Below are 72,089 nucleotides of genomic sequence, written 5' to 3' on the forward strand. Positions count from 1 at the left end.
GCTTCTTCACTTGTAACATAACATTTGCTGAATAACTGAAATGTTTTCTTTGTTCTCTTTTTGCACACACAGCAATACTCATAATCTATGCAAACCATGAAGGCATTTAGATATTTTACCACATTGCAATTACCTGAACAATATTTATTTATTTTTAAAAATGTATTTTCTGTTGATGTTTTTCCTTTGAGAATTTAACAATCCACAGAATTAATCCAAACACACATAAGCTGAAGCTGTTTCTACAGTTGTTAAGTTTTAACATGAAATACATAAACAGGATGTGAATTAAGGGAGTAGCTACTTCTCCTAGGTCAACACTAACAGCTTGCCTAGATGTCTTGTTTTCTTATGGTTTTCTCCTCTCAGAACTTCAGTGAAAAGCACAGGAAGTGACTCTCCTACACTCAAGTTATCATGCAGGTCATCTCCTTGAAATAAGAAAATGCAGGATTAGTCAATACAAGTAATGGAAGAGAAGGAATAAATTGCTTGCATTTTATATGGAAGGCAATTATATGAAAATGAGACCATTTTAAATTGTCTTTTAGAGGAACTAACAGCTGCACTGATGGGTTATATTGCAAGAATTTGTGGATTAGCTCTTGTGTAACTTTCAGGAATCCTAGGAAAGAAATATCTGATTTGTGGCACTGCCCTTGATTTTGGCAGAAGCTCACACCATATTCACCAAAATATGAAGGAGCTCTGGGCGTGATATGATTAAGCACCTCAAGAACTCTGAAGGCAAAAACATGAGGCATTCTCCACAGAGAAGAACTTCACATAAGAACTTGCTTATTTTGGATCTGGCCCTAGATTCACAAAAGAGTATTACATTCTTCACATTACTAGATTTCTGTATCTAACAATAGGATGCACAGTATCTCTGGAGATTAGAAGAAAAATGACTTAAGTAGTCACTGGACAACTGACAAGGTGAAGTGCACTTTAAATACTACCTTTCTCTGGCACTACAAATATTAGACTGGTCTACCGTTCAGGTAACTTCCTCCCCCCAAGTTCCTGGTTAGATACAGAAGTCCCTCATTTAGCAAGAAAATGAGGAAAGCGGGGTAGAGTATTCTTTAAAAGATGGTTGGTAAGTTTTAAATCAAGGTGACTTCCATTTGTGTAGTCTAACTAGTTAGAACACTTGCTCATGTTGTACACAAGTTCAATTCTGTGCTTGACTAAAATAACTTGACAGATTATATAGAAGGCTTTTTGTGGGGATGTTTTGGGCATGTTGTATCTTTACATATGTGTTTTTTGGAGTACCTTTTCATTTTGTTTAGAACTTTTCTATTAAGATATAATAGTTGTTGAACTGAAAAGGAAAAAGAAAATCTGAATAAACATATGTATCTATCTTTTACCTGCAGGCTAGGCAACTCATCTATGAGAAAAGAAACTTCAGTTGTGTTTGCCATTTGGCATTTTCAACAAGTGCTCCAAATTACAGGCTTCTGGGGAGCTTGGCAATCATTCCTGGTGCCCAGAAGTTTATCCAAAATGAGAACTTTTAGAAAACAGAAGTTCATAACATCGTATTTAGACACCTCTTACCTTCATTTCCATGCATTATAGAATTACTTCTAGTTCATAAGAGTAGTCCTGTGTCTTTTGGTGAGTAAATAGTTGGACTGTAGTGAAACTATTGAAAAGAAAGTATTTTATCTTTGGAATTTTAGATGTGCCAGAAAAGGTATCTTTGTAAGACAACAGCAAGTAAAACAAGCTAAAACAATAACAAAAGCCAGTTTTCTAGTTACCAACTTAATATTTTTCCAAAGGACCTCTTCTGAATGATGTCTGGCTTTTCCAATTTTTATTTACTTCTGTTTTCTGAAAGATTTCTACAGGTCTATGCATATTTTAACTCTTTAAGCCCTTTTTAATGCTATTCACAGCTCATTATTCCAATACAAGAAGCCTAATGTAAATATGATTTTAGTGGTTTGCAATATGAAAAGTATCTATCTTGCCCTTAGTGTACACTAACAAGATCTGCACATACAATTATTATTAGCAAGCACTCCACCTACTGGTTTAAATTATGCCAAGCATGTAATCAAAAAAATAAATCATGTTCTAATAAGCTTTACTGTTTGAGGCTACATTCTGGGCACAAGTACATTAAGTATTTACACAACTCCTGCACAATAAATCAAAAATATGTGTGCCTTTAAGCTGCTATTGAAATTCATTGACAGAATACACCTAATTTATTTTCACAGATGTCTGTCCTTACTAATATTTCCCAACCTTAACTTTGAATGTCAAATGAAGATGTGTCAATAAAAAGGAAAAGTTACGAAAAACAAAATGATATGCTTTTGACTTTTCCTACGTATACGATATCTTCAAACAACTATTTTAGAGAATGATTTTTTTAAAAATATATGAATAAAAATACAGCCTGGCATAGTAAAAGTAAGCACAAAAAGATATGTAAGAGCTGATTAAGCTCCCAATACTTAATCTTCATAACTTAATAAAGGCAATAAAGAAGAAAAGATTGTGATGCAGTGGTGAGCTTTCTAACAGAATTAGGATAAAACAAACCAGTTTTAGCTGATGATTTATTAAAGTGGGCTTCTTGTTTGAAGGTACACGTGCACACAAAGCAGCAAGCCGTCTCTATTTATTTTTCAGTATAACTTGTTATGCTGCTATTTGCATATAGTCTACATAATGTCTTGATCTTGTTTCTTTCATATCCAGATTTCCCACTGAAACCTATAGGACATTTGTGTATTCAAGGGAGGTACAATTGCTTCTATTCATGTATAGTTTAAAACAGCAAATGATAAGGACTTTATAGATGAGAAACAGACTACACATGAATGCAGAAGTAGGAGCACCACTAAAATAGCATTACTTTAAGAAACTGTGATGCAAAAAGGTATGTTATTTCAGGTATAAACATGTAGCAGAACATATATGTCTCTTAAACGGTCATTTAAATGTTATTATCAAAATTCCATCAAGTACACTATCAATAACAATATATCTTAAGTGTGTTCATTATCACAGATATGAGGTCTTCTACTTTCAGCAATTTCATATGGTGTTAACTGAAACAAAAACTGATACAATATGGTGCCATGTGACAGGAAAGTGATTCACCAAGGACTAAAGATTGTCTCTCTTGCCCATTCCAGCTACTGCTTTTCAGTAGTGTTTAGAAGCACAATAGTACGTGTCAATACAGTTGTGGACATAGTGATAGGAAAGATTTTTAACAGAGGAAAAAATGTAGCTCACTAAAATAAACTGGAAACAAATAAACAAAAACAAAAACAAAAACAAAACAAAAAAGAATGAAGAAACACAGCACAAATCTACCCAACAAAATTTACCTGACCCCTTAAAGCTCACCAAAACATGACAGAAGGTCCTCTTGATAGTCTGTATCGTATATACATTCTGAGACTGTACTGCCCATATGTTCAATAAAACTGTTGAATCTCAAAGTTATAATAATTTTCAACAAGGTGCCAGAACCAATTATTAAATATCATATGATCCAACAGAGATGAAATAAAAATATACAGGGTCGATTTTACTGGCTCTGACTGTTATGAAGATTATAAAATACTTAGAATTGCAGTTTAACTTAAGGAGAGTATTAAGCACTTCCTTATGCTTAAATTTTGTTCACATCAGAATAGATGCCAAATGCAGATGGTATGTTTTTCTAGATACAAAGAGAAGATTGCCCTTATCATTAGTGATTTAAATATCATCTTATTAAAAAAACCAAAAAACCAAAAACAGAACAAAACAAAAAAACCCTAAAACAAAAGTAATAATAAAGATATGTCATTATACTATTTTTTAATAGCATAAACTTTTGTTCAAAAGAGCAAGTGACAGCCAAAAGTGCAATTCCAGTGAGAAAAAAGGTACAGTGTGATTAGGTCAGTGAATGATACCATCTCAGCCAAATAGCTGCCTATAGTGTGGAAAAAAGAAGACACTTAGGACTAAGTGTAAACAGTCATTATTTATTTACCATGACATCTCTTAAACATGAATGAGTGAATGTTTTAAATACTAGTTCCCATCTTTTAGCCAAGGTCAAATGTTTCACACTGGTCTGTGCTTTTCCTCAAGCTGTAAAATCTAGAAGATGATCTAAGATTTTCATATATTTTTAAAAATTGTTATTAAATATCGGGAAGGAGTGTCACTGAATTGTATATATGCGGAGTTCTCCATAAAACTACACAAATGTGCTTTCAAATTAACAACAGAACACCCTCCTACTTTATGTCCTTAAGAATTAAATATTGTATGATTCAGTAAGGAAAAAAAGTATTTTTTTTCTATCAGTGAATGCAAACTTGATCTTAAAGTATTATGCTTGCAAGCATCAAAATATTGTTGCCTCGGGAGGAAAAGTATTTCTGCCCTCAATTATTGGAGCACTGCAAGAATAGAACCATGTTTGTCTATGTATGTTTACAGCACCTGTCAGCCGATACAGGAGAAACAAGAAGAGTAATGTAAACTGATCCCCGCCTTTTGCTGAATATTTAATGCAGTCTGCTGGAAAGAAAAGCACATACATTCTAGTTTTCCAAAGCCTGTCTTCCTTGCCCTCTTCTAATATTCTCTTGGGAGGGATGGGTTTCGAACTTGGTCACTGGTAGTAACCATTTGCTTCTGGATCTTTACTTTTCAGTCTTGGCTTTCTTCCTGTCTCCTGAAACTAAATTTACTTCATTTTAGCCACATAAAAGACTTGTGTGTATATATTTTCAAGGAAATTTAATTGTCTGCATAGATTTTTAAATCAGCTTTCAGATCAAATTCAGAAATTTGTAAACTGTTGTGTTTTTGCATCAGGCAATAGTGGAATATAGACCTCGAATGTTGATCACTCAATACTATAAAGTGGTCCTTAAATGAGACAACTAAGGCATAAGTAGATTAAAGTGGCCAATAATGGGAAAACAAGTGCCCATTCCAAGAGCAATTGTAAGAAACTTAAGCCTCAGGAAGTTGCATTATACATTTTATTAAATTGAGGGTATATTCACACTTACTGTGGCTTGAAATTTGAACCAGTATTTTCTGTCTTTGGTTTCCTTACTTTAGGATTCCTTAATGGGCCGAAGATGTAATGCATAATATCATATGACTGCTTTAAGTTTGCAAGTTAGTTTCTCAAAAGTTGTAATTTAATTTAAATTGACAACTCTACAATAAACCACTTGTTCTCTCACAGCAAACAGTATCTGACCTAAAACGCATGTAACAAGACCCTAAGAATCTAAAAAAATCCTACTTCATTGCCAGTTTAACCTTGTTTGCAACAGCAAGCATCTAATTTTGAGAAGTGCTACCAGTTGGCAGTATATAAAACATTAGCTTTAAAAAAGATTTAAATCATATTTGCATTCTAACTCTGCTGCTTTTTCCAATAATCAAAAAAAAAAAAAAAAAAAAAAAAGATTGAGAATCCCACTTATGTACAAAGAATGAATTTATACATACTCCAAAGGAGTCCTTTTCAAAAGAGTATCTTAAATGTTATCTGTTTACACAGGAGAATAGAGAAACTGATCAGTGCCAGACAAGATAAACTGTGGCAGGGAAAATTACTTTAAAAATTACACACAGTGTACTATGCAAATTGTGAAACATAATTTCTACAAGACTAAAGATTTGATTAATCAAAGGAAATGAAAGAGGTGTGGCCTTTGCATTTTCCTGATGTCAGTGGTTTATGGGCTGGTTCAGCCAGCTTTCAACACTAATGGGCTGGGGGACCCACGGAACCAAGCCCTGGGGAAAGGGGAAAAGTGAAAAAGGGGAACAGGTAGGGAGATGGGCCTAAAAATAAAACAGTGGCAATGATATGAGGAGGAAAACTGATTTACTGAATATGATAGCGGAATGCAAAATAACACAAATATACTACAATATAAATGCAACTGAAGCTAATAAATCAGTAAGTCAAGTAAATAAACAAAAATAATAAAACCAAGACACTTGAATATTCAAAGACTCATAGGCTGCTTTGTCAGTCTCAAGACCAACCTCTCCATGACTGGTAGACATTCTGTAATGTAAAATTAATTCAAAAGTCATACTGAATCTGGTAGACTATCTATAGATGTCACTGCTGCTAGTCCCACATGGAAAATATAAAAAAAATTGTTTCCTATGGGTGCTGGATTGTTTATCATCTCTGTGGTTCTACCTTCCTGTAGCTTGGAAGTCTCCATAATGCATTTTTCTGAAAAGATGTTTTTGCCAGTTCCAATAGAACAGGCAAAAATGATTTAATCTCAGTCTTCCTCCTCTGGTATGTTAGTGAATTCCCGTGGAAAGTAACCTATTATCTTATTTATGCAACAATGTTCTGTTATTCACTGCTTTTCATCAATATCCATATTGATGATAAATACACTAATTAGGCTTTAGGGGAAAGGTGCCACCAATTTCTGGGTGCTAGAGATGAATATAGGCTTTCACAAAAGCCTACCTTGTATAGGAAAGATTTTCTTCTTTGAATGTCAGTATGTTGTATGAAAGAAAGTACTATTTCTCATGGGATTAACAGGAACTTGTTTTTACAAACAATGTGTTTGTGGTCTAATTTCATCATGCAATTTGGCAGGAGTTTGAAGAGCTATTGGAATAAGAGTCGTAAAGGATGAAGAAACTGTTGAAACAAAGAAAAATATAGCACTAGTTATATTCCAATTTTGTCTTCGGCAGTATCACATATTAATGATCTTTTCCCACAGTTAGTTTTCTATTATTGAGAAGTTAATCTATTAATGAAAAAAGATTACAAATTCATAGTTACATATATATTATCATTGCATGTTATTAGTTTTATATAAGGGTATGTATAATTTAGTGTCCAAATGCTTTTGGAGTTATTCTAAATGTTCATAGAAATTGACTATTGTGAGTTTTAATATGTTAATATCAAACAATTTATGGCATCATATACAAAATAATTTAAGATAAAGCTAAAGGTGAAAAAAGTCTGCAAATCTTTTACATAGATTTATAGGGATTTCTTTCTAGTATTTACTCAATTTCTGTATCAGTGTTCACTTTTGGTAGTGAGATTATGAGACTTTTTTCATATTCCTGGTGAATATGCATAACTTGTGATTTCCATGCTGTTAAATCCCAGTGTAAATCCCACTATAGGTGTGACTTTCACTTGTAATAACATTCAAAACATTGTTCAAAGATGCCAGTCGCAGGAATGAGTAATTCACTGTATTGTAGCAAGGGAATCTGAATAGTGACACCCACCTATATATGTTTAGTTCATTTATATTTAGTGGCTGATTTAGGATCCTACCTCCCCATACAGTTAACAGTCTCAGAAGGCAGTTTAAAGTATCTAAGCAACCTCTGTCTTTTAGCTCTGCAGGAGATCTTTGATGAAGACAGCTTAATGTGACTCCCTCCAACTAAAATGAAATTGAGTTTTTACACTATTTCAGAAAATACGCTTTTGATGCTTGGTTCAGGTAGAGGCAAAGAATCAAAAAACTTGAATTTAGGACTTTAAGGAAACTGTTGCAACATTTTAAAGTTTTACTTTTTTTGAAATTAAATAAAATGAAAGCACAAAAACAAAACAAAAACCAAACAACAACAACAAGACAAACAACTAAAAAACCACCACACCAAAACAATGTTCTTGCTTTTCTTACTTAAGAGAATGTTTTTTTCATTTCTGAATACCCCAAATTTATATTACCTACCCTTCATCCACAGATTAAACTGAGAAATAGAATATCCTCATGTGTCTCTAATAAAAGGCATTGACACTGAGATGTAATTGGAACAGGGCAGATTCCATACGCATCTGAGTCAATGGAAAGATTCACTGATTCCAATGAATATTGGTTCAGCTTTATGCTTTGTTTTCACTCCTTTCCTAAGACTAGTTCTCTTCCTTTTATTACTACTGGTAACCAATAACAGTCAAAGAAAAACAGAGAGCGAGTTGAGAGCAATAAGAGAAAACACTGTATGTTAGAACTGAATAACTACTATCAGCGTTCTTTTTTTAAGGCTAAATGTTAACTTGTGAAAAATATAAGGAAATCACGCAGGTAAACCATATTTAAGCGAATGTGTTAGCGCTAAGATTTTAAGCAATGGAGAACAAGAATTCTTGTACACTGCAAATTATGGTTGTATTTGCTACTGCTTTTTTGAAACATGCACATCAGTCAAACTCAATTTAAACTTTGTACATGACTGTTTTGCTGAAGCTTGATCTGTGGTGGTAGGGCTTTGATCTGTGAAGTTTGGCCTTAATTGTTTTGGATCTAGTATGTAGGAAAAATGCACATTGTTTTCCCCTTTCTGCTTGAAATCTTCCTTTTTGGAGTTCCTTGTTCCAAATACTAAGATTAAGTCAAAATTTTATAGGCAGGTACGTATTATATCCCTGCCGACCTGCTGCTTGTTTTCTTGTTTCAGACATTTAATTCTAGGTGTGAACAGGAAGAAAACAGTAAGTGTGGAATCATTTTCACTGGTGAAGGAAGATACTATGGAATCACTAAAATGTCCTTTTTTGGGATGTCATCTTCCTTATTATATTATTATCATATAACATTCCAGTAGGTTATGATTTAGATGACAATTAGGAAGAATATTCACAAAGCTGAATCTTCCAAGCTCTTTTATAGTTAACAGAAAAAAGGGACAGTTGGATATCTAAACTTTACCTTTTGTGTGAGTCACCTCCTGACGATTCTAAAGAAACAGACCTACAGAGAGTGTTAACTTTTGTAAATACTCTTATAATTTCTTTATATATTAGCATTTGGAGTTCTCTTCTTTAGTGGGTTAAAAGAAAAAAGAATTGAACTTGTAAATGAGAATCTGAATAACAGTGCTAATTGAATCACTACTGCCAGCTTTCCAAAGCATCAGTTTTCTATGGATACACTGCTATGTCATGAAAAGCTTTTAAATTTACATCCTGGTTCAAGGATATTTGTTTAGAATCAAAAGTTTGTCTTCTGCTATCTTTCTTAATAGCTTCCATTCTGTTCTGTACGTACTGATCACAGAAAAATTCTTGAACTTATAAAATGAAAAATATCTCATTGTGATATGTACTTTCCTCTCTAGCAATACGCATCTTAAAATAATGTAAGCAGAAATAGGTCTAAATCCATCCTGATGTCCACAAATAATTAGAAGCCAAGACAGCATTCTGCACTACTACTCATGGTCTCAAAGATGTGAAAGTGATCTTTTGAAATAGCCCTATGAATACTTAAAAATTTTACTGGGAACAGTGGATCTGAAAGGACTCACAAGAGATGTTGACTCCTCTTGACCTTATGCTACAAAGTCTTATCAGTCCACTCTCTAGAGAGGACAAAATAAACAAACAACCCCTCCTTCCATCCCAAAAAAAACCATCAAAACAAAATCAAGTGCTTTAACTCCTAGACCTTGGAAACATCATGGATTTCAAAATAATAATGTTTTTTTGTACTCTTCTGAGAAGAAAAGTTACAGTCACAGATTATGGAAAAATTATATGCAGGTGGGCTGCCATAATTCAAGAATTTGACTTCATTTAGCACAGGAAGCTGAGGGTGTGAAAACATTAATGCTGACACACTATCCAGATGGCTAGTTTACCATGTGCAAGAAGACAGTACGGCAGAGATTATGCTGGAGCCAAAAATTACACGTGGAGATGGAACAAACTTCAAAAAGTCAGTCTCTTAAATGTGCCACTATACAAATTAATCTAAACTGATATGTTCATCTATTGCCCTACTAAAATATTACCGATAGAATATTACAGACAAGCTGTTCTGAAAACCAAGATACTCTTCTATTTCTATTTTTATGATGCCTAAGATGATCCATCACAACCCCTTTTGTACATCTGTTCTTCACAATGTTGTATGAGAGGCAGCCTATGCACTTGAAATATATGAATACATGTTACAATGAGTATAGCAGGTGAAGTGAATACCAACACATTTTAATAGGCTTTCTAAAGAACACGGATTGTGTTACACTGACAACAAGAAAAAGAATATTAAAGGTACTTACAGATTCCTATAATCACTTGTACAAACCTGATAAGACTTAACTGGAAGTTCTGCTATGAAGCAAAATATCTTCTTCTCGGGCAGGAATGCTTTTCTTACTTATGTAAATAGTTTCACAAACTTAGAAATTTTAAGTTGATTTAGGGTACGTTAGTCACTGAACTGAAGCATTAACTTTGAAAATATTTCCCAGGATTATTCATAGAAAACTTTGAATTGGGAGAAATTCTTAATTTCTAAAGGTCAGACTCCAAGAATAATGGTGGGATTGTGAATTGTTTCATTTCTGTTTATGCAAATAACATTTTTGAATACGACTTTATATTTTTTGAAAGGATATTGTGTGTCCACAGCAGAAGAAATAAAGGATGCCCAAGACTAACATAATCGAAAGCAGTAGACAGAGGAATTCAGAACACTTGTCTTAGCTATATATTTGTTAAAAGGTTTTTTTTTTCTCCTTTCTTTTTCCATTGTTTTGATGTTCACACAAACTTTTATCAGTGCTTTGACTCAAAGGCATCTTTTATTTGTATGTGCTCAACCTAATGGGATCCAATCCCAATGAAGGGATTATCAGAGAAATAAACAGAGTAGATGACAAAATAATTTTCTTTCTTAAATATATGTTTGCAAAACAAGTAAAATTCTCATCAATGTAAATAAAATAGATATTGCATCAAGATATTTCACAGCTTTGTCTGATGCAGCCCAAAATGTCTCAATTTAGAGATAAAATTCAGTTACGTGTGAAGCACAGTTACATCAGCTTCAATGAACAAAATTGAGCACAAATATTGCAGAACACATTTCCACAGAAAACTGAAATGCATAGTGCTGAACCTACACTGGATAGTTTGTTGTTTTGGAAATAAATATATACATATTAGAAAGGTATATGATGGACCTGCAAATTTTGAAGATTTTACAAAATATTTGTCCATAAAAAGCAAGAAGATTCACTTAAATAATCTCAAACGAGAAACTAACACAGCATCCACGGCAATGAAAAGCCTATGGACAGGTCAATTTCCTTAGATTTCTACATTGCAGGTAAGTATATGGAGACTTCCTCTTGTCCTTTGAATGATGAAATTGTGTGTATACAAAGGAGAGTGCTAACTGGTATTCTGTTTTCCATTCAGAGCATACTATTCAATCTCTGTTTCAAAGAAAAAAAATCCTTTCTCAAAGGTCTTCTAGTAACATTTCTATTTATTTATTTATTATAGAAGACATAATGGTAATACTATTTTTTTCCAGATTAAAATGAAGCAAATTTAGATTTAATTTACCTTCTAGCATTCTGTTACCTCTGCCTATAATGATGTCCAACAGTCATGTCTCATTGTTGAAAGGTATTTCTTCATTGGTTTCTTTATCTGTGTTTACTGACTTGTTAGAATATAAGCTTCTTGGGGTGGCTTGGGTTTTCTGTTTGTGAAGGACTAAATATAATGTGATTCCAGAGCATGACATTTAGTACAGCATTCAGTAAAGGAACTAAAATTGCCAGAAATTGATGTCTGTTTATCTCCTTGGTTTTGGAAATGTCTAAAACTACTTTAGATGAAATGTTTCAGTTTGAAACAGCTATTCACCATGAAAAATGCATACTAAAATAGTTTGGCAAACTTACACTTAATTCAAAGCAGCCACGTAAGGAAAAATGTCAAGTAACTGAAAATAGGTCTAAAAAGCCTAATCAATAATAAGAATGCCAAAGGTTAGACCAGTTGTTTAGTAGTAAAAAATTTCTAGATACATATTCTGAAGAAAGAATTAAAACTGAGGAAAACTGCTGCTGTGTCTGCCTGAGATCATTCTATCAATTCTAGTATGGCCATTTGCATGTATCTAGTTTAATTGAATTGTTCTCAGTTATTTCTGAAGGAAGTTTCATCATGAAATGTTTGCTATTCATGATTTCCTACACAGTAGATATTAGCACAGAACCTTTTGCCATTAAATAGCAGTAGAACCACTGCTGGAAGATTAATCTATGAAAATTATATCATCTTGACCTCCTGTTTCAGGCCAGTGTCTGGGTTGCTTTAAGATTCCAAAGGTTTTCTACTGACCATAAACAGGAGAGGGAGCTCTAGAGATGCAAGAGTTGTTTATGATGTTCTATAGGCAATCCAGAGATGTTTAATTTACATAAAGAAAATGCTGCTAGAGGCTTTGGGTTAAATATCATACATATCACAGAAGTCTCATCTTGAAGAGTCAGTTGATTTTTTGTTTTCATGTGCTTCGCCATTCTTACAATTCAAAGCTTGACTATTAACAGAATCTGAAAACTATGCACTGCTGCGTAGTTGCTGCTGCTATTGGATAACTGTGGTTATCATTAGAATCATAATATTAATTGAGATGTGTAACAAACTGAAGTTTGTAATGCTGTTCTGTAATGGAAAAATAAATTACACTATTCCAAATACCATAAATTGTTTGATATTTACTTTTCCGGCCAAGCAGTGGTTTGCAGATCCTAAAATCTAAATGGATTTTATAGCTATAATAATTGCTCTTCTCTGTTATTCTTTTCATACACAGAATTAAAGTGTATTTGTTAGATCATGAAGCTGAAATATAGCACAAGAAGGAGATCTAGAGCTACTGGTTGTTTGCCACAATGGTGGATCATAGAGGAGTTGTATAATGAAGAATGTTGAACTTTCCTCATTCTCTGATTTGACCCTTTGAGACGTGTCCTTCCTTTGGTTTGTGAAAGTTCTTGTTCTAAGCTAGTTTGTACTACTTTTTTTTTTTCCTTTGTTTGTTTGATTTTTTATTCTAGCTTTTGGGCATAGTGCATTTTATAAATCATAATTGTGATTAGTTATCAGTTTTGCAGGAATAAGCAGAAACAAGTTGCCTTCAGAGATAGAGATCTACTACATAATGCAAAAAATGGTAACAAAGGAGTATCTGGGGGGAGGGCAGGGGGAGTATAATTTCAGTGCCTTTTATCAATGTATACTTAGTATATTTGATTTTTCAGTAAAATTGTCACCACGGTCACCACAATTTTTTTGTACAATTCTAGCTTCACAGATCTATATCAAAGGTAGAGGAAAAATTCTAGAATAAAAAAATATGAATGGGAGGAATCCAGGAGAAAGGCTCAGAAAAGGCTTGTATTAAGTAGTTTTTTGGAATAGGGTTATAATTGGACCAATATTTACTTCTCCACCCCTAATGTCTAGGACTTCTTATGCAGTATGGATGAATTCATTCTTTTGAGAAAAGGACTGAATTAATCCTATCTCTCCATATTGGCTTTATGTATAAAACTTACTGAGTAACGGGAGAATATGCTTAGATGTGATGTTACAGACAATATTATCTTCCTACTGCTTTCCGTATTATGTGACATGAAGTTAAGTTTGAAGGCAGCAAATATGACTGTTATGTTTCTTTACTAAAAATCTAGTGCTACATTAAATCTATTAAGTAAATAAGAAATGATGACTATGCATCAAAAAACACTGTATATATGAAAATCTGTCATTATTATTCACTTCACTTTCTAAATAGTCAATTTTGCATGACTATTCAGGAAACTAAACCAAATTAGTCCTTTTGACCTCAGAGTCTTACACAGTTAAATATTTATGAAACATCAGAACATGATAGCAGCTATTATAGCGCCTCAATTTTAGCAATTAATTTTATTGACAGAACAATAAGGATTGCTTTTTTATCAGTGTAGGAACATCATACTTCACTTTCTATTTGTTTAGAAAGCTAACAAGCCGCTGCATCTTGTTTGTGTGAAATGGGCAATCTCAGTCCTGATATAGTTCTATTAAAAAGCTGTGTGAGGCCAAGTCTGCGTTTGACCATATGTGAGACTGCCATGTTGTTGTAATACACTTTATGCTTTCCTTCTCAACACATTAAAGATAATCAATATATTTTTTAAAGCACACAACTGTTCTTTAAATCAATTGAAAACTTTTTCATGCCATTTAATTTGCTTAATTTAATCCCACGAAGCATTCCACTGTTATGTTTTGATTTTACTTAGTACATTGAATGCTGTGTTTTGTTTTCAACAGATGTGACTTTGAGTGCACTGGAGAACAATTTATGCATTAGACTCAGAATTTTAAATGAACATGCCCTCTAATGATTTCCTCAGTCTATGCAGACACTTAAAAAGTGACACTGAAACCAAGAAAAATTACTTAAAGGATCAGTTACATCTAAAATGATGAAATCAATAACAATATTTTCTCTGGGATTCTTTTCCTTCGATAAGCAAAATCTTTACTTAAGTTAAAAGCCACATTAAAATTTAATTACAATCTGTGTGCTTTAGCAATTGATAATTTCTGGACATCTGTCTTCTGTTTTGTTAAAGTCTTGTAATCCTTCTGTTTTTGTCTTGGTTTTTCATACCAAAATTATATACTTTGGAATTTTCAAAAAGTTAAAAAGGGTATATTATTAAGTCTTGAAAATGTGACGATCTACAAGTCTTCATCTTCTTTTATAGCACATATAAATGTTACCAATTATTATAAATAAGTATAACCTGAAATAATCGTGTTACAAGATAACAAAAATATTAGCTCTAATATGATCTCCAACAAACAAGATTTTTTTTCCAAATTCTGTTTATTGATTCTATTTATTCTGAAAAGAAAATCCTTCTACTGCCAGTTCATACAAGCTGTTTTCTCTTTCTAAATGTTTTTCTGCTTTACTTTAGACAGTCTTAACAATAACTTAACAGTAACTACTTAGAGTAGTTTTATAAGCATAACAATGATATTAATTGCATTTATACATTTCTGAAAACTTTTGCCTTTGGATGCATAAAATCTAAAGACTTAAGATATTTCATAATTTAAGAGCAGATTTTATACGAACAAGTACAACAATTACAGCAATCCCTAGCTTCCTATCCACCTTCTGTCTCGGAGAAGGAGAATAAAGAAAGATTATCTTTCACAGAACTTCCTCTGATTACAGCTCCATTCTCTGATCACCTAACATGTCTGCAGAGACTTGCAATGATAATGTAGTATTTATTATTAGGAAGACTGTTTAGGAAAATCAATATGTTCAATGTAGGCTGTGCATTTAAGTCTTGAAGGCTGAAATAGCTGACATAGTGGTCATACTATAGTGTCTTGTGGTAAAACATTTTTCACTCTATTTCAGTGTGCTTGAGTTAATCAATAAGGTTAACTACATTTGTTAGGATTAGGGTCAGTAAAATTTGTACTTGTTCAATATCAGAAGTAATGTAAGTGCTTGTATTTACTTTTGTCATACTTTGCATCAGCTGTTAATTAATTAATCTTCTGCTGAAATTAATAAATAAGTAATAATTAGATACACACATTAAAAAACATAATTCAAAATGAAGCAGATTGCTGTTTCTTGAAAATATAAGATCCATATAGTATGTCAATTAAGAGAAAAACTGAAATATTCCAAATATGTCCACAATATGTCCAAATATGTCTGCAATATGTCTAAATGTATGCACAATATTACAAACTTCAGACTATTGCATATTTTAGCATATATAGTGTTTAAAATCTGTACATTAAAGATGATTATTCTGAAGTTGTTGAAATTGTCTACATCAATTTCTGAAAATATAATTAGTTGATTTTTTTAAATTTTATGCATTAAACATCTGGACACTGTAGTGTGAGATCTGAAACTGTAGTTTATAATAACACTGTCAACAATCTAGAGGAATGAAAATTATTAAAAAAAAATTGTTGTTCCTCTGTTGTTTTTAGATAATTTACAGTCATTTCTAAAATTAATAGTATTCTATTATCATCTCGCTTTCAGCATGTTTTAAAATATATTCTCTTGTCTTAATTTTAGGAATCGTGAATATTTTATTTTTTCCTTTATGTGTTGCTTTTGATAATATTTTTCTTCTGTTTTTTTGGAGACATCATACTTTTTCTACTTCTGAATAGGAGTGAAAATCTTTTTTAGAATATAAAATAAATATTGTATACTTATTATGCACTAGAAGAATGGGAAACGTAAATTCTTGAAGAATAATATCCCTGACAGTATTATTTCAAGCAAGCAATCACTGTAGAATCAGAATCTACATAGTCACATTCTAGCTACTTCTACTTAGGCTTACAGTTATTATTTTTTTTTCTAATACTAACACTTAAAGTAAGTCTTCTGTGTATTATGGTGTTACTTTCCTCTTAATATCTACCAATTTAGCTAATATTTACAGGAACCTTCCTTTTTTACTCAATAAATCTATATCATATTATCAGTTTACACTTTCAAACATAAACACAAACATATATGTTAAATGATTCATGAATACAAATACTTTACCGTCTTGTCGTGTCTTTTTTAAACAGTAAAGGAGACTAAATCTTTTCAAATGAATGCACTGTCTGCTTTTCTGAAAGTAAAAGCCAAATGAGTGGTTAAAAATACTGCAAGTTTGAAAATGCAAATTGTGTTATCCAAATACACAGCCATATGTCCACAAGACACTCACTTTTTGGAAAATTTGTAAAGCTTTGAAGAAAAAAATATATTTAGAGATTCATGGCCCTGCTCTCCCTTCCCCAAATGTAATTAGAAAACAACCATGTTAAAATGAAATGTCAATAGTACTAGTAGTGCTGACTTCATTGAATGTTATGCATTTTTTCATATAGTAGCACTGAAACCAACTGCTACATTATGCTATAAAATTCTATATAAAGATCAGATACTTCTACGGAAAGCATTTTTATTTTCTAACACCTATGTTTATAAACATCTGAGGAACTAATAGAATCTCTCCAGGCTTAAATGCTCACCAAACTTTAACATAAATTAGTTTGTGTAATTTATGCTGCAAAGTTTGTCTAACCTTTAAACAACTTTGCTCTGCTGATCACAGCATCAGTAACAATAGGGGATATGAGGCCACAACCAAGTGGTTAAACCCCTAACAGGAAAATATCAATTAATCTTTTTCAATGGAGTTGAAGTATGGGTAATCCTCTCATTAAATAGGTTGAACTTTTCTCCCAGTAAACAAAAGAGGGATAATGAGTGATGTGGTCTGACTTGTTTACATGGAGAATCTTCAAGAGGCTTAAGCTCAGCTTCTCAACACAGGGTTCTTGTAGTCACTTGCCACTAATTGCCCTGTTTAAAGACATTTGTGTCAGCTCAGAAATTTAAAAAAAAAAAAGCACATTTTGTTCTGAGAGTGTTAATGAAAAATGCTGATATTTTTTATCAGGTGCACATTAATTTCATTGTTTGCAAATGTACAAATTCATTACTTAATTATATAATTTGTTGATAACTTTCAAAACTACTGTACAACATTTCAGTGACAGCTCAAATATTTTATGTAAATAGAGGTCTTGAAGAGATCCTTCAGGGTAGTTCATTTTCATTCTAAGTATTAATGGGAAAATATATTTTATGATTTAATTTTTTTTTACACAAAAGGACTTTATTTTCAGAAGCACAAATTTAATTTACACTATTTTGCTTACCTCTAAGACTTAGGGTCCAAGGTCTGGATTTTGCTTTAGCTTCGGCTTAGACAGTTTTTGCTAAGAATTCTGAAAAAAATTGCCAATTGCTTTTAGTTCTCTAAAGGTCCTTTCATTCCTCTTTTGAAGACATATTCTCTCCATCACCAAGCTCAATTACCTTGGAACAAGATACAGTATATTAATATTCAGATATAAGAACAAATTCAGAAACAGTAAAGTTGACTAATGTCACTAGGGGCTTTGCTGTACCAATTCAGAACATCAGAGCCAAGGATCAGTCATCAGTTGCAAATGCAACTTCTTCTGAATTTCTTCTGCAACTGCTATTGGAACTTATGGTGCAGGATGCTGTAGACACTAAACTACTCACAAAGTAAGGAGCTCCTCTTTCTTCTAACAATCCTATTTTCTGCTTTTAAAGAAATTAAGCAAAGCAGGAGTCTTTAGCCAATATTTTTTTCATTAGATAGAGAAACAAAGTTTAGCATACCCTACAAAAAAATTAATATACATAGTTTTGTCTGCAATGAAGAGTACAATGTTAAAGGGGGAACTTGAGTCCCAGGAAGTTTCTCATTTCATGCCATTTTCATATGTGGAGAAATGGAGGCCAGCATATTTTGCAAGTTTCATTTAACAATATTGCATGAATGAAAATTAAATCACTTGGGGACATTACATGTTATGCTTTCACAGAAGAATGCAGTGAGTTCATCAAAACTCCTGTACAGAAAACCAAGCCCTGCTTAGATCAACAAAAATATTTGTTCTACCTGTTAACTCTATGTGATGAACATTTTTGATGTGGCAGTGTTCCTTTAGATACATCTGAGCATCTCTAGCAAATCATTAACATCCTGCACAGAAAGCAAACTATATATAAGTATAAAGTATAAACATAGAAGAAAATGAGTGAAAAAATATAGACACTATATTCCATAAAATTATTATTAACTTTCAGTGAGTTGCAGGAAGAGATTTTTGAGGAACAGTCTTGAGGACCAAGCTGTTCTAACAGCTCTGAAGGTAGCTTTCCTTAACTCTATTTTCAAAGAGGTAAAGGGGAAACTGCCATTGCAGCTTAGGGACTAATTCTTTTGCACTTCTTTAGTGGTGCTTAATATATTGTATCAGTAAGCTCAGAGATTTGAATCTCAATATGAATTGTATTTTAAAAGAATTCTTCTTTAGTAGTGAGCACAAGCTTAACAATGCTTCCTCCATTGTCCAGAAAAACTGGACAGTCCATGTAGAGAAACCAGTTTCCTTGATATGTTCTTGCAGATTGAGAAGAAAAAGCTAACCAGTCATTTAAGTTAAGGAAAAAACGTCACAGCTGTTGTTTTCACAGGGACAAGAGCTGCAGGGTATAACTCCTGCAGTAAAAGTGAAGGTGATTATTCTCACTAGGCAAATCTTAATGCTGTATTTTCTGAGGAAAGGTCATGATCCTCTGTTCCATGTATTTTGAACAATGAGCTCTAGCCTGAAGTAGACTTTAAACTTTCTTGTGTGCTCTGTCTGACCAGAAAATTTGTGTTGAATCATCTTTGAGTTTTGCAAGACAAAATACAGATTTCCCTGTAACTGTAGCAGCATTACCTCTGATGGAAAAATGTTTTCTCTTATTCTTGTTCTCCTCCTCTTCTTCCCCTTCCCTATACTTCTTCCCCTTCCATACAACTCAGTTACAACATGCCTATATTTGAATGCAATTTAATTAATTTGAATAATTAATAGAATAGTGTGGATTTTCAGAGAACAGTCATTGAATTAACCACAAAGCTCCTTAGACAACAGGAGCTAGAACTGCTTTTTGTGAAGACATTTTGCATGTGATGTATGTATATTTAAATGTAAGTAGGAATATCTGATTATTTTTTTTAAAAAAACAACATTAAGATGCCTTCATTATTTAAGTAAATTAGACATCTCCCCCAGTACCTTGTTTTTCAACTATCATATCTTACCCTCCTTGAGCTGCTAGGGTATCTTGAAGATCTCTTACAAGCAGAAAATACATACACTGTCCTCCTTATATTGTTTTACTGATGTTTTATTAGCTGTATTCAGTAGTACCTATACTCAATTTAGAGGGGAAAAAAAGTGAATGAAACTGTATCAGATTTAAGAATTAGATTAATGACAATTAGTCCAATTGTTTTGGGAATCGCAGTTCCTAGGCTAGTTGAGCATTTAACCTGGAATTTATCTACACATGTTCTTGTGTATGAAGAACTAAATATTTATATCACAGTCCAGAACCTTAGTTTTAATAAAAGTAATGAATTAAGATTGCACAGATTCTTGCTTATGCCAACTGATGTGCATTAACTCATTAACATACAGACTGAGACCCAAGACTCTGGAAAAGGGAAATATTAGCAAACAGTTTTGTAATGGTTATGTAAATGCTGAGTACTCAGACTTCAAAAATCCTCGACTAATCTAGGCTTAGTAGGATTTTTAAATTATGCATTATCTTTGCCTGCTTGCTATTTAATTTAGTAAAAGAATAACCTCTACCCTGCACTTTACAACATCTGACTAGTCATCTAGCTACACAGTTAGATACTTAGAAAACTGATCTTAACAGTGGTTATTTTATTAAACAGAGGTATAACATTTTATTGTCAGTGTAATTTCTGTTCTAAGTATTTTTTTCAAATTTACTTTTTCAAATATACAATCTCACTTGCATCATATGCTCTTAATGAAATTGCTTACTATAACAGCTCTTCTAAGGCTTTTCTCTAAAACATAAAATAAATATTACAATAATTTCACCTTTTTCCTAAAAAAAAAAGATAGTTGCCTAAATAAAAGTGAATGGCCTACTCTCTTACCAACTGCAATATATTTTACTTAATCTACATAAAGGCAAACATTGAAGCTAGTCTTTCTGCTGAAAAATACTTGTCATTACCTCGATTTAAGGTAACAGACATGGTTACCAAAAATTTGAACATGAAAACTATGATGATGACCAGATGCAAAAAGATGAAATCCCTCAGCTGCCCACTGGTAATATCCCATAAGCTTTTCCAATCAACTGTGACACTTAAAAATTTTGCATTGAAAAAATTGTTTACTTAGTCTGGCAGAAAATTTTACATTTATTTTGTTGGGTTGGTTTTCAGCTAGGCTGGTGAATTGAATAAGCCCAAACCGGAGCATGAAAAACTCAGGATTCAGCAGAGGGGAGAAGCAGATGTGAAGTTTATTTCCCATCTTTCAACCTCTATAATCTGTCATTTCACCCCGAGTAATAAAAATATTTTACATATTGGAAGCAATGATATATTATGATAACTTCAAATAAAGTTAAAGAAAAGAACTAACCTGATCATCATCTTTCTTTCCAACACTAGTTTGTTAGAAAAATACATAATTCCTGTTTTGTGAAATTTTGGAAAGAGATCATGAGATCAAGAGATCATTAAGGGAAAGGATTATTTCCAAATATTCTTTGTGCTATATCCTGAAGTATAGCATATGTCTGAAGACAGTGTTCAAAGAATGTATGCCAGTGATGTTATATTATAGCAGTGTAACATAGCATGTTCTATATCCTATGGAATGATCAAAATGGTAATCTAGAGACTTGAGCTCTTTTCTGAGTTCTGTCTTCCTGTGGTTCACACCACAAGAATAAAATTTTCCTATCACAGACTAAAAGAGTTTGTTTTTTTTTTCTGTAAAACTGCATACCTATTCACTCTCCAGATCCACAGGAGTCTCTCAAGATCAGTTCACTGATTTACATGATCAATTTTCTTTATTCATCATTGAAGAGTAGCTACATCTATTAGATCGTTAGCTAGCCAGATATTCCACATCTTCCTTGGCTCTTGAAGTATTGGCATAAGAGATGTTAGTCAAATAAAATAAGAAGTTAACTCCTTTCAAGAAGCTTATTCTGGCTCAGTGACTACCAATTTGCCCTTTTTCTTCTGATGGACAATGTTCAGTCTCATAATCTAAAATGGTCAGCAAAGGACCACATAGATAAAAAGCTGATTTCAAAGGAGAATAGGATAGCTTCCTATCATTTTCAATTCATTTCTGTGTGAATAAAGCCTTAGGTAAATCTTGTTTATAAAAACCAAATGAACTCAATCCCAGAATGCTCATTCCACCCTAGTAATTAGAGTTGCTGATTAACACCTCACGTTCACAGCACTTGCATAAACATAAACCTGAGCAACAACAGAAAGTGTCATTAGGACAATCTTAAGAACAAGAAACCTGTCACCTGCTGCTGACACTGGAGTTTGTTGATTGAGCTAAAATATGTTTCTAGTGTACAATACTGCAAAGGTCTGCTGCAGATGTGAAATTGTAAGTCACTGAGGGACTACGGATGAACAGTAAAAGAAATTCTGAATTTGGAGCTGATTTTGCCCTACATATTCACTATCCTTGCCTATCTTTACTTTGAAAAATAATTGAGAATATATGACATTTTGAGATCTGCCTTTTGCCATTACTTCTGAAAGCTTTCCCTTGGAAAAAAGACAGAAACTGATACATCCTTTCTTATGTCTAATAGACTTTTCTCATAATATGATCTCTTTTGCTAGTTGAAGTGGGAGCATTGTGAAATCAGGTCCTTACCTGTGTCCTCCTCAACACACTAACAAAGAAGAGATAGCAATGCGTGTCATTGAATGTCCAAAACTACAACATAGATGGAGGATATGCAAAACACAATTTATTAAATTTGTTTGGGCTTCTGGTAACCTAATTGCATCCTTTTGGTACCTGAAGGGAGCCTATAAATGGGAGGGGAGGCAATTATTTGAAAGCGTAGATAATAGCAGGACAAGGGAAAACGGTTTTAAGTTGAGGGAGGGAAGATTTAGGTTGCATATCAGGGGGAAGTTCTTTACTATGAGAGTGGTGAGGTGCTGGAACAGGCTGCCCAGAGAGTTTGTGGATGCCCCATCTCTCAAATGTTCAAGGCAAGATGCATTCTCATTATACTCAAACTGAGAATGTTTTCTACAAAATGAATAAAAGCTTCAGGTAAGAAAAAATGAGTACATCTGAAGATCAGAAACAAGAAGAGCACACAGCTTAAATCACTGAAACTCATCCCAGAATAGTCCACACCAGACTGTAAGGTTGTTGTATAATGATAGCAGTGGTTTTCCAATATAATCAAAAACACATCAGGGTAAATAACTCAATTTAACGCAAGTAGGGAGGAAGAGAACAGACAGAATCATAGAATCATTTGAGTTGGAAGGGAAGTTAAAGATCATCTACTCCAATCCCCCTGCAATGAACAGGGACATCTACATCTTGATCAGGTTGCTTAAAACCCCTATCCAATCTGAACCTGAATGTCCACAAGGATGGGGACAACCTGTTTCAGTGCTGCCCTAATTGTAAAAAACCTTTTTCTAATATTCAATTTAATTCTCCCCTTTTCTTAGTTTCAAACAATTTCCCTTTGTCATATCACAACAGTCCCTGTGAAGGAGTCTTGTCCCCTTCCTTCTTGTAGCCTTCCTTTAGATACAGAAAGGCTGCTATCAGGTCTCCTCAGAGCCTTCAGGTCTCCATGTTGAACAGCCCCAGTTCTCTCTACCTATCTTCACATAGGAAGCATTCCATTCCTTGGATCATTTTTGATGTCAATTATGTATGTCAACTGTACCACACAGCTGGGTGTCATTCACAAACATGCTGACTGAATCCCACTTTTGATGGTGTTAATTAAACTGTTAAAGAACACTGGTTCTAGTACTGACCCCTGAGGGATACCACTCATCACTAATTTCCATTTGGACACTGAGACAGTGATCTGCACAGAATTTCACAACCAGTTCCTCATCCACCAAACATTAGACCACTAATCCAATTCATATCTTCCAATTTGGAGAGAAGAATGTTTTGGGGGACTACATAAAAGGCCTTACTGAAGTCCAGATAGATGAAATCAGTGGCCCTTCCCTTGTCCATAGATGCAGAAACACCACTACACACCACTAAGTTGGTCAGGAAGAACTTGCCCTTGTTGAAGTCATGTTGGTTTTCCTGTATCACCTCTCTCTCTTCCACGTGCTTTAGCATAGATTCTAGAGGGATCTGTTCCAATATCCTCTTCGGCACAGAGGTGAGACCGACAGGTCAGTAGCTTCCTGGGTCATATTTTCTCCGTTCTTAAAAGTGCAGCATAGACTTTTTCTCAGTCACCAGGGACTTCACCTGATTGCCATAACTTTTCAGATATCACTGAGAGTGGCTAGGCCATAACTGAGATGAGTGAAAGGAAAGAATTTGATAAATAGTCATTGGCATTTGACTTTTCTGCTTGCTTTCCAAATTCCTTTCTAAGCTCTTTAAGGCTTGTTCTATTTAACTTTTCATAAATTCATAGGAAAATGACTCATATTCAAATCTGAATTTTTAATTTTAAGAATTTTGAGATGCCTTAAGAACCTTGTAATTACCTTAAAACTTCATAGGTTACCATGCTAGCTGCCCATCAGAAATCTAATTCTGACATTTACAGAAATCTAATTAGAGCAACCTGGTATCAGTGGGAATTTCACCGGTAAAAGGCAGGACCCATTTACTATTTCTAATTTACCTGTATATCTCTTGAGTTAAATTACTATCACTCAATGGTTCAAATGAGAGGTGAATTCCATTTCTGAAACACAAAGGGTAAAATAGCAAATAGGCTGTGTATACAGGTAACTCTGAGTTATTGGACATAATAAATCCACACTGAAGAAAAGTCAGAATAAAATGTATTTTCTAATTTTAATTTTGATTCATATTCTGATTTAAACTAAGATTCTTTGAGCCGTTCTTTTTTTTAAATTATGAGTAAAAATGAATTGAACCACTTCTGAAGTAGCGTTTATATGGGCTTTTTTGTCTGTTTGTTTTAATGGACTTCAAAGTATATAATAAAAATTGAGGACTCCCCATATCACATGACAGAGTTATTATACTCACTTTGAACGTAGTTAAGTAAAAGGAATACATATTTCAATCAAGGTCATTCAATAAATAGATGGCAAAGATACAAACAGGAGCTGGGAGTTTCAGCAATTAGTCTTTCAAGCTAAAACCTACTTAGTTGTCTTTCCAAATTTTCAAGGTGAAAATATATGAAGGATATAACATACACATTCTTAAATAACAGCTTGGAATCTTGTCTGTTTAAAGGTTAATGTAAGGATTGATGGTTTGACAGCTGTTTTTTTTGGTAGTTTCTTGTAATCTTCCTTGTTTCGAAACCTAAAATAGTTTCTCACCAGCTATACTAATTCTGTTTCAATCTCATAGCTAAGAGAACTATAGTCAACAATGACAGTTATACTACAGTATGGGCAAATATTGTGGAAACAGAGGTGAAAAAATGAATTACTTTTACTCATAGAGCCTCTTCCAAACCATATCTGAAATAGTAATGAACACGTTTCTCCTATAATATTGACTCAATCAGATCATATGGTGAAACATTTCCAGACATATTGATAAATTCATTGATTCTTCCTAATCTTTTGGTCACTGGACTATAGAAAAAGGGATCACTAGCCATTTGACCTTCATTGTGTATTAAATAAACACCAGATGGTAAGGATTCATTCAGTAAATCTATTCTTTCTTCCTCATAGTCATGTTCACACTGTTGCTTCCCACTGAGTCTTTATCTTTATTTGTCATGGTGCCAAAGCTGCCTCTATAGCACCTTTCATGCATCACAGCTTTCAAATCTCATCCCATTAGTTTCATTTTGTTTCTATCATAAATAATCTACCACTTTCTCATACACTCTTTCATTACCTAATAATGTTCAGTCTTTGTACAAAAGGATAAAGCATTAAAAGGTTAGTGAGTACAGTTTGCCCATTAGTATATACTCTGTGTGACACTTTATTAAAGAGAAAAAATGTAAACCACAGGTAATAATTATGAATGCTATGAAATATCTACTCTTTCAATAACTAGGTATATTTTTTTTCAGCTTGAGTGACCCTTCAATTTTAAACATGTTACTATCTAGAATTTGATGTCAGGAAATTTTACCTAGCTACAGTAAGATAACTGGAATTAGCTATTTTTTGTATCTGTCCATTCGACATGATTTTGAAAGATGTGCAATTAAGAAGGATTTACAAAATCACAATTAAGTGCAATTTGGATCCAGTTTAGATTTTTAATGACCCAAACTTGAAAAAAAAAAAAAAAAAAAAAAAAGATTTTGGTTCAGAATTATTATTAGTTCAAATAGATGAAAAAGCATAACAATGCAATTCCAAAAAATTCATAGAAGTGTAGTAAGTACTCATGTGAAAAAGATGCCCATGAATTTTTTTCTCCTTGACTATACTCAAGAGATAGAAGGGGAGCATCATGTGTCATCACTTCTTTAATCTGTTATTGACTAAAATAATCCAAACATTAAATAGAAGATATATAGCATTAGTATTGTATTACTAGTAAAAAGTGTATACAATCTGAATCATGAGAACAGCTTTTCCATATTGTGAAAACAGCCTTTTGCATAACTTGAGCAGATATTAACTGAAGGGCTGAGGCTTGTGTGAATGTAAGCTCAAGAACAGAATGCAGAGGTGGCCACAGAGATGGTTGTCAAGTGAAGACGGGAAAGTAGAATCAGTGTCCTGTTGTTGAAGACAAGATAGCAAAACAGATGCCTCAGCTCAACATAACATGTGTGGGAACTGGTTTGGGCTACCCCCCCTTAAAAGGTTGGAAACTTACAGCGAGAACGCATTCCATGATCACCAGAGATCTTAATTATTTCTTTCTTGGAATTTCCGCCCATGTCCTTGGAATGTAATGAATATGTGGTTACTGCTTCTCTCAGCATGCATGTTTGGTGGGAGCAATCCCCTATGCACCCAGCACTGTAATAAAGGGAATACCTGTTTGACATAACTTACTGTCATGTCTTTCATGTCAAATTACTTTGTTGGTTTTCTCAGCCTCAGTCAAACTCTGGTGGTTATCTCAACTGTGAAAGCATTATCTCTGCCTGCAACTTGAAATTCTGTGCTCTGAGTCATAAAGTTCACTAATCTTTATGGGTTAGTTTTTCTGGTGAAAGTTCAGTTGTATTTTTGTTTGTTTTTGTTTTCCACATTTAGGAATTGTAGTGCAGATATACTGAATAGGAAAAAAAAATTATTGGGAAAAACTTCTGACTCAGTAGCTTTCTGATAGTAATCAAAAAACAGACAACTGTTATCACTCCCTGAGCATGAAGAAACACCAATGCTGCCAAAAGCTCCTGATGCTCCCAGGATTTCAGAGTGTATTCTCTAAATTTGAGGGTAGCGTTTTTGTTTTTTTGTCTAGGTGACACTAGTGTACAATTGTCTGTTTTCAGATGTTCAGTGAATGTAATGACTCAGCTTACCTACAGCAAGCAGTGCTTAACACTCTGAGCAGAATTGGTAGAGCTAGGTAAGTTAGGAAGAACAATTAAGTTTTCAATGCATTTCTTAATCATGACTTATTACTGTATTACCACTACTGAAGCTTAGAATATTTTTGGGATTAACCCAAGGAAGCTACATTTTGAGGGGGGAAAACATGTTGTAAATACATGCATCATTGTTAATGACCTGGAAAAATGTTTTGTTTAATAGGATAAATCAGTAATGCACACTATGTCTTTGTATGAACATTTTCAAGTATTACTTCCTAGGAACTGCTTATAAAATCTATATTACAAAGAACATAGATCTGACATTGAACTAAATGGAACAGAAGAAACTGAGACAGTGTCATTGATGTTCTCTATTGTCTAACAGCTGTGTTTTTTTCAAAAACTTGACTAGAAAGAAACACAGGTTTTATTCTTATCCTAGCACCAATACAGAGATAACAATGCAGTAGTTCTGTTTATTTTATCCATTGTGATGATTACTACTTCAAATTTGTTTAGTCTTGGGGGGGTGGGGAGGAGCTGTGGAGGTGATATTAGTCATTCTACTTACATTTTATTTTCAAGTTGCTAACAAAAAGAAATTATGCACTTAAAACATACTATTTGTCCTATGGAACATCTCTGATTAATGTTTAAATTTAATACCTGACACAAATGCGAGTCAAAATTCATATTTCAGCTTACATTCTTGTAGTTACAATAAATGTAAATAGTATCACTCGGTCAAGATTATGTTGTGTCCTTAGGTAACAGAGCAAAAATACTTGGTGGAGGAGGAATGATGTCACTTAAACCTACTATTTAGATCTAAGAGCTGGAAAAGGCAGTGTAACCCCCTCATGCATAAATATATCACCTTAAGTTTATATTTCACTACTTTTAAAAAGTACCAGAGAATATGCCACAATATGTCTTGTTCTAGCAGCTGAAAAATTATGCTATGACTAAAATGACATCATTCTGCCTCCCACAGAATGTTTTGGCTCTGAAAGCTCAAGGAGCAGATGAAATTAACATAAAATGTCACTCTCATAAAGAAAAGAAGAAAAATATATTACCATCTTGTACGTATCTTTCACAGGTTTGAGTAGGAGGTCAGCATAAAGCATGTCACAAGAGCTTGAAAGATGAATGTAGCCTTTTGCTGAGGGTCAGTACAATGGACATAGTTGATGTTTTCAAAATAGTGTTTACTCTTAATTAAGATACCTGTAGGATTTGTATTTCTCCTTTTCTCTCAGATTTGCTGCACAGAAATTTTTCACTTGTCTTTTTAGCCAATTTTAAGCGGTTTGAAGTTCATCACAGAACAGTCACTATCATTCTAAAACTATTTAGTTCACCTACATCACATATTTCAGTGTTTGATTTTTTTTGTTTGTTCTGTTGCATCTCAGAATTGCTTACAAAAATTAAGTGCCTATTGTAGTAAGTTATTCTATGGCCAAGCAGTAAGTTATCTCTGACCTAAGGAGTTTAAGTCCTAGATATCAAAAAGGACATGGTACACTAGAAAGAAAAATAGACAGGAGGGTGGGAGGGCAAAGTAGGAAACTAAGCTTGCAAAGAAAGACTAAAGCCTCAGCTTGCAATAATTAACCAGTGTGAAATGGAAATTTTTCTGTGGCTATCACAAAAGACTTGTGATTTGAGAGTCAATATTCCTTTTCTTTTTAATTTTAACAGAATTTGCCATGAATAAAGTCGATGTATTCAAATCTTGATGCTGCTTAACCCCTTATCAAGAGGTGGCCTGGATGTGAATAGAGAACTGAGTAAGCAGGAATATATATAAAATGGAAATCAGAAAATCTGTTCTAATCATGCTAATCTAAAGTGCAAGCTACACATTTGAGAAAGAGCAAGAAGGTAGGTCACAGTCTTGGATGTGGGCAGGTGTTCAGTCAACAGCTAAGATTGTGAGATCCTGACATAAAGAATGAGGTGATGAGAAAGAAAAATTAGTGATCAAGGGCAGAGTAATAGGGGAAATATACTGAAAGAGCGAGACTAGAATAGGAGGGGCCATCAAAGTTATTGAAGGAAATATGAGAAATTAGGAGAGAATCACTTGTAAAGGAAAAAGATGGTAAGATTTTTGATGTATTTTAAAATAACCACATCATGGTAAAATGAAGCAGAGTTATACCCAGAAAAAAACTGAACAGCGCAGATGGCATCAACCAGGGACTTATTGACATTATGTTTCTCATTATATTTTACTGGTCTAGATAGGACTGAGGAAACAATATTAGCCACCAAGTCCAAAATAGTGTTGACTTGATTGGGTTTTTACAGATGTTTTGCATCTGTTTTATGGAAAAATAGTCACTACTAAGACAGGGAAATAAAATGAGACTTGTTTTTTATAATTTCCTTTACTGATAATTTTGATAATTATTGTAGGATGACTGCAGTTACAGAAAATGTAATGCAAATAAAATGCTTCTTTAATAATTAGCTTTTAACCCAAAAGTCAAAATTACTAGAAAATGTCATATTTTATTTCCTTGGTACAAACTTCCTCCCTAATTGATTTTATTAATTAGTGATAAAGACAACTATTTCCAATGTAGCTTCTATTTTTTCTTTTTTTCTTTTTTCCTTCTTTTTTGTCCTTTCTACTCTACCTATATCCCCTCTAATGGATAACTGTGTTTAGGGAACTAAGTTACTGAAACTGGGGCAACCAAATTCAAAAAATATACACCAGCTTGACCACATATGCCAAATATGCATTTGAAGAGAAGTTTTGTTGTTTAAGTTCTTCCTCGACAGAGGCAGAAAATATTTACAAAGAATAGAATTACAAATCAAAGTTCAAGGGATTGGTCAAGAAGGTCACCCAAGTAAGCAAACTCAGTGGCATATATGCAGTTTTTTGATCTTCCAATATGCTTGCTCAGCAGATAAATTATGCCTAATAGGAGGGAATAAATAAAAGTTAGATATAACATTTCACAGAAGAACAGCACGATTTGTTCAGGTATCAACAATGTAGAGGGAGTTTCATATACTTGCTGAGGGTTATGTACACGGTAAGAAAGCTGAAATGTTGAAAGAACATGAGAATGGAAGACAAGGATTGAGCCTCAAGAATTTGATGGAAATCACAGTTATGCTGAGAAACTATAAGATGAAGCCAGTAAAGAGAAGTGAAAGTAGAGAGAAACTGGTCTTTGGAAAATGAAGTTGACCAGGAACTTAACTGATTCCTAAAACTGTCCAGAGTGTTTCCTGATGAAAGATTCAATATGAGTCAGTGATGCACACATGCAGCCCAGAAGGTCAACTGTATCCCTGGGTTGCATCAAGAGAGGTGTGACCAGCAGGTCAGGGGAGGTGACCTGCTCTCTTGAGGTACTCTGCTCTCTTGAGTCCCCACCTAGAGTACTACTTCTGGGACTCCCAACACAAAAAGGACATCAAGCTGTTGGAATGGGTCCAGAGATGTGCCATGAAGATGACCAAAGGGCAGGAGTACCTCCACTGCAAGGACAGGCTGAGAGAGCTGGGGCTCCTCAGCCTAAAGGAGAGAATGCTCCAGGGGGACCTTAAAGTGGCCTTCCAGTACCTGAAGAGGGCCTACAGGAAAGGTGGGGATGGATTTTTTAGAAGGGCATGTGGCAACAGAACAAATGTCGCTACATGGAAGAGGGTAGATTTAGACTAGATATCAGGGAGAAACTATTTATTGAGGGTGGTGAGGCACTGGAACAGGTTGCCCAGTGAGGTTGTGGATGCTCCCTCCCTGGAAACATTCAAGGCAAGGCTGGCTGGGGCTTTGAGCAACTTGGTCTAATGTGAGGTGTCCCCACCTATAGCGGGGGGGAGGGGCGAGGTGGGGTTGGAACTACATGATATTAAAGGTCCCTTCCAACCCAAACCATTCTATGATTCTATGGTTGCTTGCAATGCTTACAAAAAATAATAATAATCGTCATCCTACTGGATATTCATTTGTAAAATAAATGGTATGTGTCATGTGATTTCACATGAGAAGAAAAAAAAGAGTCTTTCCTAACTCTAGATTTATAGCAATAATTAAAAAATCTATTCAAACTCAGGATATTGAGGATGGGTTGAACAAGTTTTAACACATCCTGAGCCTGGAGATCATAAGTCTAGGTTACAATAGCTAGGGAGTAAACAGAGGTATGATGCTAATCCTATATTTCTTGGTGACTATGGCAACACTCTACATCAGGTTTACCTTTTGTGATGGAATGTACAGTTTGAAAGTAATATAGCAACATCTTCCAGGATAGTAATTATGACATTTGGCCTCTATTGAATACTGAAAATATTGTTAGTACTGAAGTCATTATTTGAATAGTAAAATTAAAACTCTAGTGATATCAGTGCCTGAAGTTAGGTAAGGAATATAACATGCCCTCCAAAAGTTCCCTGTTTTAATTTTGTCAGTGTCATATCACCAAGAGCCATGCAGAAACAATACAGATTGTAAGCTCATCCAAGGGCACACTCATGCCACATCTGATTTTTTTAGCTATTTTAATATTCCCTAATTTGCATTATATAATAAATATTTCAAAGAGAACATGGGAAGGAAACAGAAGCACACAGACTGTCATAGATAGTCTTTTAGAAACAAGTAGTTCTAAAATTATTTAGATCTCAACAAATGGGAAGCATGGAATATTTCTCCATTGTCTTATACAACTTTGAAAATTTACCACTCTTTATAACGTTGCTTTCTCTAACACACAGATGTAATGAATTTTCTAAAAACAGGAAGAAATTAGGGAGAATGGTTACTTGCAGATGAATGTAATCAACCTTAGGAAACGGAAATTTGCAAGGGTTTTTCCTATCTGATATTAGTCTACTTTAGCGTGATTCAGTTTCACCTATATGTATACATTACAAGACATACACAGGTTGCCAGATCCTTTATTTAAATATTTCCTTGCTTTTAATTAGCTAATAGGGAAGGATTTTTTTTTTTTTAACCTGTGAGAGAAATCACAATCTGATCAATTGGGTTTATATATTACTTGAAATCATATTAACTATTTTAATTTTCTAGAGAAATTTTGAATTAGATATTAAATTGAAATTGTTTAAAATTTTGCTAGCTATTATCCTTTATCATATATATGACATACACAACATAGTACATGAAATATTTAATATTGAAAGACTTGGGAAGCTTAATTTTCCAATTTTAGAATGAAACAGAATAAGGAACATTACAGGAACATTACTGTATGACACTGAAGTCAAATTATGCACTGCTACTCGGCAAACCACAAGTTTAAGGAAAGTCTTCACAGTAATCCATATCATTTTCTAGAAGCATTGAGAACTTTATGAAGTAGTTTGTTTCAGAGCTCACAGAATACTCTATGCCAACAAACAAAATCCCTTTTACCATCACTTCATGTCACTAACAATTTCTAAAACTATTACAGAATGGGATGGACTGATTAGAACTGAGAGGATCTTTTTCCCAGCCAGAAATTTCCCCTGAGACTTCTCCTCCATGTGAAATTCCTAATGATTAACGGGAAGAGAACAGGATCTCCCATATTTGCTGCATGCTTAATTTAGGAAACATTTTTTATATTTGGTGATCTGTTTGTATTAGAGGTTTCAAAGTTAAATATTAACTGGATGATTTTTTAAAAAGAGGCAGCAAAATAAAAAACAAGCTATGAAGTCTAATGCTCAGTTTTTCCTTGTTCAATATTCACTTTTTAGTAACTTCAGTGTAATTCATATAAATAGTGCTAAAAGACTAAAATGTTTATCTTCTCCTCACCACACCTCCTTTCTATTGTGATGTTTTTATTTCTGTAAGTGAAAGCTACAGCTGGAATATTGTTTTACTACAAATCTCACACCAGCACTGTCAGTTGTGATGTGACACCAGAGATTCTTATCTGTAGGCTGGGTTGGAATTATTAAACATTCTCACATCGTGCAAAGTGTTGAAGATGAACAGCAGTGCAGTGAGGTGCATCCAACACTTCTGTGCTTTCCACCTGATCCTTGAAATATGACTCCTTTAAAAGGCTAATATTTTCTTTACATTGAAGTGACAATATTCATGTTTTAACATGTACTAGAAATATTTCTGAATTTCTGCTACATTCTTTTTCAAAGTGATATATATATATATTTTTTTTTATTGAGGGGATTGGGGGGTGGGGGGAAAAATGAGGATCTTTCAAATTAAAAGGTATCATTTCTACCAAAAATATCTGCAGCAGTTTTATAAGAGGAGAATTTTCATTTAACCTAAGTGATAATCTTTCTTGGCAGTGACATATTTTACTGTCTTTAAAGATAAGCATCTAAAGAGGGAAGTGAAAATACATTTCTGAATGGAGTATCTTATTTTATCTGGCCAATATCCATCTATTCAATCTTGATTTTCATTATAATTATAAAAAACACTATAAGCATAGCTTCAATTTGAATCAACTTGAATAATAAATGTGTACTGCTTTCATGGAAACATCAGTGTAAGGTGTAGAAATGAAGCGGCAATAAACTAATGTTTCTGCTTTAATTATGTATACTTAAAATGCATTAACTGAAGTTAGCTCATTAATTCAGTTCTACTGAGCAACTCTATACCAAATCTCATGAATCAGATCTTAAAAGGATAAAAGGGCTGCAATAAAATAGTTATCATGAACATACATAGTAGAAATCTGGCAGAACACTTAGATACTGCAAATGTTTGACAGAGGTGAAATGATTTGTTTCATCATGTAATATATTCAAATTCAATAAAAGGCTATGGGAACAAGACAGAGTTCTCCATCTTTCCTTTATATAGTACTGCCTGAAACTGGCTGTTTGAAAGAGAATAATTGAGATGAGAAAGAGTGGTTAGGGAAATGATTGCTAAAAAAACCCCAACAAAACAAAACAAACTTTCTCCATTGTTCTCTACAACATTTGTTTGTTTGTTTATTTGTTTTCCTAGTCTGTGCTTATAAGATTTGCAAGATATTGTAAAAAATATTGCAGAACAACATCACAGTAATTTATCCTTCCTCTTATATGTACATCTTCTGGCATAGCTACATCACCCGAAATAGCTGAATAATAATGTACTACTTTCAAACCTGTATCAGCTAGAAATACAGAAAAAAAAGTAAATCTAACACAATGAGCTGGACATAGACGAGATTCTCCTCCCTCCACTCTTGTTGGAGTTTAATCAGCAGCTCAGCATCACACAGCCATTTACTCACTACCTCCTCAGTGAGCAAATGGCTGTGTCCCTCATTAGGGACAGAATGGAAAAAAAAAAAGTAGAACTTTAGGAATGAGATAAAAGCTATTTACTAAAACAGAAAAGTTTAATGAAAACAATATACATCCATACTTATCTGTAATGTATTTACTTACCACCTGCTGATGCCCAACTAACAATACAATTGTCTATGAACTGGTAGACAAAGCAGCAGCACCCACAGCATTATGACCTTCAGCATAGTGTCACACCATATGGAATAACCTTTGGTCTAATTCAGGCCACCTGTCCTGGCTCTGCTCTACACCCTGTTGCCAGGCCATAAAGGCGATGACTTCTGATTGTTGAGTGGTTTGGTTCTTGGTATTTCTATCACATGATAGTAGCCAATTTGCTATTAATACTGTTTCAACTGAAGCTAGGATAGTTATGAGATCCTACCTGGAATACTGTATTCAGTGTTGAGATGTCTGGTACAAATAGAATTTATCTGGGGAGATTGTGGGGGCAAATCTAGTGAAGAACCACAGAAATAGCCCTTTCTGCTGAGGTAGTAATCTGCAGAAGGGATTGCTCTAGGGAGATCTTGTTGCAGCTTTAATAGGGTTTATAGGAACGATGATGAAAGACTTTTGGTCAGAGTCTGTAGGATAAAAGGCAATTATTTTAAATTGAAAGAGGGTAGACTTAGTTGAGGATGACATTTTTTTTATAATAAAGATGGTAAAATGCTGGAACAGGTTGCCTAGAGAAGCTGTAGCTGCCTAATTCTTGAATGTGTTTAAAGTTGTTCTGGATGAGATTTTAAGCAGCTATATCTAATTAAAGACATTCCCCCATTGTGGGGGTAGATGACTTTGAGAAAAACTTTCCAACTGAATACATGATCCTGGGAATGTTTTCTGAGCATGTTTGCCTTTCACATGAGATGCACTACTATATGCTTAAGTATGACATTTCCAAGGTTTTTTCATGAAAAAAAAAAAAAAAAGAGGCCATGAAGTGAAAGGCAAAGCGCTTCAAATTTACAACCAAGAGCACATAAAAATGCAAGTGAAAAGCTCTATGTTATACTGCAGTGTCATTTCGAGAATATGAATCCAAACAGCATCACACTTTAAAGTTTACAGTCTATATTTCTTAAATCAGTCTTGTAAATATTCAGTCACTTGGTACTTTGGGGTACATGCTATTTTTAAGAAAATTAGTGTTGTCATGGCACTGGGAACTTCTTAATTTTAGATTGTGTTGTGTTTTAACCTGGCAGGCAGCTAAACACAAAGCAGCCTTCTGCTTGCTCCTCCTCTCCCAGCAGGGTGGGGGACTATTTACTATTTACTAAGACAGAAAAGGAATAGAGAAACAGCAGTAATTATAATTAAATACATATTAACAAAATAAGTGATGTTCAAAGCAAGTACTCACCATCTACTGACCAGTGTCCAGCCAGTCCCGAAGCCCCTTGCTGCCCATGCCTGGTGAACACACCTCAGATTTATAGTTTTTTCAGATGAGATCATATGGTATGGAATATCTCTTTGGCCAGTTTAGTTCAGCCCTCCTAGTGTCTTCTCCTAGCTCCTTGTGCTCTCCCAGGCCTCTGGGAGGTCAGTATGAGAAGCTGAGAAACTGAAATGTCATTGGCTCCATAGAGCGCTGCTCAGTAGCAACTAAAACATTGATGTGTTACCAACATTGTTTTTCTCCTAAAGCCAAAACATTGCAATATGCCAGACACCCTGAAGGAAAAATCAAGTCTGTTCCAGCTAAAACCAGAACAGAGTGCAAACAATTCATAGTTCAGTTTAAATCATTAATTCAGCAAAAAGAGTACCCTTGAAAATAGTTTTGTGGCAATAGAATTTATAATCAATGTTTTTGACAATGTAAAGTTGAGCTTAGTAAATGGAGTTGTTCGTTCCTTGTATAAGTTTACTCCTCTTTTACTGACTTCATCATCTTCTGAGCTTTACCATTCTATATCACAAATCTCCTTCTGATTTATGTTCCTGGGTGGGTGGAAGATTCAATTTGTACTTTGCACTAGTAGCAATACCGTTGTTTGAATATGTTTTTGTCAGGTTAATAGTTCTGTTTTCATAAACAGTTGGTGCCATAATACTACAATTGGTCCTGGTGAACTAATTTATCCACATAAATTGGACAGACTTGAAGCAAAGTGAAGTAAAGCTGTAAAAGTGGATTGTATCAATTAGGTCTATTCTAACCTTAGGAAAAGTAATGTCTGAAAAATCATTTTTTAAATTATTATGTAGTCAAGTTCTGTCTTCTAATTTAACTTCAGAAACATACCTTTCAAGGGGATATATATTGTATGCACTCATTAACATACATAGAAGAGCTATCAAAGACAACAAAAGGAATATATATGGTAAGTTAGTCTTTTGATATTGTCACAAATCCATGCCTGTTGTTCTGTTACAAACATGTGAGAATGTTTCAAGAAAATGGCTGAAACTTATAAATTAAAGGTTCTTCAATATTGCATCTGGCTGTAACATCTAATTAACATTTTAAAGGCTACAGTTTAATTTAAATGAATGGCAGGCCTTTGACTGCATAAGACAGCTCATGAACATGATTACAACAAAGTAATTTCCTTTTGTCAGATAGAGACTTTCAGTAATAGTGTTCTCTTAGCTTAATAAAGTTAAGCACCACTTACAATCGGCACTTCATTTTGCTTCATTCTATTATATGGAATGGTGGTTGTTCAGTTCTTATAGCAGCCATCTGCGTAGGTGTTCATTTGTACTCTCCTGCTGTGTGGGTACTCTGTCTAATTCTCAAGCTTCTAGCTTTATAATAGTTTCACAAAATGCTGTTTGAATTTTTATAAGCTAGTTTTCATTATCATTAGTTGAATGTTCCAAAGCTTTATACTGCCCAATATGGTTCTATTTTGACTCATGTTTGTATGCATTGATAATTTCTCTGTGCTGTAATATTAGTGTTACAGTATCCACTTGAAAAACTTGTTGTATAAGTGAGCTGAATTTTTAACATTATAATTTATTCTATAATCTTCCCTATCCCCCTAAATTAAATAAAATTAGAGATATACTTCAAAATCATGATATAGTTTTCATTTTGAAGTTCAATTCCTTTTCAAAACAGCTGTGAAATTTGTGCAGGTTAAAGATATCCTAATGAGTAATGTATAAGCTAATAAATTGGAACATTCTGATATGATTTGTTGCTATCCAAGACCCCTTGTTGCTGTTCCTATAATTCTGCCTCAGACAAAAGGGAAGAATGTGATGGAATGGTATTCTGCCATTTTTACTATATTACTTTTCCCTCCTCTCTCAAGTGAATTCAGCCATTATTACCCCTTAGCTTCAACTCTGTAAGAGTATTCCACAATAGAAGGTTCCCCTTGTGTTTCTCAAAAATGTCTTGCATTCCCTTGGAGAGGCATATTTGGAAGAGCAATTAAGCATTGTTGTCTGCAGTAGCAAGTAAGGCATCTACTGGTGTTCTCTACTTACATTAGGCGCTGCTTCTTAGAGTTGATGGATGTTTCAGAAGTACTCATTAAGTTTACAACACTAGCTGAAGCATGTACTTTACAGATGCATATTATAGCTATGGTATGGACAATCAAACAGATTCCTACAAAGAAAAAATGAAAATTACTTTTCGTTAGTTTTTCTTTTAAACCAAGTGGCAAAGATGGATTGGAGTTCTCAGGGCTTTTGATATTTTCACGCAGACGTGCAAGAGTGAGTCATATTTTGCATTAACAGTTTACTGTTGGGAGAACAGATATTTAAAAAATGTATTACTACTCAATATAGCTATTTAAAACATCTATCTGAAATAGATACAAACTCAAGAAAATTCAAAATTAAATCAGTGTTTACATTTGTGAAAGTTGTTTAGTTGTAGGCATCTATCTATCTTTTCCACCCTATTTAATTCCGTGACTAAAAAAATAAGTCACAACTAAATTGGAGTACAAAATACACTCTTAAAGATAAGATTTAAGATTTATCTTAAAGATAAAATAAATATAAGATCCTATAACAAGCTCTTTTGCTATAGGGGAAGGCTAGAGGAGACTGTAGAATCTATTGGAATTTTGGTGTAAGTCTCAATCATTAATTCTGTAACTTAGCTGAGAATCCATTTCACCTTTATGTGTGGAGTACGTATGGGGAAAAATAAAAAAAAAAAGAAAATGGAAGAAATACAGGTTTCTGGATGAATTTGAGTGAAAACAATATTCCTGAATCTCTCAGTTATTGTTTCATGCTATCATCATAGCATAAATTTTCTTCAGTATAAATTCCTACAGGAAATGATACCATATATCAGTTCATGATATTGAGAATAATCCTTAATTTTTTACACATTTTCAGAACATTAATGTTTTGGTTTTCCTTAAAATCCATCATAGAAATTCCAGTCTGTTGTTTGTCACTGCAGCCCAAATTTTACTTTGTGTTCTTCACTTTAATATCTGAGAATTAAGTTTGCATCTGGTAATAAGCACTACACAGTTTATCCTGAGGTAAGAAGTTCTGTTAAGATTAGATCTTCATTGGTCTGGTTTTTTAAAGAACAAGAAAAAAGAGCTCTGTAAATGAGCCTGAAATTGAGCAGATTTTTTTGCTCTAGTTCTGGATTCAGTTCATGCTCACTAATCTAAAGAACCCTGCATGAGCTCAAGTCTAATTAATTCAATGATCTGCAAACTTCACAAGTCTTATTGTGGCAACAGCTACAGAAGATGCTTCTTGAATATACGTGCTCTAGAGTGCACTTAATAGCATCAGAACAGTCACAGAGAATACTCAGTTATGAAATTTGTTTCCACCAGTAATCGAATTGAGTATGATACCTACCATAGCGGACACCTGCCGTCAGAAAAAGAATATTTTCTTATTGAGCATTATATTTTTCCTGAAATGTGTACAAAATGATCATACAAATAAGAAGGTCTCAAGGAGGAAAAACCATGTGATGCCGGGTTTAGCACAAGACAATTTATGCAAATAGCTCCATGAAGAATGATGGGCATTTTGAAAATAAATGTGGAAATATGTACTGCAGCAATCTGACTGCCTTGACTTAAAGTGAAAAGCTCAGGAGTCTTTGTGAGTTATTTTACAGCACAACTGAATTTTTGTTTCAGTCCTTCTAATTAATTCTTAAGCTTTCGTTCGTAATAAAAAAACAAGTTACACTTAAATTTATTATTTTTTTTTAAGTGTTTGCTGAAAAGGACTAGGACAGCATCCAAATTTTTAAAGTACCAATGAAACAAGTACACTTTTTTTATCTTAGAGTCTACTCACAAAAAGTGCAGATGGCACCACCAATAAATGACTGTCACGGACCAAGATCTTTTCTATGCAAATGACTAATGCATCACTACAATTCTGTCAGAGCAATAGAAAGAGGCTGCCAAAAAAAAATCATATTATAATCAGTGAGTGTTCTTGATTGTTCACTGTTTGTGGCACATATGGATCTTCTGAAATACAGAACACCTACCTAAAAGAAATACTAAAATCATTATGCATCATGAACTTTTGCATGTGTTTAGAATGTTTTAAGGAAACTATTTAGTCTACAGTAAACAGACATATTTTGCCAGTGTCATTACAGTGATTGCTGTGTTAAAAAAAGAAACAAAAAAAAAAACAACCCAAAACCAGCAAAGCAAAACCAAAACAAAAAAAATAAACAGCACATTCAAATTCATGTTTTAATTTACAAAGCAATAATCAGGACACAGTTTGAAACTGAGCTGTCTCAAGCATTTCTCATACACTTCTTGAAATTCTGTACAGCATGAAAACTAGATATGTAATAAATATTTGAGGAACTGGAAGGGAGAAGGAGATAATTATTGTAGTTTCTGTTGTATTGATTAGGGAACAGAGCTAACTTCTAACAATGCAATAGTGTCTAGTGTGAAAGATCACAAGACCCCAATGTCTACACAGAAATTAAAACCAAATCAGTTCGCATAAAAAACAAATGCTTATCGAAAACGGCTTGGAGAGCAAACACACTCAGAGGGAAATAAAATCACAGAATATTTGAAAATTATCTAAAATAAAAAAGAGAAAACCTCTGGCAAATTTGGAAAAAAAAAAAAGTCTCTAAGCAAATATTGTATAAAATGTCTCTATTATTTTTGAACAATTATTTAAAACTGAAATTTATGCTCAGGTTGACTGTGAGTCCCAATAGCACTGTGAGAAGAGCTTGAAACTTCCTTTGAAGGCAGCACAGTTTCAGAATAGATGGGTTTGATTAGAGAATGAGCCCACAGGCTTGCTCTCAACATTAATACTCTCATGGAAATTATACCAACTTAGGAAAAGAGGTAGGTGATAGTTTGTTTTCCCCGGAATGACAGGGACATGGGATTTAAGAGAGTAGTAATTACTGCTGGCAGAATTAGTGCACCACAATAGATCACATAACTGTATTGTTCTCTGTAATGAAAAGACCATTCCCCAATAATTGTTGATATCTTGAGTCATCTGAAGTTTTGCAGTCAGGCAGGCCTCTGAGATGGAAGAGATTTTAAAGATACTTAAAATAATTTTGCCAGAAGTAACCTATTTTTTTAGATTATAGCATATTCTTCAAAATGGTATCGCATCTTTCTTTAAAGATTTGAAGCTATGAAGAATTTCTTTGCTCCAACTGTGTTACACTTTCAGTGTAGAATTCATGTCCTGCCTGGATACATCTAGTTCTTCAGTTTTCATTCACTGGATCATGTAGGATTTTGTTTTGTTAGAAAAAGAAATCAACTATTTTTTCATGTTATATATTCCTCTTAGCAAATACCTTTTAAATCTACTTTTAGATAAATAAACAAGATTTAGCAGTTTACATACTGATGGAGAATGCGTCTGTATCTCAACCTGTTCTTCTGCTATGTGAATTCTTTCCTTTAATATTTATTTTTTATAAAATCAGAACATCTGTAGGTAGTGATCCACTCATGCCTTCATTACTGCCATGTAATGAAATTGTCTTCCTATTCGTCTTATCTAACAATACTCAATATAAGATGAAGTATCTGTTCCAAACTGATCATGGTTCTCTCAGAAATTAAATGAGAGGGGAAAGCAATTCTACAGTGTCAATCATTCTGTTTTAAGTAAAGATGACTCACCCACTTGAATATTTGTATCTCTCTCTAAACTATACCAGGATCCCAGACTGCTGGTTAAATTAGATTTTTACCTTTCAGGCAACTACAGTAGGTGAAAAGACTCCCAAATATATGGCGAGTTGTTTAGTTCTTTCACATGAGATGTAATTTGATTAAATGAATTAAATACTATAATGAAAACAGATGGGAAAAGCCTGCTTTGAAAATCTTTTTGAGATTTTGGCTGTAACTGCTCAACAGCTTCAGGACTTAAGCAGTTGTGCATACTGCCACCAATTTGTATTGAGGAAGCTGGGGCACTTTACGTGAGAAAACACACATGAAGGCAGATAGTTTTGTGTGCCTGCCTCTTCAAGGAGCTATGCAAAATAATTGTACGATTGATTTAGCTTTTAAATTTTTATAGCTTAGAAAAACAGAGATAATATTTCTCTTGTGCCTTTTGCATTTGTTTGGTTACTTAAGGCTTCTTAGCTTATACCTATTTTGAACAATGGCCACCTTTCTCCTCTGTTTTTATGATACCTGAAGGCATTAGAACACAAATAATTGCTATCTATATTATTTGACTATTTAGACTTTGACATATGGTTTTTTACAATATCAAGTGCAAGAGAACTCTAATCTCTTTTGCTACACACATATTGGCTGTAATGCAAATAACGATAGTATTAAGGAGGTTTCTTTAGAGGTCTAAGTACTTGCATATCAACAATGCTGGCATGTGACAGACCTACTCACTCAAAATTTTTGTGGTGTTCCTCCCTACACAGAAATATGTGGGTATGTTTCTTTCCATGATTATTCTTGCACTGGTTTGTGCCTATCAAGTTCTTGCAGCATATTAATAATACAGCTAACTAATTATGTTCTAGACTTGAGTTCCATTCAACCACCTGCATTAGTCTTTTTTTTTTTTTTTTTTTTACCAAATTTAAGCATTAGATCTGTATCTGTTAATTTATACCTATGAATCAAAATCCTTTATTGTTGAATGGATTTTGATCTTTGAGAAATAGAAAAAAGAAAAGCATGTTTTGCTCTGTGAGTATGAGCAACCAGGTTTAATTATACAAGTTCTCAAGCAATCAGGGAGACGATCAAAGTAGATCTGCAAGTATGCATGGCTCTGGGACACATATACAAAAAAAAAAAAAAAAAAAAAAAAAGTAAAACCAAAACACTCCTAGCATAACCAGTCCTGAATGTTTTAATTTCTTAAAAATTATTCTGGAAAAATTCCCAGATCATACATCTGCCATGCTAATTTGCAGAGGCTGTACTCTAAGGAAGAAGCACTGAAAAGGATCATTCTTCCTCTCTTCTCTCTCTGTTCAGCATGATTATCCTCTACAGCACCCCTCCAACGTTGCTCCCCCTCCCCCACCAGAACAAAACAACTACAAAAAAAGATCCACAACAAAAAATACCACAAAAGTTTTTCCTGGCTAGCTGGCAAGTTTAAGCATGAACACCTGCATTCTAGTTAGAATTTGCTGTATGGTGATAGGTGCCATTGTCAGTCCATCTGCCCAACATATTTTTTAATGCAGTGCCTAAAATCTCATGGTTAATATTTGTAGATGGAATCTGTGAAAGAGAAGGAATAAGAGACAACATATTTGTTTCCCACCTCACCTGTGGTTATTGCTTTAAAACTATTTCTTATAGTTCAGCTTATTCTTGTCTTCTCTTAAAATGCAGTTATAGCATTGTAAATGAAAAGTCATCCTCAGTCATCTTGAAATCAGTGAGGGTGAGTTCTGATCTCATTTACATGGGTTCTGTGTCAAATATGTGTTATTCTTGATTGACTCTGGTTTCTGCAGCCAGAATAGAACACATAGTTTAGATAGTTATAGATCCTCCTAGTTTACAAAAGCTGCTTGAAAGGTGTTACTTTCTTTTTATCAGTATCCAATCTGGCTGGTTGACAGTCCAGTATAAAAAGATCTGTCCATGATCACTTTGTGAATTCTTTGTTTATAATTGTGTATTTTTATTTAAGAAACTAGTTACTAGTTACTGATAAAGATGTAGTAAGTGTCACAATGCCAGGGAAAATGTTCTAACCCCTATTACAAAATGTAATAATGTTCCATCTTAACACCAAATTAATTACACTTCATTGACTGACTCCTAAATCAGATTTTTGTGTCATTTTGTTGTCAGTCTAGTTCAACAGACACAGAAATATCTCAAATGAGGTTGCCTGATAAATATAGAAGTTCAGTTTAGTATTCCAATTTTAATCATTCGTAATGCAGTTCTTAAGTAGGCTTAAATTGCTCAAAATAATTATTCTTTTTTAATATTACTACAATTTCTTCTAATATTATGATAACACAAGTTGCAAAACTAATGTCAGCAGAAGAGCTTTACTTCAAAAAAAGTAAGTTGTTTTGTACTCAGAGCTTAAACTTTGATTGACACTGGAGGCTTTGTAGCATTGTCTGGTTAATGCTAGAACAGAAGGTTTTTATTATTATTATTATTATTATTTTTAATTTAATTAAGTACCTTAGAAGAGTAGATTCTCTTTTATAAAACATGTTTGAACAAATCTGGAGTTCTGATGTCTCTAGTTTAAGAGCTGCAGCCTTAAATGGGACAAAATACCCTCTGTAGAATGATTTGAGAAAACAAAACTATTTTCAAGTGTCTATGCTTCCTATGTAAGCAATATGTACATATCTATAAATACATATATAAACTCCACACACTGAATGCTGCCAACAGTCACTATGAATGAAATGCAGTGAGAACAAGTGAAAAAAGCCTGGTTGCTGTCTTATGGTTACCATTTTGTTACACTTATTTTTTTTTTAAATTCACAGATGTACTCTTTCATGATGAATTCCCTTAAGTGACATACACTGGTAGAATTTAGACATTTAATTCCAAAGCTGTGTTACTGAAATTCCTGTTCACATGCCATGTAGTAAAAGAATTTGGATTTCAGTGGTGCTTCAGTTCTGACCATGCTTTTACCTGCAGCTCTGTTTCAGAAATTGGAGCCTACTCCGTGCCTAAAAAAAAATGAAAAACACTGGCATTTCTTATATGTTTGTTCTGAGAGTTTTAATTCAGTGGATTGGGGTACATATACTGAACTGGGGTTCACACAAATCTCAAATGGTACTTATGTTTTCAGCAAACGTTTCTAGGGCTCACTACAGAAATGGAGTGCCTGAGCTTACAGTTTCACCATCTATTAGGATCTATCCCTTGAGAAACTGCCCTTTTTGTAAACGTAATTAAATGAAAGCTGACAACATAAAGAGATTATCCATTTGCACTAAATAGAGAGCCATTCTATATGCTATTTCAACATTTGCAATGCTTTGCTTCTCATTTATTAAGAATTTCTACCTGTATAATAATAATGTATCAAAGTTTTAGAGATGTACTCTAAAAACAGCTCTAAAAACAGTGGAAAAACCTTAGAACCAACAACTTGCTGGCACTGAAAAACAGAAACATTACTACATGTTGCTTCGTAAATGTTATATTAGAACACTGGGTTCAAAACATGCACATAAAATTAATTCAAACGCCAGTATTTTCATTATTAATAGAATGAGTGAACTGATGTTTGTAACGTTCTGCTTTGTATGTAACTTTACATGGCAACAGATACAATATTTATAGTAAAGTCTATCACCGTTTATTAATGGTATAAATTAGAGTTTTGATACTTCAAAGAATGATACGTTAAAATAAAATGCTGAAACATTTTCAAATAAAACAAAAGAAAAATCTAACAACGTATTAAGTGTATTTTATTGTTTATATGATAGAGCATCATAAAGCAGTGAATGAAGCAATGTAAATATATTGATTTTACCTAGGCTAATTGTTGTAAGCTTTTAAAAAGCCTTAATGAAGCCTCAGGGGAACAATTTTTTGCATTCTTGTCTAATAAATATCCTTCTTATTTGAAACTTCTTTTTCTGTTAGCTTAAAAATTCTCAGAGAATGCATGTTATATGCATTCTAAAAATATTTTTTCCAGATATTATTTATTAGTTTTAACTACTGAATGAACAATCTAATTTTCCTTGAAATGGGTATACCAAGCAAAAAAAAAAAAAAAGCAGTTCTAGGGGCTAATAATGTGCTGTAATTGTAAGATTTAAAACAGCTGAGCATATTTCCTCATAATCAATTCTGGAAGTTAATCATATAATACTAACACACTAGCAGTCAATTTTCATAGGAAAATGGCTAGAGTTTTATTCTGATGCGTCTTTTATGTAGAACTTGAAATAATTCTATTTCAAAGAGTTATTATTTCTATTTTTTAATTAGAAGATGATTGATAAACAATCAATATTTATTTTTTTTTGCATTGGCTGCACAAAATATAGCTAACAGATATTTGAGCTGGACAACACCTGTAAAGTAATGACATGCAAAATAAACAAGGTTTGTAAGTAGTGCAGATTGCAGGGAAGTCCCAAATCACTTTCACTCAGACGTTTGATTTGTATTCTCTATGGAATCCACTCAGGCTTGACAAGGAATAACCAACCTTGTAACCCAGCAGGATTTTATTTTTCATTTATGAGCTTCCTGAAGCTCCCTTTTGCTAAAAGGCCATTCAGGGCATTTGTAAAGATGAAAGTTTAGTTGTTGATGAAGAGGATGCAAGTTCTTGCAGCTGGCATAGGGGTGGAAAAAATAACAAAAAAAAAAAAAGACCACAGAAGAATGGTTAGTTGCTTTAGAATATGTTCTTGGAACGATATATTACAGCTGCTATATAAACATCTTCAGTTTTAAAATGCTATGATTTAGTCCTAGTTAGGAGAACAGCTACCTATAATCACCATTGGAAAGTTGCATATTATTTCTTCATGTTTGAACACCTAATCTGTCCATTTTTCCCTCCTATTTGTAAAGTCAACATTATATATTCTACTTTCAGTGTAAAAGTCTGGTAGCAGCATACCAATATAAATAAAGATCCTGTCCTGAAAATACGTATTTAGAGGCTGCAAAGATATCTCTTTTATGGACCTCTATGAAGATGCAAAACTTCTTTCAGAAACAGAAACTTAGTAAACAATTTGTTGATGACATGCAAGGTAGAATATAATTTTTTCTGGGGCTGCATGTTCTCTTCATTGTTGACAACAAGAAAAAAATAGTAGAAACTTGCATTATAAAATAAGTAGAGCTGGCTGAGAAAATGAGCAAGGTTAAATATTCTTTTCATTCACCTTTTTTCTCTATTTTAGTCTATGTATTCTGCTGAAACAGTCTTGTGTCAGTGGACCTGATAATCAAGCTAATGTTATTTTCATTTATGAAATAATTGATGACTTTAAAATCTAACACAAGGCATTATAAAAACTCTCACTTCTTAATAAAGATACTTCTAAGATTATGAGGGAAATACTAATAGGTTTGAATTAATCATTTGAAATCACTTCCAATTTTTTTGTTTTTGCTCTTGTAGTGATTACCACACGGAAAAAGTGGCTTGCAGTTATTGGTTGATAAAATTTACAGATTTCTTTAAATTTGGATCATAGCCGCAATGTGATGGTGTAGCCAGATAAGACTTTTCTTATTGCTAGACAATAGATATGCAATTTATTTCTGTAAATCATATGACAAATTTATTTACTCAAGTTCTTAATTTTTATGTTATTTTTCTTAAAAAATTGATGAACTTAATCATTATTACTCTGGATTTTGGTAAGATAATTTTACTCAGAAATTTGAAAACAAATGCAAAAATTAGAAGATTAAAATTTATTGCTTCAGCAAAACCATTAGCTCTGCGGGATAAGTAAGAAAACTATTCAGGAAAGCATAATTTGAATGTAAATGAACAACTACCTAAGTAAAAACAGCTAGTAATGCAGCTGCCATTGTGTTGACCTGGCAGCCTGCTATCAGCGGCACTTGCTTAATTCTTCTTTTCAAATCTTTTGAACGGGTCTATTAAACAAAATAAAAATTATCCAGAGTTAGTGAAATGAAATCTTTAAAGATTTTAGAATGAATAGATCTCAGCATTTCATAAATAATCTCTTTACCTTTTAAGTTTCTCATCTTGAGCAAAGAAAACCAAACACAATCATTCTCCTTTGCAGCCATTGAAGAAAGTGGCTTTTTACTTCAGAAAATTTAGATTCAGGTGCCTATTCAGTTTTTCTCAACCCTATTGTTTACTCAAAAAAAAAAAAAAAAAAAAAAAAAGTCAGAAGCTACTATATACATATTGAGTAACATTCTTATTTAAATGATTTCCACATGAGAAAAATGGATCTTGGAGAACAGATTTTGTGACTATGCAAATAAAGAATAGAACATTAATATAAGAGTTGTTTGTGACAGATCTGGTTCTACAAAGATGGCGCACTTGCTTACAAAGTCAGATTACCAATTGTTTATATATTATTTGAGTGCTGTATAAAAAGTAGTTTATAGTCAAAGTTCTCAGATATGTATTAAAATACACTCTTCTCCAATCAGGTGAATGTTGTTTTCATGTATTTTAAAACATGATGATATTTAGGAAAGCTGAGATACTTCAACTCTCAAAAGGATTAAAATAAATCTGTTTTGATCAAGAACTTAAGTGTAGACACTATGCGCCAGAATGGAACGTCACCTCTTTTCTGTTTAGTTCTTTTTGTCTAGTTCTGAAAATGTGCATTTAGAGTTCAGCCACTTATGAAATTCATACTAATTGCAAATCCTATAGGCTCTGGTGATTTTCCAAACACGTTTTTGTGGGGACTGAAAGTGGAAACAAATGAGAAATATTAAGACTGTTGGATTTAAATGCAGTTTGTGACAAGGTACTTTGCTTTGCAGGTGGCTAGAGAATAATCTTCAATGTTTGATTTCAGAACATCTATGTACTCTTACTTTCATTCAAAAATTAACAGTTGAATATCACCAATCAGCTCTAAACAAGTTTTAAATGTGAAAAAAATCAGTATCAAACAAGACTAAATAATGATTAGAATCTGAACATTTTAAGGGTGAAATCTGCTTCCTGTGAAGCAGAAACTTCTGTGTATGTTTTTCAACATTTTTTCTTTGTTTGATCACAGTTCTCCATGCCCTCTTCTGATTTCTATTATCATTTACAAAGGTGTATTTATGTGTGTTTTCATTCCTAGGCTCTCTGCTCTTCTGTAGAAGCAGATTCAACTATCACATTTGTGAATGTTACAGTACCTAGCATCAGGTTACATGATGTGGGAAAGTAATCTCTAAAACTATTAACAAAAAAAAGAGAGAGAAGGACCTCCAAGTCTGGTTTAGTTTGTTGGAAATTGCATTGTCATAGTTGCAAGACCATGGTGCAACTTGAAGCCAGACAATTTCTGACTTAAGATGAAGCATCCATCTTAAACGAGAATATGCAACTACTCAAACAACTTGATTGGAATGGAAGTCTCTTTTGTAGTCAAATGGATTGTTTGGAGTATTTCTGTAAGCATTCTTGGATAATTTTCTGAGACATGTTTTTAGTTCCAGTACATCAACTTAGAGAAGTCTGTAGTTAATACCTATATTGAAGTTAAGAGAAGAGGACCACAGTGATCTCTTTCTACTTTATATTTCCCTGTAAAAAAAGTAAAATTATTCTGACTTTATTACTCTGTCAAGTTTTATGTCACCTGGAAATTTTATCAAAGTAATGTATTTTTACTTAAATATTTGTGATTGTCTTAGTTTCATCTGGGACAGAATTGTTTTCTTCAGAGTATCTAGTATGATGCTATGTTATACATATGTATATAATGAGTGATGCACAGGCAATTGCTCATTATGCTCACTATTCCCAGTCTGATGCCCAGCCAGGCCCCCAAGCAACGAAAGAGAGATGAACTCCCACCCCCTTCAGTACTTCTTCCACTTGATGTTGTAAGATATGGAATATTCCTTTGGCCAGTTTAAGTCAGCTGTCCTAATTCTGTTCCTTTCCAGCTCTTTGGGCTCTTTGCTGCAAATGGCCTTGACTCTATTCAACACTGCCTAGCAGGCAACTATAAACATTGGTGTGTTATCATTATTGGACATCAATATTCAATAGAACTAAAACATAGCATCATACCAGACATTCTGAAAAAAGCAATTCCGTCCCAGCTGAAACTATGACAGTGATGAAAAGCAATTGGACTTGTTCCAGTCCCCATGGAACTACACTGGAAATACTCTATTTTTGGAATCTATCAGTTGGCCAGTTCATTAATACCTAACCAAGTCTAAAGTTTATACAATTCATGCTAATAAGGAAACTTGAAATCTTGTCAAAAAATGAAATTGCTTTTGTCTGAAAAGACATCTTTCTGATAGACTCATGCTGACTGTAGTTATTATATATTAATTCTTTGACAACTGAATTTCCTATCAGCTTTTTCATAAGCTTTCTATATTTTAAAATATTAGTGCTTTAACGTAGTTTGGGTTGCTTCACTTCTCCTTGTCACAGTGTTATAATATTCCTGCACTTCCTGAAGATCCATCCCATGAAAAGTAAGCTTTAAGAAAACGGATATGTGCCCGGATCATGGAAACCTATATGTTGATAAACAAAAACCCTGAAGGTTTTTCCTTGTACGAGTTTCTAGCACAGCAGACTAGAAATACTCCATTACTGCTTTATGAAAAATAAGGTATCAGACAGCTTCTTTCCTACATATTGGAAATATTGATATAAATACTTTCCATGGTCTTACTCTATTGGTCAGTAATATTTCCCATATGTAGGTATCATTACTATAATTTATTTTGTAACTAATATGCTTTTAATCCTCACATTTCATGGAGTCATGCCAGATATAGAATTTTCTGTGATGTATTTTGCTCCATAGGTAACTTTTTTAATTGTCTGACTTCTAATTTACATTAATTGCATTATTTCTTCCATTTTACATTTGCCTTTTATTGAAAATTTGTAAGTCAACATAGCCTATGAAAGTTTGTTACGCTTGTTGGACTGAAAGTGATAGCTTCCTGGTTTACATCATTATCAGGGTATCATCACTACAAGATGGAGTCAAAATGGCAGTCCATGAGGTGGTGATAAGTGAATTCCTTGATAAAAAAAATAATATTAAAGATGCAACCATCAGTGGATAAAGTGATGTACACTGTCATTTAGGATAGGAAAGGGGTAATCCTTCTGAATTTTCTTGTATGTGGACAAATCATCAAATCTGACAACTACATTGTGATGCTGACTAAGCTGAAGGTGTGAGTGTCCAGTGAAGTCACAGAGGAAAAAGACTTTTGTCTTTCAACACAATCATGCCTATATCATTTTGAAGACTGCACATCAACAATCATGGCTGTACTGGTAAATCTTTAGCAAGCATCTAATTTGCAGCCTGGGTTTTTAAAATCTGACAAAACTATTGCAATTGCTGTCCATGCAGTTGTGTAAGTACAAGGAAATGGTGAACACTGTTTGTTTTAATGTGTCATCATAGGTGTAACAGACTGAAGACAATTGAAAGGTAAAGCAGACGGAGATATAGTAATCAGTACAATTTTACTGACATAAACTTTGGCAAGCCTGCCCTCTTGTTATCCTAATTATCTGTATTTATTACAATCTTAGTAGGTTTTACATTATTCTCAGAGAAAAATTTTTGATCACTCCATGTTACTGACTGAAATTAACAAAATAAAGGAGACTACCACTTTACATTTTAAACTTAATTTATTCATATAAAGGAGCACCTCATTGAATACTGAAAAGTCTTAACCATTATCCTTTCATATAGGAAGTACAGATATATAGGTGATTTACATTGAAAACAGAGACAATTTAATGTGTTTAAGTTTTCTACTTTCCTCCTGTAACCATAGGCAGGAGATTGCTTTAGTAAGGTATAATTCACCAGCTTTGGATTGTGACTTCTAGCATTTTAATCAGATATGGTAGGGTGTTTTGCATTTGCTGGTATAAAAGACTGGTCAGTATTTGTATGTTTCCCTATTTTGTTAAGCTTAGTATGTCTAACATGGATTAGTATGCACATAATCCTATCCTTAATATATTTATTAGATATTAAACATTAAAATCTTTATTGATTATCTGTATTAGGGCATTGAGCACACCCTCAGTAAGTCTGCATATGACACCAAGCTGGGAAGAAATGTTGATCTGCCAGAAGGTAGGAAGGCTCTACAGAGGTATCTGGATGGGCTGCTGAATTGATGCGCTGAGACCAATTGTACAAGCTTCTACTTGTATGACTGAGTGTCAGGTCCTGTATTTTTGTCCTAACAACTCCATGCATAGCTACAGTTTCGGGGCTAGAAGGCTGGAAGGATGAAAAGGATCTAGGGATGCTGTTTGACATCTGGCTGAACATGAGCCAGCAGTGTGCCCAGGTGGCCAAGAAGACCAATTACATCAGAAATACTGTAGTTAGCAGGAGCAGGGACGCAATTGTCTGACCATAGTCAGCACTGGTGAGGCTGCATGTCAAGCACTTTGTTTAGTTTTGGGCCTTTCACTACAAAAAAGACATTCACGCAATGCAGCATGTCCAAAGAAGAGCAGTGAAGTTGGTGAAGGGTCTGGAGCACAAGTCTTATGAGAAACAGCTGAGGCAATTGGGATTTTTTACTCTGGAAATAGAGGCTCTGGGAAGACCTTATCATTCTCTATGACCTGAAAGGAAATTGTAGTGAAGTTGTACTCAGCCTCTTCTCCCAGGTAATTAGCAATAGGACAAGAGATAATGACTTCAGGCTGGACAAGGGGAGTTTCAAGTTGGCTATTTGGAAAAATTCATTCTCTGAAAAAGTATTGGAACTGGCTGCCCAGGGAACTGGTGGGGTCACCATCTGTTCAAGAAACAGTAGAACAGAGAACTGGTTTAGTGGGCATAATGGTGATGGGTTGCCAGTTGGACTAGACAATCTTAGGGGTCTTTTCCAACCTTAGTGATTCTGTGATAATTGATTTGAAAGAAAAGAGACCATGTTACTCTATCAGCAATAACTATGCATCTGATTTTTTGCTACCGTAATTTTAAGTACTCCACTTGATTAAGCGTACACATAATGAAAAAAAAAAAAAAAAAGCATCATTATGTATACACTTTATACTGATATAACAGTTCTGCAAGCAGAAAGGCAGGAAACAATAAAATTTGTTCACTTTTACTAGAACTTACATCCCTAAGAGAACTGAAACCAAGCTGGCTTTCCATCTAATCACATTTCTTGGCACAGTCAAGAATAAGTTGACTGTAACAGAAAACAGATGAATTTTTACAAAGAAGGTATTGCTTAAGATATGAAAGCAAATAAGGCAGCCGGTAGCACCCAGGTCATGTTCTGTTTTAAATAAAAAAGTATTGTGTTTATGTAGGGATTCTTATCCTTCGGACTAAAATGAGCATCTTTAAAGAAAAATATTATGATACAAACTGTTTAAACATCTTGTTCATTGTTATATATCACAGTAAGATTAAATTCAGAACTCACGTCCATATGAACTGTTTAAGACAGTGGCATTGGAACAGGTTGCCCTGAGAGGTTGTGGGTTGAATTGTGTGAATGCCTTGGAGGCATTCAAAGCCAGGCTGGATGGGGCTTTGAACAACCTGGTCTGATGGAACTGTTCCTGCCTATAGCAGGGGGTTGGAACTAGATGATCTTAAATGTTCCTCTCAACACAAACTTTTCTATGATTCTATGACTCTTTATCAGCATGGCATTCTATCTTATGAAAATGATTTATTTAAAAGCAGACAATCAGAAAGATTTCTATATGTATATCCGTAGATTTTTATTTACTGCAAGACAGTGTAGAGAAACAAATCTTGGAGCTTTTCTTCTGCATTTAAAGCTGAATGAAAAAAGATGGAAATTTGTTTTGGATATGTGGTAGCAAGGCACACCACTAAATGAAATCTGTAGAAACTGGATATCCTTACTTGCATGTTTAGGATTTGGTATTTCATTTGCAGTATGCTTTGCAGGAAATAGTTTCTTGTCTTCAGTACTAAGAGATGAAAATATCTAATGCTGTGGCTAATGGCAATGGCAGTAACATGCCATTTCAGAGGTTAAAATTCCATCTTGTCAGGAAGAAGTAGCTTTTGCTGTAGAACTCAATTCAAGGAATTCTTTCTGGATAAGAGGAAACAAGAAGTGTAATTATTTCTTCAGCAAAGCAAAGAGAAAGATTCACTATAGTCTACTTGGTATGCCCATTGGTATTTGCCCAAATGTCTGTTGTTTGAGTATTGCTTCATGTGTGAGGGAAAGAAAATAGTCATCAGACCTACTTGCAACATTTTTATAACCAAGTATAATTTACTAACACATTTATAATTAATACAGTATGTTGGGTACAGATTACATATTAATGTCTGAAGAGAAAAAGTGCACTAGATTAGAACATGTTAATTAAGTCAACATCATCAAAAAGCCGAAACTTTAGTAAATATATTTAATACATATTTTATAAACACACTAATATGTGTTTTGTGGTTTTTTTTTTTTTGTTTTGCTTGTTTGTTTTTTTATTTTGTTTTTAAGATGGACTCTAAAACTCTAAACTGTAAAAACACTATATTGAACAATATTTTTAAAAGAATAAATTGTCCACAACACTTGGGTATGAAAATAAGATAAAGAAAAGGTCATCTGATCACAACTTCAAATGCTGGTATTGAAAAACTGATACAGAAAAGTAATACTTAATTTTACTACCAAAATATTGCTTTACAATTTTTTATTCTTCTCCATATTAGATCATTTTCTGTTTTTCTGTTGTAATTTCTCAGAAATCCCTTAAAGAAAATCCTTTATGTAGTGTTATATATGCCATAAGACAATCTTATTTTACTGTCTCAAAGATGCTTGCACCATTTGGAGCACATCTATCATCAAAACTCAATTAAATAATGCCTATCTTCAGCTAAAACAAACTGTTTACTTATATTTGTTCAGTGTTTAGTTCAGAAAAGGTAGAAAACCCAAATACAACAGTAAAATAGGTGTCTTGGGATATAGTATGGGTCAAAAAATTTAACCCAAGGAAGAAGCTCTAATCTTTTGGTTGCAAGTGTGCACTTTTTCCCTTGCCAAGTAAATGGCAGCACGATAATGTTATTCATACCTCACGTGGTGTCCTAACAAATGCTCTATTCAAGCTGAAAGGGCTATATTCCCTTTGTTGCAAAGTATTAAATTTGTCCCTTGAGATTAGCATGTAGGCAGTTTTAAAGGATGAAACAGGATTAGATAAGGTTACTCACTGAGAACGAGTTCTGAAACTATGCTGCAAAAACCTCTTGTGTTACAAGTGCTGAAAAACATCCTTTGTTTTAACAGTGAATCAAAAGTCAAATTTATTAAATTGTTACTTGACAAAACGTTTCTTTACAATGGTTCACGAAAGGCAAACTAAGTACAAATAGGGAGAAAATGGCAGTTGCTGTAATAGTATTTGAAAAATTGTAAAAGAAATTTATTTGACATTTACAATTTGAAATATATTCCAAAACATAATATAAAGAATTATTAACATATGTATGTTAAAAATTAGGACAGATAAATGAACTATATGTCGCTTTTACTTAATAAGCTGACAAGAATAGGAAGTTCCTATTCTTTATCCCACAGATTTTCCACAGGCTTCATAGACTTTGGTCCAATCCTACTTCACATCCCTGCTCTTGATTATTACTGCTGCAAGAAGACTGTACAATCTCACTTTGGTATCCACCAATGGCCTTCCCTCTAGTCCTCAGAAGAGTGAGTGATATTACAGAGTCCCATTCAAGAGAGAAGTGCACTGTACTGCAGGTTTTAAAGCCTTCTTAGGTTATGAATGTTGACTTTTAATCATCCTTCCTTCTTTTCCTACTGTACAGTTCTTTTCTGTTCATAGAGTCTACTGAGTATATCCTGATGGTAACTCGTGAGCTATCTCCTTGTCCTTATCTCAGCTTTTTTCATCATATTTTCTCCCCTTCTTCATATGAGGAGGGGAAGTGAGTGCGCAGTTGTGGTCTAGTTTAGCTTCCCTTCAGAGTGAAACCGCCACACTCTTACATCCAGCCATGAACTGGAGTTCATCATTCCTGATTCTGAGTGCTAGGCATGATCAAATGAATAATTATAGCTATAATTATAATTATAGCTATGTTTTATTGCTCAAAAATCATTGTATATTCTATGTATAGAATATCTCAGTGAGCTATTCTGATATAGTGGCATGACTATTTAATCCTTTAATTTTCCCCTTTTAAATGACAATAAAAGAAATAACTCCAGCAGATTAAAAAGAACATCACCTGCAATTAGAAGTTTTTCTGCACCAACACAAGAAAAGATGGTGCATTGCAGCCAATGCCGTCTGCTGCTAAAATGTATTCTTCATAATATGTATCAAATAGAAGTTAAAACTATAAATATTATTGGAGATTGGAGAGGAAAAGAAAAGATGTTCAGTTGCTCAGTGTTCCATGCATTCAACAAAATCATAATACTTTAAAATTAGTTGGATGACTTGCACCTTTTTTGTTTAAGGTAGACAGCAAAATGGGACTCCTTCCCACACAAGGCTACAGGATCATAAAAATGTATAGCATTAAAAGTTAAGTGGCACTGGGTTTGTAATTTTCAAAACACAGACAGAAGTGGTATGCTGTAATAATTCATGGAATGTAATAATAGATATATTACCTTAAAGTACTGCTCTGAAATTGCTATATCTTCAGTTTCTATGGCTGGAAGAGAGCTCTTAAAAAAAAAAAAAAAGTCACCTAAGAATATTTCCAAGTATATATATAAGGAACTTTTCTTTGCATACCATCAAGATGACATAACATCATTAATAGGGAATGTCCAATGTGCAACAAGCATTGCATGACAACATGCTAAAGTAAAGGAATAAGATCTTATTTAATTGACATCTTGTATTGTAGTGCTACAGTCTTTGTATATTTCAGTTAACCACTTCAGAGAAATCCAAGTCAGAATATTTGAGAACGTATTATTTTTCAGACAATGCATTTCCTCAGAACATTTAGGCAAAAAGCAATCAAAACAGCAATCGAGGCAGGAACTGTGGGATAAACGGCAACCCTAATGGATGCTCAGGCTCAAACTCACTTGGTTTGCATCATTTGTAATATGATTATTAGCATTGATAAAGTTTGGACTGCACGGTGAACCAGACCCTTAGTTTAACTAATTCCCTCTTTGTCCTCAGGAAATTCAGTTTTATGCTGCAGAAGTATTTTTTTTTATATCCAAAATGAGGCAGGAAATGGTGTGTTACTAGGAAAATGTGCCCCAAATATACTCTTCCCATTGCAAATGCATATAGAACAAAACAAAGTTAGTTGATATTCACACTATAAATGTCTGTGCTACTGTCATACAGTGCAGTATGTGAACAAAATAATAAAAGATGATCTGTCAACAAGCTGCTCCCTTAAGTTGGTAATTATTTTGAATGACATCGTATCACATCTAAAATAAATTTAAACAGTATCAGCAAAGTACAGATACAACAATATCACACAGCTAAGATTAACAGCATTCTAGTCAATACTTTTTGTAATATTTAGTTATTGTTTGGAAGAAAACCATTACTACCCAACAGTTTTCACATTAAATGTAGACAAATAGTTTAAATTAAACATATGATATTTCATCATTTTACACAGGAAGTCATATATTTAGGCATTTAATTTCTTGAATTACAGGACACAATGAAAGTAAAGATATTCCTATATTTTCAAGTTCTCTTTTGATTGGTAAGGGACAGTGGAGGCCCATCTGTTTTGCAGCAAAGAAAGCCCCAAACCATCTGTGTAGAACCACATGCCAGCTAAAACACAGAGATATGCACAGTTTTTTGTTATGAAAAATTTTGCAGTATTTTTTTTCCTGTATTAGTGTGAATAAATTAGCGACAACTAAATTAAAGAAATCTTCTGAGAACATATTAACTTTCTAGTGCATACTGGAAAATGTATCCATTTAGAAGTCATGAAACATTCATTGGCAAGATGTGTTCTTCTGACTTTCTTCTTTTTTGATTATTAAGACAGAGAAACCTTTTTTTTTTTTTTTAATATAAATATTTAGCATTGTAATGAAAGTTACTGTACCTAAATTTTATCATGTATCTGCACTGTCTTTCAAGAAAAAAAAAAAAGAAATCCCCATATAATTACAATCATGCTTATATATATAGGCCTAATAATAGCAATTAAAAACTTGGGTCCGTATGTTTCTCTTCTTTGTGAAAATAGAAAAACAACAACAACAACAAGAAATGAGATAGAAATGGTAAAATTATCCATAAGCAACTACAGCTCTGGCTCACCTGCAGGTTTGCATCACATTTAGATGAGTGAAAAATGAAATCTGAATGTAGAGATTAGTCTCTCAAATATATTCATAAAGACTGTTGTGCAGAGATCTGTCCCTCACTCGCCCTTACACAGGCACAGAGTTCTGTGTCATGTAGAGGTAATCCTGTGAGCTTTGTTGACAGTTCATTAATGTTCAATATTTTCTTGAGATTGGAGCAATCTTAGCCAAGTGGCCTACAGTAGTCCTAAGGATGTGATGTAAAGAGAAAAGTTTTTTTTTAAGTTAACAAGGCCATTGGTTTTGTTGGTTTTTTTTTTTTGCTTTTTTTTTTTTTTTTAATTTTTAGTGACAAGCCAAATGATATCAGAAGCTTCTAGCAAAGCTTCTAGATTTCATTAAAGCATTAAAACTTTCACCTGAATAGTGAGCACTTCCATGTATGCAATAGGAGCATCCTATGAAAATGGCATGATGGTTAATATTTTTCATCTTCCTAGAAATCTTGTGTGATGATTTTTTTAAATCTGTTTTTACCCTGGGCTACTGAATACCCACTGTAGAAAAAAAAAAAAAAACAACCCATAATATTCAGAAATCTGAATTTGGAAGACTTACAATAGAACTAAAATCTTGTCTCCATATATGTGGTTTGCATCAGCTCTAAGCAAGGAAGACAGCATTTCCAGTTCTAATATTTGTGATTAGAAGGCTACTGGATTACAAACCTAATTCCTTTTGGCAACCTTTTTTTCTCCATTTATGGAGTAATGGATGCTGACTGTATTTATTTTGTTTCAGAAAAACAATGTCTAAATTCTGAATCTGGAATGGCATGTTTTATTGCAGCAATTATTACATAACTGGTTAAATATTCATAATTAAAGTTACACTTAGTAATACCGCATCTCATAAAGAAGAGAAATTACTCTTAAAGTAGAAAACAAAAACAAGAATAGCAACGATTTTCTAATAAAGAACTCTGTGACATAGAACTTTTTTCTGATGTATCTATAGGTACATCAGAAAATGATACAATGTCCAGATGACTTGGATGGTATTGTAGAGAATTTCCTCATCTATGAGAATCAGAAGGCTCCATCTTCTTATACTCTGTATTATACCATTTTTTCTACTACAATTACATCACTACAAAAACTGTGGCTTCAGTTGACTTTGTGCCATGTGCAGCTCTTAGCAAATCCACAGATTTGTGTTTCGTAGCTGCTGTCTACTCTTAAGCTTTCTCAAAAAGGCAAGCTTTATGTACTAGTGGCCCAATGGTCAATTGCAGATCATTAAACTTTTGCCTGATAGCAACACATGATTTCTATTACAATTACTGGTGAGAGATGAAAGTTTGTATTACATCGGTATACAGAGTTGTATTTCAATACTGCATGCCCTCCTGCATATTTAAATTATACAGAACTAGGTGTGTTACTAAATTTTTCTATTCCATTAATTTAGAAATCAAAAGCTCTATTGTAATTTTATTATACTTCAAGGTAAAGATTCATTCAGATTAGACTCAGTCATCTTTGTGGGTCCCTTCAAGCTTAACTACTCTATTCTATTTTTTCTACTAATAAAAGTAACAAACTTACTTTACTTACCAGACATTCAAAACTAGACTCAGCAATTAACAAAAAGAAAAAATATCCCGAAACCTTCAGTTCAATAGCATAGGTTACAGACTCAAATAATAACAAAATACTGATTGTGATTTAATTACTTTGTTTGTAGCAGTTGTTTTACACTTAGCTGTGAAAACTCATCCCTTAACAGTGTGAGTACTAAACAGCTCGATCCATTCATGTATGCACATATGTCCTAATGCTGCAAACACTGTCAGATACTAAATGGACTTTCATGTTAGAAAGCAGTGTAGAACCTTTCAACATTATCTTAAGCTTTGAGTAGCCATTTTGTGTAAGTGAAAAGTAAAGGAAATATAAACAGAAATAATGGCATCTTTGAACATACAGTTAGGGCAATGATAGGTCACCTGCCTCCTACATCCAATAGGATGAATCTGTGTAGATGGGTGAATAGACAGACACAAAGTGTGTAAATTTTGTGACTTTTGTTACTATACTCCAAGCAAATTGTCAATAGAGTAAAAGACTACCAAACGAACATCAATTTCTGTAGTTCTTCATAAAGAGAAATGGCACCAATTCTAATATGATAAACTAAACTGAATGTATTTAAAAATATGTATTTTTCAATCAATAGGTACAGTACTGTCATCTTGTCTAACACTTTTCATTATGCTATACAAGATAACTTTGTGATCCTATAATTATTTTTACATTCATTATTTTAGAATGCACAGAATTTTCCCCTCTTGCTAAATAATGAATGACCTATTTTGAACTGTACAAGAGTTTTGAAAGGAGAAACTATTCACACATGAAGGAGTTGAAAAGCTGTGTTTTTCTGTTTGACTTAAAATCAGTTTATGATTCAATTACAAGAAGGTTAATCAATCTGAACTGAAATGGAAAAGAATATACTTAGAAATACAAAAAAAAGATTATTATTGTTTCAGAATAATAAATTTAGATGCATACAAAGTGATGAGACATTTTCAGTTTATTCAGTTTATCTCAGTCATGAAACCTCTAATTTTTTCGTAACATCTTTGGTCACATATAACTGAGAGACTGCTTTCAAATTAGACCCTATTTTGCAATATGGCAGCTCATGAGACAGTCTTACACAAAAAACATGATTTAAAAAAAAACATTAAATAAGGAAGCAATGTAGCACTTGATAATATTGCTTTAAAAGCAAATTTATATAAATGATTTCAAAGCAAAAGTAATCAATAAGCTTGATATATAAAACAATAAGCCAAAAATATACAAAATATTTCTATTTTAGAAAGCAAACTTATTTCAAATTTCAGGTTCCATTAATATTAGCTCTCCTGTTTGAAGAAAATATAATTATTTTTCAAGTAAGAATATGCTGTCATGCTTCAAAAAATTCTTTTCAAAGTTGTTCTTTGAAAAAAAAAAGTCGAATGATATATTTACCTGTATTAGTCAAGACTGTACCCACATACCCACAGTATTTGCTTGTAAAAGTCTCCCAGTCATTCTAGTCTTAGGGAAATAGTGTCCAAATGTACCATATTTAGCATCTATCTCAAATCCTCCCGAGCTGTCAATTTAGGTGTTAAAGGGACCATTTGTAAAGCTTGGCTGGGAATTGCCATTATTGACTGGAATGTGTGTTTATCATTACATTCAATGATGAAAGTGGAACATGTAGCATATGAATAAATGTCAGCAGATGTTTCTTTTAAATGGCCTGATTTCAACCTCCTGTTGTTTGTCTTGAATACAAATATTAAAAAAGAGAAAAAGGCAGAATTTTTATGACATAAGTACAAGGGTAGTTTTATTTATAAAAAAAAAAAAAAGATGAAAAATACTGAAGAACAAGGAAAGTATAATTAGTAAGAATTATTTTGAAGCTCTCATGCTATTATCTGGTACATTATTAAAAATTTCAATGTGGGCTGTATCGTTCCCTAGTCACTCCATAGGAAATCAGGCAGACTCATGGAGTCTGATCCCAGGGAAGAATTGTTTGAAGTTCTATTTTTTTAAAGATCTATAAATTTTGTAACATTGTTGGAAAACTCCTCAGTAAAACTTAAATCCACACAGAAAAGTGGGTCACATGGAAAAGAAGTCTCTACAGACGTTAATTTATACTCTTAAAAGGAACATTCCTTTTAAAACAGTCATAATTGGAACCCATGAAAGTAGTTACAAGTAGGACTCACCACCGAAAAATTAAAACTGGAATGTGTCTTCTTTAGAGAGCAGAAATGCAAATAAAGGATTTACATAGATCTCCCATTTTTCTTCTTTAAAAAAAAAAAAAATATATATATATATATATATATATATATATATATATATATATATATAAAGGAACAATATAGTAAGATTAGTATGAAATACATTATACAGCTGTCTGCTACAAGAGTCATATTGTGCTGCCCTACTTCACACTGACTACCCTAAGAGTAAAATGATGCTCAGTGCGAGCAGTGGATCCAGATTCTGGAAGGAATTAGTATGCATCTCTGTAAACTCAGCAGCATTCCAAATAAATCAATAAAGTGAACAGAGACAAAATTAAATCAGCCTTGTGTTTATTGGCATGTGTTGCATTTTGTATCATCTAAATCACAATATGCCATCGAGGTGTTGAATATCTGAGGCTCTCTGCCTTCACAAAGAGATACAGGTGCAAAATGCCACTGTAAATCCAGTTTTTAATGCCTTTACCATGATTACAGTATGTATTTGGATGCTCTCAGAAATCTAGTGATTAGAGAGAGGTTTTAGGAAAATCAAACTTAGTTTGATGCAGGACATTGTTTCAATAAATTCCTATGAAAGTATTTAGTACTTTGAAGTATAAAATAGTAAGTAGCTGAGAAATTTCTACGAGACCATATCTAATGACTGTAATGGACTTGTGTTTTGTAGTAATATAATGCTGAGGAATATCGACAATTCCTCTACTGCACAATATTATGCATTTACGAAGTTTCATGAATATGAAGTGTGAAATGAAAGCCTAGAGTATCCCCCCTTGCTCTGTATTATTCTGTGCTGATCTTTTGTGTTGATTATGTAATTGGAACAAGTGGAAAAGTATTTCCCATATTACATAGGCAAGATAATGACTTTTACAGGTATGAATGTACAGATAGGTAACGCTTAACATATCAGTAATATGTATCTTTAGCAATGTATAGCCTATGATTCTTAATATCTTCAAAGATCAAGAATCAAGAAATTTACCAGTTTGTCTGGTAACAGTAGTATTGGCTGGTTACATTTTGGATCTGGTAATAGTAATACTGGCAGCTGCTTACTGGAACTAAGAGAAAATTATTTTACATTTATTCATTTTCCTTCTGATGATGACATACCCAAATCTCACTTCAAGGAAATTATTTCTTCACCTAAAACAAAGCAGTGGAAATGCCTAAAACAAAGGTGTGGGAAGAAGTGAGATTAGAGCATACTTCCTTCCACCTGCAGTCCTTTCCCAGTGTTCATGATGGGCTGAGAGATGAGCAAGTATCTGTAGGTAAATATAGAGTAATGGAAAAATATGGTAAAGGAATGCATGAGTAAATATAAAATATAATAACACATTTTAAATGAAAATATAAATACATTTGATAATATTCAAGACTAACCTCAAGTAATGAGTAAGAAAGTGGAGGAAGGATTCCAATTTGATAATTTTGGTCTTCATTCTGGAATTTAATAATGATCTCATTAATATTATCTCAAAAATTGTATCCCAAGATTATCATGTTAGTTGTTTTTTCATTTTAGCATTTTCTCTTTAGATGATTTCAGAATGTTTTCAGACATTTCTGTTCTCCGGCTTGGATTTATCAAAACATTAAGCTCATACTTAGCATTGTTTCTGCAGCATAAGTAACATGTTTATAAGTATGTATAAATATTTTTTGGAGTACGGTTGATTATAAGCATGTGAAATGATTTGATGAATTTGAAACAAAAACTAAAAAAACAATGTAAATTGACAAAATAAGCTGTTTCTTTTGGAATATTCTCAGATCAGAGTATTTGAACATGAATGAAAGCCATGATATAAAAATATATGAATTAGGATATGTTCCCTATGGATAGAGAATATATAATTCCATATGCAGTATTGAATGTAGTTTTCTTTCCTGTTTCAACTTCAGAAACCTATAGGTAGTGTTCACATACAATCAAAAAATAAAAAGAAATAGAGAGACTCCATTTTCCTTATCTGTTTAGATCTTGGCACATGTTCTCTTCAATTGTGCCTCACCCTTCAGATAAGCTTGAAACCAAACTTCAGCCTTTCAGCACTATGCACACTTCACACATTCCTTCACTTCAGCAGTTAACTCTTGCCTCCTTGAACCAAACCAAAATACATACACAAAAGTCCTTCCATGTTCTCACTTTTAAAGATGCACTCTAGGTCAAGGTTACTTCAGAATGACTTAAATTTCTCTTCATTTTTCCTTTTTCATAAATTATTTCCCTCCCTCTTTTGCCAGAGAGGCTTTGGAAATATTTGTGTGCATTTCGCACAATTCCCCTTTAATATTTTAGACTGCTAAATAAAATTCTGAAGAAATCGTTTTTTTCTTTTTCCTTTTCATAGAGTACTGGAAGTGACAAGGACTGTCTTGTGGAGTTGTGGAATCTGTGAGAGCAATAGTCTGATCTGAGAATACACCAAATAAAGCATCATCTTTACTGGAGACTTCCTTGCGTTGCCCTGACTAAGTACACTAGATTTTGCATCTAAGCAGTCTTAGATACAAAACAGCAAAGGTTTTGGATGATGGGTTGAATATTAATTAAACAGCTTGTTATTGGGCACAAGTCTAGGAAATCTCCTTCCTCTGTTTCTCCGTCTGTGCCCTCTTGAAAGGCCACTAGCAGTAGAATATTTAGTTCCATTAAATTTGCTGAGTATTCCAGTTCTTCTCAAAAACTATTCCTACATAATGCTTAGCATCCTGATTCATAGTCCAACAAAAAGTATTTATATGCATTATTGTGTAAACCGCACAATACATACAATTTATCTATGAAAAACTAGAGATTTATTGTTACAATCTTTCAGTCTTTGTCCAAATCTTAGAATCTTAGACTCATAGAAAAGATCTTCAAGATCATCAAGTCCAATTGCAACCTAAGCATATTACCCTAACAACCCTCCACTAAATCATGTCCCTGAGCACCACATCCAAATGGTTTTTAAGCACATTCAGGGATGGTGACTCAACCACCTTCCTGGGGAGCCTACTCCAGTGCTTAACTACCTGTTCAGTAAACAAGTTTTTCCTGATATCCAAAACTTATCCTAGTGCAACTTAAGGCCATTTCCCCTCATCCTGTCACCTGTCACCAATGAGAAAAGACTAACCCTGCTCTCGCTGTAAGCACCTTTCAGATATTGGAAGAGAGCAATAAGGACTCCCCTCAGCTTCCTTTTCCCCAGACTAAACAGCCCCAGTTTATTCAGTTGCTTCTTGCAGGGTATATTCTCCAAGCCTTGTGAAGCCTTCTTCACAAGGCTTGTTGCCCTTCTTTGGACCTGCTCCTGCCCCTCAGTGTTCTTTCTAAATTGAGCTGCCTAAACACAGTATTCAAGGTGAGGTCTCCCCTGTGCCAAGTACAGGGACAGGATTACTTCTCTGTCCTACTCCTGTTTGTATCCTCTTGTACCTTGTGAACACTTTTCACAAGAAGTGACTTTTACTATTCTGAGTATATTCAATTGTGTTTATAAAAAAAAACACATACACACACACACTCAAAAAAAAAAAAAAAGAAAACCTAGCCAATGTTTGATATGCATATATACATATCAAAGTATATATTACTTTCATAATATTCAAGATACATATTGTTCTTGATCTTGGCTTCTGTTTAAAACTGTGGTAGTTTAAAATAGTTACAGTAGAGCTAATGCAAAAAGGCAAAAGTAAAAAACAAGGGCATCCACTCCTTTTTTTCCCCACATATCAGCTTGTAGCTTGTAAGTTGCAAATATCACTTGCATCTTTAAAGCCTATGATTCTTCTGCAGAGCCTTTCAAACTGTTATAAACTAGCTGAAAGTTGCAGGACTAAGCAAAATTCACCTATATTCCTACTAAATTTCTATTTTTTATGGCTGAGCCAGAATTTAGAACTACCTGAAAATACCTCCTGAAATTCAGATGACAGTTGCAGAGAGAAGGATTTTCTGATATTAAGAAAAAGAGCGGAGATTCTGGGTCTAAGATATGCCTCTTTTCTCAAATGGCAAGGGATAGAATCCAAAGATTGGATATCAGGAAGATTTTCTTCACAGAGGTCATAACAGATTGTTATGTTTGCCCAAGGAGGTGCTGGAGTCCCCATCCCTGAAGGTATTTTAGAGATGTGTGAATGTGATGCTTAGGGACATGGTTTAGCAGTGGACTAGTAGTGTTAGATGACTGGTTGGACTTTATGGTCTTGGAGGTCTTTTCCAACCTGGATGATTCTATGTTTTGAGACATCTACCATGCTAGAGTATTCTCCTAACATGGTGGAGCTCCTGTTGAGAACCCATTTCCTAACTAAAAGTTAGGAAAGCAGTTCTGTGATCTATGGGTAGGAAGAACATAAAACAGATTTACATTTTAATCTTGGAAACATGGATAGTGTTATAATAAGCAAACAATCTAATTCTTACATATGTTAAGTAAATAATGTGGACCAGAGGAAAGGAGGTCTAGAAAAAACTTAATCAGGGATATGACAGTTCAGCCTCTCTGTAAGAGACAGTACTGAAGTACATTATGCCTTATTTTTTGTGCACATGGCCTGATGAAAGTAGTTTTATGTGAATCAGTACGCTTCTGTTTCAAAACAAAATTAACTATATTTTCATTCGTTGTAAGCCACATATTTGTCAGTCTTGTTTTGAAATGCATAGATATGTCACTTATGCACCCTCTCAAAGTAAAAATGCCATTACATTACAGTGTTTCTATGCAGGAAATCCATAATCTAACTTTGCAGGAATTTTTATGCTCTTATGGAATTACTATCATTTTCTTGATACATTTGACTTCAAATTGTAACTTTTCTTCAGTGTGCTTTAAACTTCTCCTCATATACATTTGAGTGTTTTCATCTATCTTCCCTGATACCTGACTTGTAAGGTTATTTTATCCTATTACCCTTATTTTTCTTCTTTGCATATGCATATGCTACTCCCCTCAACACAGAATAACTGTACTGAATGAAAAATAGACACCTTAATTCTGCTTGGAAAGATTTCCCCTTTAAACTTAAGTCCTGACCAGGCATGTGAAGTGTTTGGTGACCTTTTGAACCAGGCCAATCAGTCCATTGTAGTCTAAAGTAAGACTTCCTTTTCTTGGCAGGCAGCAAGGCAGAGTTTGTTCATGAGATCTTTGAAGTACGCCTGAAGTCCTGAGCAAAATAACTGCTAAAGCATAATATTAGAAGTAAAATTTGCTACTATTTTTTTTTTCAGTGCAGTGTAATTTCAAATACATTGAAGAATTCTGAATGTTTAAAAATTATGTTCCGTAAAAGGCTTAATGAGTAAGACTCCAAACATGGATGTGTATTTCCATTAGATTTGATTCTCCACGTTAAATTCAGAAGTAAAATGTTGATAACTTTATAGGTCTATTTTGAATAGGACCAATGTAAGAGTCAATGTCATTCTTGTGTCAATATGTAAAGCACAAACCCTTTTTAAAAGTCAATTTAACTCCTCAAAAGGTCTTAGTAGGAAGAGATTTGGGTTGCTTAAGAATTGTTAATGTTAATAAGCCCATTGCTTTCAATGCCCTTCATTAATACAACAGAGGTCTTAATATCCTGGGAGACAAAAAGGAATAATTATCTGTGAGATCTGCTTCATACTAACTAATATAACTGTTCCTCTGCTTTTTTTTTTTTGGAAGAAGGTAGGAAAACGGAATTAAATATTTTAACTTTCACTGGGAATGTTGTCTATATTGTAAAAATGATTTCAAATAGTCACCACCTTCAAAAAAGAAATGATCTGGGAAAGAAATGCAAAATACTAATTTATATGAACAAATTGCTAGAAGGAGTCTAATAGTTTTCATTATCTCTTCATGCACTTTTAAGTTCTGGTGCTCAGAATGTTTTTTGTGAAAGAAAAAAGCAAGAGTACAGAATCAATTATTTGCAATATTTTTAGAAAATCGTCATAACTTACTACCTTGCTTAAAAACATGCAGTACAACAAAACACAAATATGATTAACAAAACTAAAATGGTGAAGCTTAAAAAAATAGCTTTGTACCAATTCAATATAAATACAGTTGGTGTACAAAAATGTACTTTAAGGATATATGATCTTGTCTAAATGGGCAGTTTGCAGTGTAAGGATGGGACAAAACAGTTGTGGGTTTTTTGTCTTTGATTCACAGCTCTTATTCAATTCTCCTTTTCTTCTCTTCTAGATCTCCTTCTCTCTGATGATGAATTTACAGTCTAAAGCTCTCCTACTTCCTGTTGAATGTCATTCTACAGATAGTTCTTGCTATTTGATCATTTGATTTATTTCCTTTACCTAAAAAGGATTTCTATCAGTAGCTCAAGTTATACTGCAAAAGGGAGGAACTATACATAGAAAAGAAAGACTAAAAACATGCCAAGACAGTACAGAGCCTGTGTTAGTTCTCTGTGTTAGTTGTAAATACTTAGGATCCAATGTGGTGTGTACAACCTAATGAAACAATAAAGGGGTTCTTTCTGTGTAGGCGCCCAGATGCTGCTCTGGGCTTGTAGTGAATGATATTGCATAACATTATTCAAAATCAAAACTATTGATTTTTGTGATATAGCAATGTGTGACTTCGTGTTTCACACCAGATAGTCTGAAGATGGTGTTCTTCTGTCATCCTACATGAAACTTTTAAAACTGAGCATACCTGCTAAACTACTTGATTACTCAGGTCTGTTCATCTCTGGGATAATGCACAATGGCATTATGGCAAAGATTATTTTAACCTCTTATTTCTATGATCTATCATGAAAAGCCTATCACGTTATACCAGATGTATGGAATATTTGGTCATGTTTTTTGATGGGCAGGAGGACCAAAGAAGGGGAAATGGAAATGGAGTTAAACAAGCCATTCCATATAGAATACAATTCTCTGATTTTCTGTAAATCAGTATTTTCCTATAAACTTTTCATGTTTGTGGCTATAAAGATATGTTTTTCATACAATAACACATTTTGTAATAATAATGAGATCCTCAGATCATTTTCCTCCCTATTATTGGATAGCACTTCCAGCACTTTACAAGCACAGTTGGCTACCCAAGGTCCCTGATGCCAAGTTGTGGAGGATATTCTGGTAGCAGTGACAAATAGCTTGCTGGTGGGTTGTGCAGAATGTTGTTCTGGCAGCAATGAAATTGTCTATGTGTCTGTCACTTGGTTAAGCTATTTCTCTGCCTTTGGAGAACTTAGCTTTAAACTTACATGTTTCTGATGAATTAGTAGGTTTGACAGCAAGGTTCTTAGCAGACCCCTCACAAGTGTTACATGTGAGTACCTATACGATGAAAGAGAGAAAAAATCTTCACAGTGCCATACTTGTTTTCCATACAAACCTACATGCTGCCATTACAGCCACCCACATACCGTTTGACAAGTCACTTACGCATCAGGCATCTTAATGAATCAGGACTAAACAACACAGTGTCCCTGCGTAAAGCCACATATTTTCAATGTTATTCTGACTTTATGTCTTTCCGTTGAAAAATTTGGTTCAGCTGCGTGATGTGTAAACAAGAATTCTGGGACAAGCCCTGTTTTTATTCTTTCTCATATTGACAGCATTTTGTCCTATTGATTACATTTTAAAAACGTGATTAGTAAAATCTGATTATTGTAGAAGAACACAGCAAATCTTACTGGATAAATTAGCTTGTAGACATATGCAGGCAATTTATACAGTGCCTTTTGATGTCCTAATGAGTATATACTAGACAATTTATGAGTAAAATAAGAAGCTGTCACTGCTAGGTAAAAAAATAAATACTCTTCCTATTGGTACTTCTGAGTTTATAATTAATGGTACATATGAAATTTAATTATATATATATATACATATATATATATATGATTTATAGTATTTTGAAACAGGAAACAAAAGCAACAATATTTGTATAAAAATGCAAGAATAATTTAAAATTCTTTTGAACAATAGCAGGTCTACTATATAGAAACTCTAATGAATGAAATAAATCTAGATGAAGTAAAAGGAAGTAAATGCTATTTTCATGCAAGTCAATATACAATGGCAATGTTTTAAAAGGGCCTAGCACACTCTTAATCTTATAAAGGAAATAAATGTTTATTTTTCTTTTTTCTGTGTATATAGATGTATTTGCTGATTTGAGTATTCATATTGGCAGAGTGAGTTAAATGGACTCTGAAACAATATTGCATTATTTTAGTGCATTAAGTCACTGTATTGGTCTTGCATTTACAAAAATCTTTCTAATACATTTTTCCAAACTCTCTAAATGAAAAAAAAATTCTACTGCTGTTAACTAGAAAAATAATTTCAAAAAGCTACATGTAAGAACTTAGAATAAATGCTGAAAAGTATTTTAACATCTTAAATTAATGGTTGAGAGAGGAAATTTCAGCTAAAAGTGATGTTTGAGCTAGTTTGTTTTCATTATGACTGGTGCTAGTACTTAAGTCAGCCTTCTAGACTACATGGGTATTACTAAACTAAACTCATCAAATTTACAACTATATCTTTGCCAGAAACATTTTTGAAAGGAGCCGACAACAGAGATTTTCTAGCTTTCATCACTTAGAAGCACTGAGTGAGGCTATTGATCCTAAAATTGCTGGGATTTTCTAAGTAGACTGCTTGTTTGTTCTGTGCTGTTGTCACTGAAGTGGTTAAAGCTTTGTTTGTTTGTTTTGGTTCTGAATGGCTCTTAATGGATTAAGCTTTCCAGCTTTCACCAAAGCTGAAACTGTTTATTAAAGTATCAAGATATAAACTAACCTCTAAGAATTTTAACTAACTATATAAAGCCATACTGTCCTAATGACCTATCCATGTGGATTCTTTAGAGGGCTTTGATGTGTTTGTTTTTGCAACTCTTACCATGCCGAATTACTTTAGTTATTTTGGGGAAAATGTTTATCTGAGACTGGACATTGTAATGAAATGCTTTTCCTCACAGATTCTATGTGGATTCTGTAACTGCATTATCAAATCATCATCATGTGTACTCTAATGAAATATTTTTAGTGTTTTGTATGTGCTAAATGTTTTGGTATTTATGTTATTTATTCTACAAGTGACCAAAATAAGACTTTGATGGTAATTGACCCAACATACAAGTCCTTTCTTTCTAAACAGTCAAAACCAAAAAGCCTCAGTAGACACAGACAGGGACACTTCAGAGCTAAGTAGAAAGTAAGGAAAAATGAAAATTTGCTTACGCTTTTCTTTCTAGTTGGAAATAGCTGGCCCCAGAAGATATTCCCAGCAGTATTCTGTGCAAATGGGCTGCCATTAGGCTTGTTCACTTCTTCACTATTGACTATTGTACAGTACATGTTATGTGGAGTCTGAAAAGAAACCAAAATAAAGGTGTATAATGAGGAATCAATACATCTCTTATTAAACACTTGTATAGCTATTCAGTTCCTGCTAGTGGTAGTTTTATACAAGACAACATCCAGATATGCAGCACTTTAAAATGTCAGCACAAGGTGGATTTGAAAAGATTGTGCCCAGGTAAGAATATGTTTATATGGGAAAAGTTGTTGGATATACACTATTCAATGAGATTATCATTATTTTTAATAGTATTTCACCACACTTGATAGATATTTCCAATATCTTCTGTGAATACTTTCGCATTTGCACAACTTTTAATATGTGTACCTTTATATTCATATCCACATCACTGAATGAATGTATCCAACTTCTTTTTCTCTTCTTTATCTATTTAGTTGTTCCTTGACAACTGGAGTTTTAGAGTTCTATCAGTAAATAGTTTATACATATATTTGGAAAAACTATGGTTTTTTATTATGCACATTGCACAAAAACATTGGAATTGTCAAGAATCACTCAAATGTCTCATTATTATCAACTGTCAATTGAGTTCAAAAAGAAAAACATGGAAGACTGGCATAGGCAAAAGTTCTTTTGAATGAGACTATATTTGAAGATTTACTGATTTCATTGTAGGCAAATGATGTTATGACGCCTCTTATTTTAATATTCATTGTAGTATGGTCATAGCTGAAATAGTGTAATATTTCAGATCATAATGTTAAGAGATGTTGGTTGAGTAGAGTAGTAGAGTGATGTTGCATAATTACTTATTTTTTTGCTTGTATAGTAATTCAGGAAGAAAAAAATAATTATTCCTGAACATTTTAACAGAGGCAACATCATAAAACCTCTCATTCCAAACTTGTTAAAAACTTTTGAAACATAAAAGGCAGTTTTTCTTCATTTTTATTTTTTATTTGTTTTATAAGAAATATTAACAGCATTAGGATCTGCCATCATTTCTGTGTGCAACTACTGTCAAAAGACCATTTATTACAGATAAATTATTACAAACCCTCTAGAGGGAAAGTCTGAAACAGAACAAGATGTAATCCATATGATCTATTGTACAGAAAATACACAATCTGAAATCTCTGTGTCAGGAAACT

This window comes from Lagopus leucura, unplaced genomic scaffold (assembly GCF_019238085.1).
Source record: "Lagopus leucura isolate 7727_CA_CO unplaced genomic scaffold, USGS_WTPT01 Super-Scaffold_1, whole genome shotgun sequence".
In the NCBI taxonomy this organism is placed as follows: Eukaryota; Metazoa; Chordata; class Aves; order Galliformes; family Phasianidae; genus Lagopus; species Lagopus leucura.